The sequence below is a fragment of the Carcharodon carcharias genome, chromosome 5, assembly GCF_017639515.1.
Source record: "Carcharodon carcharias isolate sCarCar2 chromosome 5, sCarCar2.pri, whole genome shotgun sequence".
NCBI lineage: Eukaryota > Metazoa > Chordata > Chondrichthyes > Lamniformes > Lamnidae > Carcharodon > Carcharodon carcharias.
In genome coordinates, this window is record NC_054471.1 from 4,802,747 (window position 1) to 4,873,808 (window position 71,062).

At 52.6% G+C, this 71,062-nt stretch overlaps 3 protein-coding genes across 7 annotated transcripts in view; 1 reads left to right on the forward strand and 2 right to left on the reverse strand.

Moving 5' to 3' along the window:
* The first annotated feature begins 11,120 nt into the window (after positions 1 to 11,120).
* Positions 11,121 to 39,062, forward strand: gtpbp2b (GTP binding protein 2b). 3 transcript variants are annotated; one of them, XM_041188454.1, is made up of 12 exons: positions 11,121 to 11,387; positions 21,513 to 21,539; positions 25,327 to 25,511; positions 25,763 to 25,871; positions 30,973 to 31,170; positions 31,969 to 32,143; positions 33,693 to 33,912; positions 35,163 to 35,298; positions 36,396 to 36,454; positions 37,099 to 37,270; positions 37,874 to 38,038; positions 38,189 to 39,062. In XM_041188454.1, the coding sequence occupies exons 3-12, from the start codon at positions 25,378 to 25,380 to the stop codon at positions 38,339 to 38,341; spliced, it is 1,521 nt and encodes a 506-aa protein (XP_041044388.1). In that variant the 5' UTR covers positions 11,121 to 11,387; positions 21,513 to 21,539; positions 25,327 to 25,377; the 3' UTR covers positions 38,342 to 39,062. The 3 variants fall into 3 exon arrangements, with proteins under 3 accessions (XP_041044388.1, XP_041044390.1, XP_041044391.1); XM_041188456.1 differs by lacking the exons at positions 11,121 to 11,387; positions 21,513 to 21,539 and adding an exon at positions 21,698 to 21,849; XM_041188457.1 differs by lacking the exons at positions 11,121 to 11,387; positions 21,513 to 21,539 and adding an exon at positions 21,698 to 21,845.
* Positions 39,063 to 49,429: 10,367 nt separating this feature from the next.
* On the reverse strand, positions 49,430 to 70,137 carry polh (polymerase (DNA directed), eta). Of its 3 annotated transcripts, none has more exons than XM_041187225.1 (10): positions 69,988 to 70,137; positions 68,576 to 68,710; positions 65,051 to 65,277; positions 64,788 to 64,960; positions 63,394 to 63,497; positions 62,707 to 62,826; positions 62,363 to 62,486; positions 60,007 to 60,072; positions 57,311 to 57,483; positions 49,430 to 51,012 (listed from the first exon to the last, which is right to left on the reverse strand). In XM_041187225.1, the coding sequence occupies exons 1-10, from the start codon at positions 70,131 to 70,133 to the stop codon at positions 49,740 to 49,742; spliced, it is 2,541 nt and encodes an 846-aa protein (XP_041043159.1). In that variant the 5' UTR covers positions 70,134 to 70,137; the 3' UTR covers positions 49,430 to 49,739. The 3 variants fall into 3 exon arrangements, with proteins under 3 accessions (XP_041043159.1, XP_041043161.1, XP_041043160.1); XM_041187227.1 differs by having other exon boundaries at positions 65,051 to 65,227; positions 69,988 to 70,125; XM_041187226.1 differs by lacking the exon at positions 62,707 to 62,826.
* Positions 70,133 to 71,062, reverse strand: part of LOC121278082 (kinesin light chain 1-like) — a 119,232-nt gene continuing 118,302 nt past the window's right edge. The window contains exon 13 of the mRNA XM_041188143.1: positions 70,133 to 70,143. Coding sequence (XP_041044077.1) covers positions 70,133 to 70,143 — 11 coding nt within the window. The remainder of the gene's footprint in view (positions 70,144 to 71,062) is intronic.

Consider the following 71,062-nt stretch of genomic DNA (forward strand, 5'->3'; position numbering starts at 1 on the left):
ACTTCAGCTAGCTCAGCTTTCATCCCCACATAGTTGTCCTTATGTAAGTTTAAGATACTAGTCTTAGGCCCACTCTTCTCCCTTTCAAACCGGATGTAAAATTCAATCATATTGTGGTCGCTGCTACCTAGGGATGCCTTTACTCTGAGATCATTAGTTAATCCTGTCACGTTACACAATACCAAGTCTAATATAACCTGCTCTCTGGTTGGTTCCAGTTCATGCTGTACCAAGAAACTATCTTGAAAGCATTCTAAGAGCTCCTCATCCAGGTTACTACTGCCAACCTGATTTTTCCAGTTTATGTGTAGATTAAAATCACCCATGATTATTGCTGTCCCTTTATCACAAGCGCACAATATTTTCTCTTGGATACTTTGTCTTACATTGTGGCTACTGTTAGGGAGCCTGCAGACCACTCTCACTAATGACTTCTTTCCCCTACTATTCTCCATAATTGCTATCAGATCATATTTATTTACTTCAATGTGGGTCATCATTTCATTTACTTTGTTATGAATGCTGTGTATATTCAGATAGAGAGCCTTTAGTTTTGTCTTTTTGTTACCTTTGTAACATCTAGCCTTGACTGTTGATGTATTCTTAGGTTTTTCTCTCTCTGTCCCTTCCTGCTATTCTATGACCCTCATTTCTCATATTACTATTTTGCTCTGCTGCTTTGAATCTACCTCTTGATTTGCCACATCTGCCCAAGCTTGTTCCCTCACTCCTCTTGTTTAGTTTAAAGCCCCTCTCTACTTCCCTGGTTATGTGATTTGCGAGGACACTCGTTCCAGCACGGCTCAGGTGTAAACCATCCCAATGGTACAGCCCCCACTTTCCCCACAAACTGGAACCCACTTCTCCCACACCAGTCTTTGAGCCACACGTTCATCTCTCTAATCTTATTTGCCCTATGCCAATTTGCACGTGGCTCAGGTAATAATCCAGAGATTGTTAATTTTGAGGTTCTGCTTCTTAATTTGCTACCTAGCTCCTCATTCTGACTTTGCAGAACCTCCTTCCTCGTCCTGCCTATGTTGTGGTACCTACATGGACCACAACGACTGGATCCTGCCCCTCCCACTGCAAGTTCCAGCCCAGCCTTGATCATGCAACACAGCCATCTGGACTCCTGGTCTTTGCTACAGAGAACAGCGTCAATCCCCTCCCTATACTATCCCCTACTACCACTACATTCCTTTTTGCTCCCCCTGCTTGAACTGCTTCCTGTACCACAGTGCCATGATCAGCCAGCTCATCCACCTTGCAGACTTCACTTTCATCCACACAGGTTGTGAGCACCTCAAACCTGTTTGTTTATTGCAAAGTCTGGGGCTCTTCCACTACTGTCTGCTCAGTCCCATTACCTGCCTCACTGACAGTCACATCCTCCTGTCCCTCACTGCTGACCAAAACAGTTGACCCTCTTCTAAGAGGAGTGACTGTCTTCTGGAACAAAGTATCCAGGTGTTTCTCCCCCTCCCTTATGTTGTGCAGTACCTGCATTTCGGTTTCCAGATCAATAATCCTGATCCAGAATTCCTCAAGCTGCTTACACTTCCTGCAGACGTTTGTCATGGACCACCTTGGTGTCCAAAAGCTCCCACTTCTCACAGCTGCAACATAACACCTGTCCCACCATTGTTACTTACTTAGTTAATTTACTTTAATTACTTTCTTCCTTTTAGATGTTTGTTTAAATTACTTTATTCTTATTGCTTTTTTTTATCTTTATTGTTTGATTTTAATTTTAAAGTTTTGAAATGTTGGTTGATTATTTTAAAGTTTGAGTTTGTTATATTTATAGATCTGCCTGAACTCGCCTGTCCCAGGCTGGTTTCTCACACTCTGCCCCTTGGACCGAGCACTTACCTGCCAATCCACCTACCAGCTTCCTGTGACCTCACAGCTGCTTTTATTCTCATTTTTGAGCAAGCATTTCTTTGCTTTACACGGGCTCTAACTACAAGAGGAAGTGGATCTTTAAATTCTTCCAAGAGAATTATTTCCCTTCACCCCCACCTTGAATGCCTGTATTCAACGGTCAAAATGCTTTACTTTGCTTTACCCTTTCAAACTCAATACAGGTCTGCCCAGGCTGTTTTCTTAAATTGTAGAATTTCTGCCTGTCTGCCTCAGGGACTAACTCAGAATAGTCTTCTTTACCGCATCATAATCCACTGATACCTCTTCTGAAAGTGAACCTCATGGTCTGTCCGGGTATCCCTTCCAGGTTTAAACGCTGTGCTATTATCTCAACTAGGTCTATTTCCCTCACCCCTTTGGGTAATTCGAACTCCAGCTTATCCATCAATTCCATTAGCTTACTCTTAGTTAATTTCTGTAAACCAGTCAGAGTTACATCTTACAACTGTGAAAAAAGGCTCAGCAACCTCCAAAGCCATTTTGAATTCCAACCTACATAATATACCTCACAGCAACTCCAATTCCTATGTCCAGTACCTCTTTACCTCCCACATACTTGTTTTATGATCCCACCAATGTTCAAGGATCTCTAATCTCGCCTTAGAATGATAATCCTGGACCAATTATTATTCCGGGTCCAATCACCTGCTGTCCATGTTTTACATCCCACAAGAGCCCCCACTTTGCTTTGATTCCCAGCTGAGGTTACCCCTGGACAGGCTTGATCTAAGGGTGGAACCCAGCTTGATAAACCCTAACTTTAATTTGTTTGTTTAGATACGTGGGGAGTGGCTATTGAACAAAGTCACAAAAGCATAAAACATTTATTAAATAAGAGCAGATCAACTATATTATGATACTCCTTCACCCACAATTATACCTTTACAGATGTATACAGATTTATAAGGATAACACAAGACAAAACAGCTGCTTATATTTTAACGTCCACAGTAAGTACACAGTCCATGTAACCCAATAGGCAACCTGTGGTCAGACACACCACACCCTGAAACCAAGTGATAGATGCCACCCCAGACAGATGCTATGAATCTCTCCTCAATTCCCCCTAGATGCTTGTTACACCGTGAGCCAACCAGTTACACTGAATTCCATCTTTCACATGAGAGTTTCCAATCTCCACTCTCAAAGAACTCACTTTGGAATCTTCTCCCAAACAACGCTTTCTCTCAGATGTCTTGCACAAGGGTTCATCTCCAGGGTGTTGAACTCTCCTTCTGATGTCCCCTGGGTCGTCACACACATTCAAGCCATCTTCCACGCTCTCTCTCACCAACTCAGCCGTCGACAGTACACCACTGCTTCACATAACCCATAGCAAAGTTTTACAGACCTTTAGTTGTCTCTTTGGACCTTCTTGCCTCTTGCAAGCTGTTCTCACTTTAAATCTGCTTTCTGCAGCTTTTGTCTCTTTGTATCTGAAACTTGGAGCCTTTCTCTCTGTCCCTCACTCTTAACTTCACTTAACAGGACCTTTTCCAGGTTCCTGTCCTTCCTTTGACTAGAAGGTCTGCTTGGGACTGTCCCCTGTTTCTGGCTCCCTCCTTTGGCCTTGGGACCTTTTGGTTCTTTTGGGTAATCTGCTCTCACACTGCAGGTCTCTCTCCCAGTTTCCAGTCTCTCTGGAGTCCTGGTTTCAAACTGAACTCAAACCTGCTGTTTCTTTAATTTTTCTGTGTGTATTTATGGGAAGGACCTGACTCTCTGGACCCTTGTTGCTAGGCAACAGCCCAGTTTCTCTACTCTTGTTTGTTTAAATTAGCTGCAACAGTTGTAAAACTCTCATTAGAAATGCAGACGCCTTTTAAAGTGAAACCAAAACTCAATTTGACCTTTTCTTAACACACAGATATAGAAATACAAATACTTAAACTGTCTCTATTTCCTAACAGTGTCTTCCTCAATTTCTCCCCACTGCTCAGGGGTTGGGATCCTTTGAGGGATGATGAGGAGGGTCCTCCTGTTTCTCCTGACCGCACCCTCTGGGCTGCCAACCAGGTCTGGTCATTGTCAGAATTGGTCGTTCTCTTTCTTGATGAAAGTGCCCTCTCTCTCTCTCGAGCCCTTTAATCCAGACCTTGTTGTCTTCTTGTAGTTGCGGCAAGTGTCTGGTGCAGTTGTAGATGGAATCCTGCTTTGGCCTGTAGGACTGCTCTCTGTCATGGATGTCCCGGTAACCCTTGGTTACCAACCCTAGGGATTAGATTCCTCAGCAGGATTGGGAGCTGTGTGCGGAGTTTTCTGCCCAGCAGGAGTTCAGATGGGACTAGGCCGCATTGTAACAGGGTGACCTATAATTTAACAGCGCCGTTTGGAAGTCTTTGTTCTTTGTTTAGGAGGGCTTTTACAGTGTGGACCCCTCTGTCCTCGTTTGGCCGTGGGAGATGGAGTGGTGGTGGAAGCCAGATATGGTGGTGAATTGCGTGAAGTACTCGTTTGAAAACTGTGGGCCGTTATTGGACAGGATCTCGTCCAGGATGCCCTGGATCATGTACATCTTTTTCTGAGCTTTAGTGGCTGTATCTTTGGCTGTCATTTACAGTCGCTTCACCTCAGGCCAGCTGGAAAAGTAATCCACCGCTATAAGGAACGGGTTCCTGCTGGAGACAAATAGGTGACTTCCCAGCCTCTCCCATGGCCTGGTAGAGAACTGTGTGAGGTGATAGGGCTCCCTTTGGTCCTGCCCGTGCAGTGCACACTCCTGGCAGTTTGCTATGATGCCCTCAGTCATCCTGGAAACGCTGGGCACCAGATGCAGATTGGGCCCGTGCCTTGCACTTGGTGATGCCCAGGTGGTCCGGGTGTGGTTTTTTGAAGGGTCTCCAGCCGAAGGGAAAGCGGGAAGACCAGCCGCTCAGTGTAGACCAGGAGATCATCAATGGCCAGAGAGTGTTTTTGTTTTTCAAGCCAAGCTTTCACGGAGCCATCGCTCGGTCTCTGTTGTGGCCACTCTTGTTGGCAGTGATGGTGGATGTGGGCACTCTCTTAATCTCACATTTGTTCCTGGTGAATTGTTTGGCGTTTACTTGTGGTCGCTGGCAGCCGTCTCCTTGTCAATTGGGGAATTCGCCTCCAGCTCCTTGATCAGATTCACGTGCTGTTTGGTCGGAAGGTCCGCTGTGGCCCTGGAAAGACCATAAGACATAGGAGCAGAAATTAGGCCATTCGGCCCATCGAGTCTGCTCTGCCATTCAATCATGGCTGATAAGTTTCTCAACCCCATTCTCCCGCCTTCTCCCCATAACCTTTGACCCCCTTACCAATCAAGAACCTATCTCTCTCGGTCTTAAATACACTCAATGACCCGGCCTCCACAGCCTTCTGTGGCAATGAATTCCATAGCTTCACCACTCTCTGGCTAAAGAAGTTTCTCCTCACCTCTGTTCTAAAAGGTCTTCCCTTTACTCTGAGGCTGTGCCCTCGGGTCCTAGTCTCTCCTACTAATGGAAACATCTTCCCCACGTCCACTCTATCCAGGCCTTTCAGTCTTCTGTAAGTTTCAATCAGATCCCTCCCTCATCCTTCTAAACTCCATCGAGTATAGACCCAGCGTCCTCAAACGTTCCTCATATGTTAAGCCTTTCATTCCTGGGATCGTTCTCGTTAACCTCCTCTGGACCCTCTCCAGGGCCAGCACATCCTTCCTGAGATACGGGGCCCAAAATTGCTCTCAATATTCTAAATGTGGTCTGACCAGAGCCTTATTAAGCCTCAGCAGCACATCCCTGCTTTTATATTCTAGTCCTCTCGAAATAAATGCCAACATTACATTTGCCTTCCTAACTACCGACTCAACCTGCAAGTTAACCTTAAGGGAATCCTGAACTAGGACTCCCAAGTCCCTTTGCACTCCAGATTTCTGAATTCTCTCCCCATTTAGAAAATAGTCTATGCCTCTATTCTTCCTACCAAAGTGCATGACCTCACAATTCCCCATGTTGTATTCCATCTGCCACTTCTTTGCCCATTCTCCTAACCTGTCCAAATCCTTCTGCAGCCTCCCTGCCTCCTCAATACTACCTGTCCCTCCACCTATCTTTGTATCATCTGCAAACTTAGCCAGGATGCCCTCAGTTCCTTCATCTAGATCATTAATGTATAAAGTGAAAAGTTGTGGTCCCAACACTAACCCCTGTGGAACTCCACTAGTCACCGGCCGCCATCCTGAGAAGGACCCCCTTATCCCCACTCTCTGCCTCCTGCCAGACAGCCAATCTTCTATCCATGCTAGTACCTTGCCTCTAACACCATGGGCTCTTATCTTACTGAGCAGCCTCCTGTGCGGCACCTTGTCAAAGGCCTTCTGGAAGTCCAAGTCGATAACATCCATTGGCTCTCCTTTGTCTAACCTGCTCATTACCTCCTCAAAGAATTCTAACAGATTTGTCAGGCATGACCTCCCCTTGATGAAACCATGTTGACTTTGCCCTATTTTACCACGCACTTCCAAGTATTCTGAAATCTCATCCTTAATAATGGACTCTAAAATCTTACCAACGACTGAGGTCAGGCTAATCGGCCTATAATTTCCCGACTTTTGCCTCACTCCCTTCTTAAACAGGGGGGTTACATTAGTGATTTTCCAGTCCTTTGGGACCCTCCCTGACTCCAGTGATTCCTGAAAGATCACCACTAACGCCTCCACTATCTCTTCAGCTATCTCCTTCAGAACTCTGGGGTGTAATCCATCTGGTCTGGGTGATTTATCCACCTTCAGGCCATTCAGTTTTCCTAGCACCTTCTCCTTGGTAATGGCCACCATACTCACCTCTGACCCCCGACGCTCTTGAACTTTGGGGATGTTACTCGTGCCTGCTGTTCTCTGGTTGTTCCTCTGGACGTAGAGCCTATCATAGGTGGGGCGTAGGCAGAAGCTCTGGATTCTGGGAGGCATCTTTGCTGCTCCTTCTCATCCAGCTATCAGACCAGGGGCTTATGGTCTGTTTCTCTGGTAATCTTAGGTCAACGATGTCCTCTGAAAATTTCTCGCATGCCCAGTGACTGTGAAAGCTTCCGTTTCAATGACAGTGAACAGTGCCTGTGTGTCTGACAATCCACTGGAAGCGTTATATAACCAGTCAGCAACGTCCATCCAGTTGGTTTTGAAATAGGACCACTCCAAGGCCTGTGGATGAAGCATCCTCTGCTTTGGTGGGGGGCAGGGATGTGTCGGAATGGGCCAGGATGTGGGTTGAGAGCAGCATCGCTTTGATGGGAGTGAAGGCTTTGCTCTTGGTGTACCTCCCATGCCTGGTCTTCCTTAAGCAGGTGTCTAAAAGGTTCTGTGACCCGTGCCAGATTTGGTAAGAATTTCCCCAGCTGGTTTACCATCCCCAGGAGTCTTTGGAGGTCTCGGATGGAGGGTGGGATTGGGAACTTGCTTTCTGTGGGTCTGCACTGTTGCCTTTATTGCTGATGATGTGGTCTGGGAACTGAATTGACATCTGGAAGAACCCACCATTTCTCATCCAGCGTCAGCCCTGATTCCTGTAGGAGTCCTTGGACCTGCTGTGAGTCTTTTTCCATGTTGTTCCACTGTTGTGCTGTGAATCAAAGCATCATCTGCATGGTAGGTGACACCTTGCAGAATGGTCGATGTTGCACGTTGAAACATTTCTAGTGCCAGGACGATTCCAAACAGCAGGCGGCTGAAGCAGAATCTGCCAAAGTGGAGAAGGAATATGGTCAGCAGCCTGGACTCTTCGGCTGGGGGAGGTTGGCTTTGAGTTTTGAAAATACCTTGTTCTTCGAGAGTTCACTCAGGCCTTCATCCACTGAGGGCATCAGTTGTATTTCTCCGGCTGCGGCATTATTGAGCTGTGTCAAATCGATGCGCTCGGACCCATTAGGTTTAGGGGCTGGGACTGTCTTGGAACATCGGCCATGAATTTAGGGTCCCTGCCACCACCTGTCTCTCCCCAGTGGATGCGGCTAGCTACTTAAATCTCCACTCAGTTCAGTGGGACTGTAATATCTTGCCGGGGGGAGGGGCTGTAAGCTCCTGGCCAGCATAGGGCTGGTTGTGTGACTGAGGAGATGGCCCCCATGTTTGTCACCTTGTCCAGCTGTTGCTGCATGAGTGGGTGGGGAACCTTTTGTGACATGTATAGGTACACAGGTTTCACATCCTCCCTCAGTGTAATCTTGTATATGTTCTTCACCCCAGCCCAATCCAATCCTGTAAAGAGCTTCGGGATCTCTCTTTTATACTTGGAAACAGGCCCCTGTTGGTTGACGGGGAGCAGTGGTGTAGTGGTATTGCTAGACTAGGTAATCCAGAGACTCGGGCTGATGCTCCTGGGGACCTGGGTTTGCAATCCCACCACAGCAGGTGGGTGGAATTTGAATTCAATAAAAATCTGGACCATGGGCATGAATCATAAAAACCCATCTGCTTCACTAATGTTGACACAGGCTCTTCTGCTGAGCGGTGAGCAGTCCTGGTTGTGAACATGAACAGGGTCTCCTGGATTCTTGCGTCTTTGTACCTGAGAGTCACCTGCAGAGTGCCTTTCACTGGGGGGTTTGATGCCTCCTGCTTTGTACTGGTGTATTGAGGGTGGCATAAACCATTCAGTCACCAGCTTTGGCTCTTGGACAGAGAGGACCGGAACACTGGCTCCCGTGTCTAACTTAAAGCTTGTGAGTTGGCCATTAACCGAGATGTCCACATTCCAGAACAAGAATCCAGGATCTTTCACCTCATCCGAGGACGGTGGTTGTGTGTCCTCTTTGTGTGATCTCTCCACCTGGTGAACCCTCTTGGGATCTTCTGTTTTTTTCGGTGTTTTGGCTTTGCACAGCTTTCCCAAAATGTCCTCTTCAGTTACACTGAAAGCATTGGGCTGTTGGGCTGAAATTGCAGGACATTGATCTCGCCTGCAGGGGCGCTTTGCTCCACATCCCTGGCATGGTTGCTCTCCAGGCTGATTAGGGTATTGCTTCCCCTGGCCTGGAGTGTCCCTATTTCCCTAATATTTCATTAACTGGGCAGTGGGGTTTACTTTGTAACACAGTTTACTTTCTCCCCTTAATATGGATCTGTGCTGCAAATGGATTTCAGATTGCCTGACAATCTGGATGGCTTTCTCAAGGGTTAGATCTTCCTCCACTTAAAGCATGTCTGGGAGTGCGCCGTCTGCCACTCCTACAACTACTCTATCCCTGATTAGCTCGAATTTCAGGTCACCATAATCATAGCCCTCGGCCAATCTGTACAGGTCATTAATAAAGGAGTCGGCAGGTCCTCCTGGTTGCTGGATACGTTTAGTAAATTTCGCCCTTTCAAGGGTTTTGTTACTTCTGAGGTTAAAATAAGCATCGAATTATTTTAAAATTTCATCAAATTTTGCAGACGATGCATTGATTCCTTGTCTAGCTATTCTGTCATCAGCTATCGGGCCAATTGAATAAAGCAGTGTGTTAACTTGTACAGCTTCTGTCTTTTTATCCAGACCTGAAGCAATCATGTACCTAAGGAATCTCTTTCTTGTGTCTTTGTACCTGAGAGCCACTTGCAGAGTGCCTTTCACTGGGGTTTTGATGCCTCCTGCTTTGTACTGTGGGTCTGGAGTCACATGTAGGCCAGACCAGGTAAGGTCAGCAGATTTCCCTCCCTAAAGGACATTAGTGACCAGATGGGTTTTTACAACAATTGACAATGTTTCATGGTCATCATCAGACTTTTAATTCCAATTCTACTAATTGTTGTGGCCGGATTCAAACCAGGGGCCCCAGAACATCACCCTGGGTCTCTGGATTACTAGTCCAGCAACAATATCACCCTGCCATCACCTCCCCCATGGGTGTTTAAAGCTATATACTCCGTCATGATTAATTTTTAATTAATTTTTTTTCATTGTTCAGAGCCAGTTCAGGCACTGACTCGAAAATTGGGTTTGTCGGGCTGCAATTTGAACAGCAATTTCTGACCTCTGCAGTATTTAACTCTTTTTTCAGGACTTGCAATGACCAGGAATTTTAACTTTTTAGTTCACCCCTGCTGTGTCTGCTGGCTCTGCACACTCTGGGTATTAAAGCTGGACTTTCAATGAGTCTTCTGCTGCAGTGAGCAATTTAATTTCTATCTTCAGCTTCCAAGCCTTTTTTGGGAGATTTTTTTTTCCCCAGCGATTTCCTCCTGTGCCTTCGTTTCTTGTGCTTTTCTTCCCGTCAGGATGCTTCTTTGATTTTTTTTTCCTTCAGTTTTCCAGGATTTTAATTTCCTTCTGCTGTCTCTGCGAGGTTTGGGGTTGTCCCATTTGCTGCCACCATGTTGTAAGGTGTTAGCAAGGCTTAGTCTGGTACATCTTATTAAGGTATTCGTGGTCTGAGGTAGTTCAACGGTAAATATTTATTAACTACTAGAAACTATCTACATCGGTACATTCAAGGTCCAAGCTAGGAGCTACCTCCATGCTTGTTTCTACACATGTCTCTGTCCTACACCTCAGGTGTGGGTCATGCGTTCTCTTGCATCACTGTGTGGGCGGAACTGTACTCAGTCCCACGTTAACCCTTTATATGCCAGACCCTTATAGGGCGGTGTGCTCCCTCTGACCATGTCTCTCGATGTGTTCAGTATCTTCCCGAATGAACCTTCTCCATTTGGTCGGGCTGGGGATTCCCATAAAAGAACGTTCTTCAGGGATGCTTGGAGGACACCCCCAAAATAAGCCAAGGGCCAGAGGAAGACTACACATCCCAGGAGGCTCTGCGCGGCGCCTGCGCTGTGACGGTCGGACTCACGGTGGATGACGTCAGCGATGCCCCGCCCACTCCGTGTGCCCCGGTGGAGGTTTGAGGCGCTTGCGCACTGTCCGCGTTTGGCAGGAGCGGGTTTGGGAATGCGCCTGCGCGCACTGAGGATTGCTTTGGGGGAGGGGGGAGAGGGGGGGGGGGGGGGGGGGGGGGGGGGTTGAGGAATGTGGCGCAGGCGCAGTGATGGGTGTTTGGGTGTGAGGAGCCTGCGCAGGCGCGGTGGCGGCTCGGTGGCGAGCCACGGCGGTTGGGGTTTGAGCGGCGGCGCGAGCCCGGTTGTCATGGAGCCGCTGATGAGCGAACTGTTCGGGGGTTTCCCGGGCCCCGGGGCAGGGGCAGTGGCAGTGCCGCCCGGGGGCCCCGGTGGTGGCGGCGGCGGCGGCGGCGGGGGAGGAGCGGGGGTCTTGGGCTCGGCTCCCTCCACCAGCCGCTCTTCCGCCTCCGGCCGGTCCTCCGGCCGGGCTGCAGCTTCCAGCGGGCGCGGCCGGGGCTCAGGCCGCGGTTCCAGCTCGGGCCGGGGCTCCGCTTCAGCCCCGGGATCAGCGGGCGGACCCCCGGCCTCGGGACCGACCCACAGAAACAACAAGAGCCCGGTCACGGCCACGGCCCCGAAATCCGGGCACAAGAAACCCAGGAGCCGCCCCCGGGGCCGCAACAACCCGCCCTTCCTCCCCCCTGAGGTAAGAGGGAGAGAGGGGGGGAGGGACACCCACTGGGTGAGGGGGAGGGGAGGGTGTGACACCCAGTGGGTGAGGGGGAGGGGAGGGTGTGACACCCACTGGGTGAGGGGGAGGGGAGGGGAGGGTGTGACACCCACTGGGTGAGGGGGAGGGGAGGGTGTGACACCCAGTGGGTGAGGGGGAGGGGAGGGTGTGACACCCAGTGGGTGAGGGGGAGGGGAGGGTGTGACACCCAGTGGGTGAGGGGGAGGGGAGGGTGTGACACCCAGTGGGTGAGGGGAGGGGAGGGTGTGACACCCACTGGGGGAGGGGGAGGGGAGGGTGTGACACCCACTGGGTGAGGGGGAGGGGAGGGGAGGGTGTGACACCCACTGGGTGAGGGGGAGGGGAGGGTGTGACACCCAGTGGGTGAGGGGGAGGGGAGGGTGTGACACCCACTGGGTGAGGGGGAGGGGAGGGTGTGACACCCACTGGGTGAGGGGGAGGGGAGGGTGTGACACCCAGTGGGTGAGGGGAGGGGAGGGTGTGACACCCAGTGGGTGAGGGGGAGGGGAGGGTGTGACACCCAGTGGGTGAGGGGGAGGGGAGGGTGTGACACCCACTGGGTGAGGGGGAGGGGAGGGTGTGACACCCAGTGGGTGAGGGGGAGGGGAGGGTGTGACACCCACTGGGTGAGGGGGAGGGGAGGGGAGGGTGTGACACCCACTGGGTGAGGGGGAGGGGAGGGTGTGACACCCAGTGGGTGAGGGGGAGGGGAGGGTGTGACACCCACTGGGTGAGGGGGAGAGTGTGACACCCAGTGGGTGAGAGGAGGGGAGGGTGTGACACCCAGTGGGTGAGGGGGAGGGGAGGGGAGGGTGTGACACCCAGTGGGTGAGGGGGAGGGGAGGGTGTGACACCCAGTGGGTGAGGGGGAGGGGAGGGTGTGACACCCAGTGGGTGAGGGGGAGGGGAGGGGAGGGTGTGACACCCAGTGGGTGAGGGGGAGGGGAGGGTGTGACACCCGGTGGGTGAGGGGGAGGGGAGGGTGTGACACCCGGTGGGTGAGGGGGAGGGGAGGGTGTGACACCCGGTGGGTGAGGGGGAGGGGAGGGTGTGACACCCGGTGGGGGAGGGGGAGGGGAGGGTGTGACACCCGGTGGGGGAGGGGGAGGGGAGGGTGTGACACCCGGTGGGGGAGGGGGAGGGGAGGGTGTGACACCCGGTGGGGGAGGGGGAGGGGAGGGTGTGACACCCAGTGGGTGAGGGGGAGGGGAGGGTGTGACACCCAGTGGGTGAGGGGGAGGGGAGGGGAGGGTGTGACACCCAGTGGGTGAGGGGGAGGGGAGGGGAGGGTGTGACACCCAGTGGGTGAGGGGGAGGGGAGGGGAGGGTGTGACACCCAGTGGGTGAGGGGGAGGGGAGGGGAGGGTGTGACACCCAGTGGGGGAGGGGGAGGGGAGGGTGTGACACCCAGTGGGGGAGGGGGAGGGGAGGGTGTGACACCCACTGGGGGAGGGGGAGGGGAGGGTGTGACACCCAGTGGGGGAGGGGGAGGGGAGGGTGTGACACCCACTGGGTGAGGGAGAGGGGAGGGTGTGACACCCAGTGGGTGAGGGGGAGGGGAGGGTGTGACACCCACTGGGGGAGGGGGAGGGGAGGGTGTGACACCCAGAGGGGGAGGGTAGGGTGTGACACCCACTGGGTGAGGGGGAGGGGAGGGTGTGACACCCACTGGGGGAGGGGGAGGGGAGGGTGTGACACCGTCTGGGTGAGGGGGAGGGGAGGGTGTGACACCCACTGGGTGAGGGGGAGGGGAGGGTGTGACACCCACTGGGTGAGGGGGAGGGGAGGGTGTGACACCCACTGAGTGAGGGGGAGGGTGTGACACCCGGTGGGGGAGGGGGAGGGGAGGGTGTGACACCCGGTGGGGGAGGGGGAGGGGAGGGTGTGACACCCGGTGGGGGAGGGGGAGGGGAGGGTGTGACACCCGGTGGGGGAGAGGGAGGGGAGGGTGTGACACCCGGTGGGGGAGGGGGAGGGGAGGGTGTGACACCCGGTGGGGGAGGGGGAGGGGAGGGTGTGACACCCGGTGGGTGAGGGGGGGAGGGTGTGTGACACCCGGTGGGTGAGGGGGAGGGGAGGGTGTGACACCCAGTGGGTGAGGGGGAGAATGGGGGTGTTGGTCACACCCGCTGGGTGGGTGGGTGACACCCCCCTGGGGTGGGGTTTGGGGGGGGCTGTGGGCTGGGCTGGGTGGGTGACACCCCCCCGGGGTGGGGGCTATGGGCTGGGTGGGTGGGTGACACCCCCCTGGGGTGGGGTTGGGGGGGATGCGGGCTGGGCTGGGTGACACACCCCCCCCCCGGGTTGGGGAAGGGGGGGCTGTGGGGTGGGTGGAGGGCTGTGGGCTGGGCTGGGGGTGGGTGGGTGACACCCCCCTGGGGTGGGGTTGGGGGGGCTGTGGGCTGGGCTGGGTGGGTGACACCCCCCCCCCCCCCCCCCCCCCCCCCCCCCCCCCCGGGGTAGGGGAGGTGGGGTTGGGGGGTGGGGGGCTGTGGGCTGGGCTGGGTGGGGTTTACCAGAGCTGTGATGTGAGTGTTTGCTGTATTGACTGGGAGAGATGTTGAAGTGTCTTCTGTGTGTCTCTGAGAGACTCCCTGTCAGCTGATGTTTAGTAAACAGTGGCGGTGTGGTTCCTGCTTGACTCACTGTGTGACCACAGCCTGCAGCTGTACACCGACTGACACCCTGCAGAACCTCTCTGTGTCTCGGGCCTCTCTCTTTCATTCAGCATGTGGCAGCAGCTGGCAAAGCAATGGGCATGTTCAGGAAGGGATTGCATTGTGTGGGTCAGGAGTTCTGGCTGTAAGCAGGGGGGTGGGGGACGGGGTACACACAACCCCCATCATAGTCATGTGAGGATTGTATTGGAAGAGTAAATACCTCAGCAAAGGCTTTGATATCCTGACAGTGGTGGGGCAGGTAAAGCAGGAAATCATTCTTCTCAGTTGGTTTGTAGATCCCTGTCTTTCTCTCTCTGTTGGGCTCACCTTTCCCCTGGTTTGACATCTGGGCTGAATTGGAATATTTTACAATGAGCTTTTGGTGTAAATTAGATCCCAAAGCTGAAGGGTTACAGTGACTGTGTGACAGGTTCCCACAGAGACCTTATTGTTGGTTTGTAACATTCAAATGAAATAATTATCTTGGTATTTTATTCAAGAAGCGAGTTTTGCAGCCTGATGGCTGAGGTACAGTGTAGCCTGCATCAAAAATACATCTACAGAGGTCATGCATTGATTAAACCTCTATCCTCTAGTTAGTTTTTGTTGGCTGCACATCATTTTGTTATAAGTTTACAAAGTGCTTGGGTGTGTTAGTCTGGGCCACAGATCTAGTGTTCTACATGTTAAATAGCAGAAGGAGGTGGTTTCTCGAGCACACTGGTGATGCTGCATAGAGAACATTGAAAAAATATGTGCTACATTCAAAATTTCCCGAATATAGACAACACTGAGCGTATGTCATAGAGTTTTACAGCAGGGAAACCGGCCCTTCGGCCCATCGTGTCTATGCCGGCCATCAAGCCCCTATCTACTCTAATCCCATTTTCCAGCACTTGGCTTGTAGCCCTGTATGCTATGACGTTTCAAATGTTCATCTAAATACTTCTTAAATGTTGTGTTCCCACCCCCTCAGGCAGAGAATTCCAGATAACCCCCACCCTCTGGGTGAAAAATATTTTCCTCAAAACCCCCCTAAACCACCTCCCTCTTAAATCTCTGCCCCCTGGTTATTGACACCTCTGCCAAGGGGAAAAGTTTCTTCCTATCAATGCCCCTCCTAATTTTATACACCTCAATCAGCCTCCTCAGCTCCAGGGAAGACAACCCCAGCCTATCCAGTCTCTCTTCATATCTGAAATGCTCCGGCCCAGGGAACATCCTGCTGAATCTCCTGTGCACCCCCTCCAGTGCAATCACATCCTTCCTATAATGTGGCGACCAGAACTGCACACAGTACACCAGCTGTGGCCTAACAGCATTTTATACAGCTCCAACATAACCTCCCTGCTCTTACATTCTATGCCTCGGCTAATAAAGGGAAATATCCCATATGCCTTCTTAACCACCTTATCTACCTGTCCTCTTGCCTTCAGGGATCTATGGACATATACACCAAGGTCCCTCTGATCCTCTGTGTTTCCTAGGGTCCTACCATTCATCGTGTATTCCCTTGCTTTGTTAGTCCTCCCAAAATGCATCACCTCACACTTTTCAGGATTAACTTATATTTGGCACTGCTTTGCCCATCTTACCAGCTCGTTTGTATTGTCCTGTAGTCTAAGGCTTTCCTCTTCGCTACTAACCACGCCACCAATTGTCATGTCGTCTGCAAACTTATGGATCATACCTCCTACATTCAGGTCCAGATCATTACTGTACACTACAAACAGCAAGGGTCCCAGCACTGAACCCTGCGGTACGCCACTGGACACAGGCTTCCAGTCACAAAAAAGCCTTTGACCATCACCCTCTGCCTCCTGCCACTAAGCCAATTTTGGATCCAATTTACCAAATTGCCCTGGAACCCATGGGCTCTTACCTTCTTGACCATTCTCCCATGCGGGACCTTGTCAAAAGCCTTACTGAAGTCCATGCAGACTACATCAACTACACTACCCTCATCTACACACCTAGTCACCTCCTTGAAAAATTCAATCAAATTTGTTAGACATGATCTCCTCCTGACACAGCCATGCTGACTATCCTTGATTAATCCCTGCCTCTCCAAGTGGAGATTAATCCTGTTCCTCAGAATTTTTTTTCCAAAAGCTTCCCTACCACTGATATTAGATTCACCGGCCTATAGTTCTCTGGTTTATCCCTGCCATTCTTGAATAATGGTATCACATTAGCTGTCCTGTCCTCTGGCAAGTCTCCTGTGACCAGAGAGGATTTGAAAATTAGCGTCAGAGCCCCTACAATCTCCTCCCTTGCCTTACATAGCAGCCTGGGATGCATCTCATCTGGGCCTAGGGATTTATCTAGTTTTAAGGCCGCTAAAACTGCTAATACCTCCTCCCTTTTAATGCTGATTTGTTCAAGTATATCACAGTTCCCCTCCCTGATTTCTACACCTACATTGTCCTTCTCTATAGTGAATACAGATGCAAAGTACTCATTTAAGATCTCACCTACATCTTCCGGCTCCTCACAAAGATTGCCACTTTGATCCCTAATGGGCCCTACTCTTTCCCTGGTTATGCTCTTATCCCTAATATACTTATGAAACTCCTTTGGATTTTCCTTTATTTTGCCTGCTAGTGTTTTTTCATGCGTACACTTCGTTCTTCTGATTTCTTTTTTAAGTAAACCCCCCCTGCACTTTCTATACTCCTCCAGGGCTTCTGCTGTTTTGAGTCCTCAGTATCTACCATAAGCTTCCCTTTCTTTCCTTATCCAATCCTGTACATTCCTTGACACCCAGGGCTCTCTGGACTTGTGGTCCCACCCTTCACCTTTACGGGAGCATGTTGGCCCTGCATTCTCTCTATTTCCTTTTTGAATGACTCCCACTGCTCTGATGTGGATTTTCCTACAAGTAGCTTCTCCCAGTCCACTTTGGCCAGATCCTGTCTTATATTAAAATCGGCCTTCCCCCAATTCAGAACCTTTATTTCCTGTCCACCTTTGTCCTTTTTCATAACTACCTTAAATCTTACTGAGTTATGGTCACTATCACTGAAATGCTCCCCCACTGACACTTCTACCACTTGCCTGGCTTTGTTCCCTAAAACTAGGTCCAGCACAGCCCCTTCTCTTGTAGGACTTTCTACGTGCTGGTTTAAAAAGCTTTCCTGGAAACATATTAAGAATTCTGCCCCCTCTAAACCTTTCACACTTTGTCTATCCCAGTTAATATTGGGGAAGTTGAAATTCCCTACTATTATCGCCCGATTATTTTTACACATCTGAGGTTTGCCTACATACCTGCCCTCCTATCTCTCCCTGACTGTTTAGGAGCTTATAGTACACTCCCAGCAATGTGATTGCCTCCTTTCTGTTTTTAAGTTAGGTCCAAATGGTTTCATTCGAGGAACCTTCTAAGATGTCATCCCTCCTTATTACAGTAATTGCAGTAATTGACTCCTTCATCAATATTGCGACACCACCTCCTCTCTTACCCCAACCCCTCGGTCTCGCCTGAAGACTGTACCCCGGAATATTGAGCTGCCAGTCCTGTGTCTCCATGATAGCAACGATATCATATCCATGTGTTAATCAACATCCTCAACTCATCTGCCTTACCCACAAGACACCTTGTATTAAAATAAATACCACCCAACCTTGCCATGCTCCCTCGTGCCTTAACTTGAGTATATATGCTCTGCCTTCCAGACTGACTTGGCTTTTCTTCTATACTTGTCTGTGCCTCACCCCCTACTATATGTCCACTCTGTATCCCACCCCCCTGCCAAATTAGTTTAAACTCCCACCAATAGCACTAGCACCCCCCAGCATTGCGATTGTCGGCCCTGTTCCAGTTCAGGCGAGCTGGAGTTGTCTTGTTCAAGTGGATTATTTGCTTTTTGAAATGTTTTCTGCTCCCATCTCCTGATCTGCAATGCAGCATTCATGGAAGAGCAGTTTCTTAGCTGACTGCAGTACAGCCAACTCTAGAATGATCCTTTTATTTCATGTCAGTGTAGTGACCTATGTCCTGCAACTACTGGCTGTACTGCAGGCAGCTACATGAGCCAGTCTTATACCTATTATCCACAGGTTTATTCACTGGTCTATTTTATCATGCTCCTCACCTTAGGCCTGTTCCTTCGACAATCTACAGGAGTTTAAAACTCATTCACTTGGCCTCATTTTCTCCCCTATACTTTCTAACTTTGGAGTAGGCACAGCCAACAAAGACTTTGTCCTAAACTTGCCCTTAACCGGGGCCCTTTTCTTCTGCTATTTCAAACTGATTCTGTTTTTGTTCCTTAACCCTATTAATGTTTGATATTATCACTTGGTTTTAAGTATTTTCTCCAGCCCATCAGGGAGCTAGCTGCCTTCATACAGCTCAGTTAAGACAGCACAGTTCGATTTGGGAGCTCTTTGTGTGGTGAGTTACAGCAGCCAGTGTCTCACCAACCAGCTTATTAAAACAAAATGCTCAGTGCTCTCTCCAGTCTCCTGGCTTCCTCTCCTAGCGGTGCTAATCTACTCTGGGATACAGTTCACAGGCCCCCGTGCTCTGAAGATTGTGAGTCTTTGGAACTCCCTTCACTGGAGAGGATGGGGGCAGAGTCAGTGAATATTGTTAAGGCAGAGGGAGATAACCTTTGACTCCCTTGTTAGTCAAGAATCTATCAGCGGCAGGCGGAATGTGGAGTTGAGGCCACAATCAGATCAGCCATGATCTTACTGAATGGCAGAGCAGGCTCGAGAGGCTCGATGGCCTCCTCCTGATCCTAATTTGTATCTTTGACTAATTTAATGGAGTTTCTGGATGAGGTAACAATGAGGGTTGCTGAGGATAATGCTGCTGATATGATTTACATGGATTTCCAAAATGCAAAACAGACCTGTGTGAATAGTGATAGCTCGTGGAATAAAAGGGACAGGAGGAACATGCGTACACAATTGGCTGAGTGACAGGAAACAGAGAGTCGTGGTTAATGGATGGTTTTTAGACTGGGAGGAAGGTTTCTAGTTGAGTTCCCCAAGGATTAGTGTTATGAACCTTGCTTTTCCTGTTGTATATTAATGACCTGCACCTTGGTGTACAGGGCACGATTTCAAAATGGAACCGGGGGCACAGATTTAAGGTAATATGAACAAGGAGCAGGGGTAGGCCATTCAGCCCCTCTAGCCTGTTCTGCCATTTAATAAGCTCATGGCTGATTTTATAGTTTTTTAAAATTCATTCATGGTATTCGAGCATCACTGGCTGGGCCAGCATTTGTTGCCCATCCCTAGTTGCTCTTCAGAAGGTGGTGGTGAGCTGCCTTCTTGAACCGCTGCAGTCCATGTGCTATAGGTACATCCACAGTGCTGTTAGGGAGGGAGTTCCAGGATTTTGACCCTGTGACAGTGAAGGAACGGTGATATATTTCCAAGTCAGGATGATGAGTGGCTTGGAGGGGAACTTCCAGGTGGTGGTGTTCCCATCTATCTGCTGCCCTTGTCCTTCTAGATGGTAGTGGTCGTGGGTTTGGAAGGTGCTGTCTAAGGGGCCTTGGTGAATTCCTGCAGTGCATCTTGTAGATGGTACACACACTGCTACTGTGCGATGGTGGTGCAGGGAGTGAGTGTTTGTGGATGTGGTGCCAATCAAGTGGCTGCTTTGTCCTGGACAGTGTCAAACTTCTTAATTTTTATTGGAGCTGCACTCACTCAGACAAGTGGGTAGTATTCCATCACACTCCTGACTTGTGCCTTGTAGATGGTGGACAGGCTTTGGGGAGTCAGGAGGTGAGTTACTTGTTGCACTACTCCTTGCCTCTGAGCTGCTCTTGTAGCCAGAGTATTTATGTGGCTAGTCCAATTCAGTTTCTGGTCATTGGTAACCTCCAGGATGTTGATATTGGGGGATTCAGTGATGGTAATGCCATTGAATGTCAAGGGACGATGGCATTTCAGTAACCTGAAATCTGCACCCCACCTACACCCGCTAACTCATCACCCCCTTGTTTACCAAGAATCTATCCGCTTCTGCCTTAAAAATATTCAAAGACTCTGCTTCCACCGTCTTTTAAGGAAGAGAGTTCCAAAGATTCGCCACCCTCTGAGAGAAAACATTCACCTCATCTCTTTTAACTGGGTGACCCCTTATTTTTAAACAATGACCCCTAGTTCCAGCTTCTTCCATAAGAGGAAACATGCTCTCCACATTCACCCTGTCAAGACCCTTCAGGATCTTAAAGGTTTCAATCAAGTCGCCTCTTACCCTTCTAAACTCCAGCAGATACAAGCCTTTCCTCATAAGATAACCTGCCCATATCAGGTATTAGTCCAGTAACCTCCTCTGAACTGCTTCCAATGCATTAGCATTTACCAGCACTTGGCCCCTAGCCTTGAATGTTATGATGTGCCAAGTGCTCATCCAGATACTTTTTAAAGGATGTGAGGCAACCCACCTCCACCACCCTCCCAGGCAGCACATTCCAGACCCTCACCACCCTCTGGGTAAAAAAGTTTTTCCTCACATCCCCCCTAAACCTCCTGCCCCTCACCTTGAACTTATGTCCCCTTGTGACTGACCCTTCAACTAAGGGGAACAGCTGCTCCCTATCCACCCTGTCCATGCCCCTCATAATCTTGTACACCTCGATCAAGTCACCCCTCAGTCTTCTCTGCTCCAACGAAAACAACCCAAGTCTATCCAACCTCTCTTCATAACTTAAATGTTTCATCCCAGATAACATCCTGGTGAATCTCCTCTGCACCCCTTCCAGTGCAATCACATCCTTCCTATAATGTGGCAACCAGAACTGCACACACTACTCCAGCTGTGGCCTTACCAAGGTTCTATACAACTCCAACATTACCTCCCTACTTTTGTAATCTATGCCTCGATTGATAAAAGCAACTGTCCCATATGCCTTTTTCACCACCCCACTAACATGCCCCTCTGCCTTCACAGATCTTTGGACACACACACCAAGGTCCCTTTGTTCCTCAGAACTTCCTAGTGTCATGCCGTTCATTGAATACTTCCTTGTCAAATTACTCCTTCCAAAGTGTATCACCTCACACTTTTCAGGGTTAAATTCCATCTGCCACTTATTTGACCATCCTGTCTATATCTTCCTGTAGCCCAAGGCACTCAACATCACTGTTAACCAGCCAGCCAATTGTTGGAATATTGAGTATCTGCGAATGTGTACACTTCTGCAGTCAGGAGATATTACAGCACGTCTCAGTGGGGCCGAGTGGTGCTCTCCTGTGCTCAGGTCTGTGCTTGTCCTCCCATCCTGAATGATCAGTACAGACTGGAGATTGAAGCTGAGAGTTCCCCCGCAGACCTAGGACCTCTGTCTTCCACCAGGGGTTTAGAGCTGGGGCCTTAACGCTTGGCTGGCTCAGCCAGGCTCCAGGCCTGTATATATCTGAAGTAACCTTTGTCTCTTTTTCATTTCAGGCTGAAGAGGGGAACATTGAATACAAGGTGGGTGAGCTCAGCACCTTTGCCGCATTTACTGTTCACTAACTTTGAGCAAAGCCCAAGGTGTTTTGAAATGTATTCTGCATGTTTTCTAACACTTAATAAGATGAATGGGAGTATATAAGGACAGCTCATCCTTTGTTCCAACAGTGACCGAAGATAACTGATTAATGTGTTTGAGAGCTGTGTAACTACCAGCCCTCCCCTTCTCCAACTGCACAACCCTGCCTTTCCTTCTGTCCATTGTCATCGCCACATTGGGGAATCTGCCTCTTCTATCCATGTTCCTGGATGTGACTGCATTCTGCTGTAGGTAAAGCAAACTCCACATTGTTTATGTGGACCTCAGCAAGGCTTTTGATAGAGTGCCACATGTAAGGCTGCCCAATAATTTAGCAAAGCACTGAATGGGTGTGAGGCGAATGAAGTGCATTTAGAATTAACAGCAGGAATGGAGCAGTTCCAGCAAGTTATTAGTGGACGCCCTTAAGATCAGTACAAGCACCATTGCTATTGGAATTTCTCTGACTCTTAACTCATCAACTTCACCCACTATTGCCAGTCCTGTTTCTAGTTTCCTAAATTCCCTCCTTAAATCCCACCACCTCCCTGTGTCTCTTAAGACCTCCTTAACAGACCCAAATCTCTGTAAGCTTCCTTGAACACCCCGTATTTTGCCTCTGACACATCTTGAGATTAAGGGCTTGGGGACTGGTGCAGCACTCCTGGTTAGGGAGGGAGAAATGAAGCAAGGTCACTGCTGGAAGTACTCATTGTGTAGCTGTCTGATAACACGTAGGGCCCAGCCTGCTGTGACAGCTCATTTTGGATTCTTAAAGAAAGAGTAGAAAAACAGTCTACTATTTAAATGGAAAGAAATTACAGAACTCTGACGTACAGAGGGATCTGGGTGTCCTGCTACATGAATCAGAAAAAGTTAGTCTTCAGGTACAACAGGTGATTAGGAAGGCAACTGGAATGCTGGTGTTTATTGCAAGGAGAATGGAATATAAAAGGAGGGAAGTTTTACTGTGGCTGTACAGGGCCTTGGTGAGACCACATCTAGAGAACTGTGTACAGTTTTGTTCTCCTTTTTTGAGAAAAGATATAATTGTGCGAGAAGCAGTTCAGAGAAAGTCCACTTGGATCATTCCTGGGATGAAGGGTTTACGTTATGAAGAAAGGTTGGACAGGTTGGGCAAATACCCATTGGAGGTTAGAAGAATGAGAGGTGATTTTATTGAAACATACAAGATCCTTAGAGGATTTGATAGAGTGGATACCGGCAGAATGTTTCCCCTTGCGAGACAGACATAGTTTAAGAATAGGAGTTTTACCTTTTAAGATGGAGATGAGGAGAAATATTTTCTGAGGGTTGTTAGCCTGTGGAATTCTCTTCCCCATAAAGCAATGTGAAATTGTTCATTTTGGCAGGAAGAATAAAAAAGCTTCTTATCTAAATGGTGAGAGATTGAGGGATCTGGGTGTCCTAGTGCATGAATCACAAAAGATCAGTATGCAGATACAACAGGTAATTCGGAAAGCTAATAGAATGTTATCATTTATTATGAGGAGAATTGATTACAAAAGTAGGGAGGTTATGCTTCAGTTGTACAGGGCATTGGTGAGACCACATCTGGAGTATTATGTACAGTACTGGTCTCCTTATTTAAGGAAAGATGTAAATACATTAGAAGCAGTTCAGAGGTTTATCAGACTAATACCAGGAATGGGCTGGTTATCCTATGAGGAACAGGTTTGGCTTATATGGGACAGGTTACGCTTGTATCCACTGGAATTTAGAAGAGTAAGAGGCAACTTAATTGAAACCTTGAAGATCCTGAGGAGTCTTGACAGGGTGGATGTGGAGAGGATGTTTCCTCTTGTGGGAGAATCTAGAACGAGGGGTCATGGTTTTAAAAAAAGGGTCGCTCATTTAAGACAGAGGTGAGGAGAAATTATTTTCCTCCGAGGATTGAGAGTCTTCGGAACTCTCTTCCTCAAAAGGTGGTGGAAGCAGAGTCTTTGAATTTTTTTAAGGCAGGGAGAGATTTAGATTCTTGATTAACAAGGGGCTGAAAGGTTATCAGGGGGTAGGCACAAATGTAGGGTTGAGGTTACATTCAGATCAGCTATGACCTTACTGAATGGCAGAGCAGGCTCGAGGGGCTGAGTGACCACTCCTAACTCGTATGAATTTATTCAAGGCAGAGACAGATTTTTGATAGACCAGGGGGTTGAGGATTATGGGAGGCAGACAGGAAAGTGGAGTAGAGATCATAACCAGATCAGCCACGATCTTACTGAATTCAGCTTGAAGGGCTGATTGTTCTACTCCCAAGCCTTATATTCCTATGAAAGAGTAAGTGCTTTGTCGAGGTGCTGGAGAATCCTCTATGTGTCAAGCTCCATCCTGTGAAGCAGCATCTCTATCAGATAGTATCATATGCAGAGAGCAGAACCAAACTAGCTGTGAGGACAGAAGATTGACCTGAAGAGGAGTGGCTGGTATATGGGAAAGGCAGTAACTCTACACAGTACACAGAAAGATCCCAGTGAGGCAAAACACACTGCTCTGAACCATTCATGGTGTTTGTGGGTAGAATGTTATCCTGGATGCTGGGGGGATTCTCGTTGTTCTACAGTGCATAGGTGTGAATTGGGGGAGGGAGATTGTTAATGTGCAGGATAGAGAGGGTGTGGGTGTGTATTAGAGGGAAGGAGATTGTGCACAGGGTAGAGAGAGAAGGTGAGTGCATATTAGCGGGAGGGCGATTGTGCACAGGGTAGAGAGAGGGTGTGAGTGCATAGTAGGGGGAGAGAGATTGTTAGTGTGCAGGATAGAGAGAGGGTGTGTGTGTGTGTATGTATGTATTAGAGGGAGGGAGATTTAGTGTACAGGGTAGAGAGAGGGTGTGAGTGTATTAGAGAGGAGTGTTGGTGTACAGGACAGAGGGAGGGAGATTTAGTGTACAGGGTAGAGAGAGGGTGTGAGTGTGTATTAGAGAGAGTGAGTGTTGGTGTACAGGATAGAGGGAGGGAGATTTAGTGTACAGGGTAGAGAGAGGGTGTGAGTGTGTATTAGAGAGGAGTGTTAGTGTACAGGACAGGGAGGGAGATTTAGTGTACAGGGTAGAGAGAGGGTGTGTGTGTCTATTAGAGACTAGTGTTAGTGTACAGGATAGAGGGAGGGAGTTTAGTGTACAGGGTAGAGAGAGGGTGTGAGTGTGTATTAGAGAGAGTGAGTGTTGGTGTACAGGATAGAGGGAGGGAGATTTAGTGTACAGGGTAGAGAGAGGGTGTGAGTGTGTATTAGAGAGGAGTGTTAGTGTACAGGACAGAGGGAGGGAGATTTAGTGTACAGGGTAGAGAGAGGGTGTGTGTGTCTATTAGAGACTAGTGTTAGTGTACAGGATAGAGGGAGGGAGTTTAGTGTACAGGGTAGAGAGAGGGTGTGAGTGTGTATTAGAGAGAGTGAGTGTTAGTGTACAGGACAGAGGGAGGGAGATTTAGTATACAGGGTAGAGAGAGGGTGTGTGTGTGTGTATTAGAGAGAGTGAGTGTTGGTGTACAGGACAGAAGGAGGGAGATTTAATATACAGGGTAGAGAGAGGGTGTGTGTGTGTGTGTGTATTAGCAGAGGAGGGGGTCATGATACTTGTCCGTTTGGGATGGTATTTGTCAAGAGTTGCAGTTCGTCAGTGCAACTATCTTGACGGGGTGCGAGGGTTGAATTGTTGTACTGGTGCGAGTGTCAGTGTATAATTCACTGCCTTCTCTTTCTTTGCAGCTGAAGTTGGTTAATCCCTCCCAATATCGCTTTGAGCACCTGGTCACGCAGATGAAATGGCGTCTGCAGGAGGGTCGAGGAGAGGCAGTCTACCAGATTGGTGTGGAGGACAATGGTGTGCTGGTTGGGCTGTCTGATGATGAACTCCGAGCCTCTCTGAAGACACTGCGCAGGATGGCAGAAAAGTAAATGTCCCCTTCATGTTCCTAATGTTCCTTGAGCTGATGAGGTTAATGAGCTGAAGCAGGTGGTAGTCAATCCTTTACAATGATCCTTGTGTCTGTGTGAAGCCTGAGAATCCTTGTGTCAGGGTCTCCAAAGGTTGGTGCCGTCATCATCCAAGCCCTCCTGCTTCCAGTCAGCTGCTTAGATGTGTGTTCAGTTGCTGCCTGCTGCACAGCTGCTGGATTGAAGTTGCTGTTTGTTGTGTGTGCAGGGTTGGAGCAGACATCACCATTCTCCGCCAGCGCAATGTGGAATATGACATGGACTCGCCCAGGCGAATAGCTGAGGTTTTGATCAGGAAAGTTCCTGATGATCAGCAGGTATGGCCCAGAACACTCCGACGTTAGTCTGAACCCTCCAACAAATGGTTACGTTTTGCCTGTGGCACAAGATGGCAGCTGGAGTATCAGAATTCTGCCTGCTGTCAAGATGCCAAACAGAGGGGCAATTACTTGGCAGTCGACAGGGGAGATGATCACTCGTAAGGAGCAAGAGTAGGTCATTCGGCCCATTGAGTCTGCTCCATTGTTTGATAAAGTGATGGCTGATCTGATTGTGGCCATAACTCCACTTTCCTGTCCGTCCCCCATACACTTGACTCTCTTGTCAGTCAAAAATCTGTCTAACTCAACCTTGAACGTATTCAATAACCCGGCCTCCACTGCTCTCCGGAGAAGAGAGTTCCACAGACTAACCACCCTCTAAGGGAAAAAATTAATATAAGAAATAACAGGAGTAGACCACTCAGCCCCTCGAGCCTGCTCCGCCATTCAATAAGATCATGGCTGATGATCTTGTGTTTCACTTTCCCATCTAACCCTGATAACCTTTGATCCCCTTGCCTAACAAGAATCTGTCTACCTCCGCCTTAAAAATATTCACTGACCCCCCCCACTCCACCACCTGAGGCAGAGATCCAAAGTCGCACAACCCTCAGAGAAAAAATTTCTCCTCATCGCTGTCCTAAAACGGTGACCCTTAATTTTAAAACAATGCCCTCTTGTTCTGGACTCACCCACAAGAGGAAACATCCTTTCCACATCCACCTTGTCAACACTGTTCAGGATCTTGTAAACTTCAGTCAAATCACCCCTCACTCTTCAAAACTCCAGTGGAAACAAGCCCAGTCTGTCCAACCCTTCCTCATAAGACAACCCACTCATTCCAGGTATCAATCTAGTAAACCTCCTCTGAACCGCCTCCAATGCATTTACACCCTTCCTTAAATAAGATCAAAACTGCACATAATATTCGAGGTGCGGTCTTACCAATGCCCTGTATAACTGAAGCATAACATCCTTACCTTTTTGTTCAGTCCCTCTCATATTAAAGGACAGCATTCTATTAACCTTAATTACTTGCTGGACCTGCATACTAACTTTTTGTGACTCATGCACTAGAACACCTAGATCCCTCTGCATCTTGAGAATTATGCAGCCGTTCTCTATTTAAGTAATACTCTGCTTTTTTGTTTTTCCTGCCAAAGTGAACAACTTCAGATTTTCCCCCATTAAATATCATTTGCCAGATTTTTGCCCACTCACTCAACCTATCTATATTCATCTGCATCCTCCTCATGTCCTCTTCACAACATACTTTCCCATCTATCTTAGTGTCATCTACAAATGTAGCTACCATGTCTTTACTCTCTAGAGGATCAACGCTCACTTTACTTACTCTTTACCTTTTTAAATACCTGTACAAAGTCTTGCTATCCATTTTTACATTTCTAGCTAGCTTTCACTCACTCTTAATTTCTTTCTCCTGATTAACCTTTTAATCATTCTCTGCCATTCTTTATATACTGTCCAATCATCTGTCCTGCCATTCATCTTTGACTCATTGTATGTTTTTTCCTTAAGTTTGATATTTTCCTTAACAGTTAACCACAGATGGTGGGTCCTCCCCTTAGAATTTTTCTTTATAGTAGGAATGTACTTATTCTGAATACTCTGAAAGATCCCCTTAAATGTCTGCTACTGCTTCTCTATTGATCTGTCCTCTAGCCTAGTTTCCCAGTTCACTTCAGCTAGCTCAGCTTTCATCCCCACCTAGTTGCCCTTATTTAAGTTTAAGATACTAGTCTTAGGCCCACTCTACTCCCTTTCAAACTAGATGTAAAATTCAATCATATTGTGGTCGTTGCTACCTGGGGGTGCCTTTACTCTGAGGTCATTAATTAAACCTGTCACATTACACAATACCAAGTCTAATATAACCTGCTCTCTGGTTCTAGAAGATGCTGTCTACGAAACTAACTTAAGAAACTATCTCGAAAGCATCCCATGAACTCCTCATCCAGGCTACCACTGCCAATCTGATTTTTCCAGTTTATTTGTAGATTAAAATCACCCATGTTTATTGCCGTCCCTTTGTCACAAGCACACTATATTTTCTCTTGAATACTTTGTCCTTCATTGTGGCCACTGTTTGGGGGCCTGTAGACCACTCTCACTAATGACTTCTTTCCCCTACTATCCCTCATCTCCACCCAAACCGATTCTACATCCTGATCTCCTGAACCAAGGTCATCTCTAACTAATGAACCAATGCCCTCTTTGATTAACAGTGCTACCCCTCCACCTTTACCTAGCTTCCTATTCTTCTTCAATGTCATGTACCCTTCAGTATTAAGGACCCAGTCTTTGTCATCCTGCAGCCACGTCTCTGTAATTGCTATCAGATCATATCTATTTACTTCAATGTGGGTCATCAATTCATTTACTTTGTTATGAATGTGATGTGCATTCAGATAGAGAGCCTTTAGTTTTGTCTTTTTGTTATCTTTGTAACATCTAGCCTTGACTGTTGATGTATCCTTAGGGTTTTTTCTCTGTCCCTTCCTGCCATTCTCTGACCCTCATTTCTCATATAACTGTTCTGCTCTCCTGTCTTGACACTACACCTTGAATTGCTACCTCTACCCAAACTTGTTCCCTCACTCCTCTTGTTTAGTTTAAAGCCCCTCTCTACTTCCCTGGTTATGTGATTTGCGAGGACACTCGTTCCAGCACGGCTCAGGTGTAAACCGTCCCAATGGTACAGCCCCCACTTTCCCCAGTACTGATGCCAGTGCCCCACAAACTGGAACCCACTTCTCCCACACCAGTCTTTGAGCCACACGTTTGTCTCTCTAATCTTATTTGCCCTATGCCAATTTGCACGTGGCTCAGGTAATAATCCAGAGATTGTTACTTTTGAGGTTCTGCTTCATTTGGTGCCTAGCTCCTCATACTTTTCAGAACATCTTTCCTAGTTCCACCTATGTCATTGGCATCTATATGGACCATGGCAACTGGATCCTCCCCCTCCCACTGCAAGTTCCTCTCTGGCCCTGAGCAGATGTCCCGAACCCTGGCACCGGGCAGGCAATGTAGCCTTCTGGACCCTCGCTCATTCCTCCATCTTAAATGAAGAACCCCTTATTTTTAAACTGTGCCCCCTAATTCTAGACTCCCCCATGAGGGGAAATATCCTCTCAGTATCCACCCTGTCAAACCCCCTCAGAACCTTATATGTTTCAATAAGATGGCACCACCCAGTGAGAGCAGCGGTGCCACCCAGTGACTTCCTGTCCGAGCGCTGTATTGTTCTTTGAGGATTTTCAAATCTTATTTTGGAGGTTAAAAAGACACGCTGATGGTGCTGGCTCAGCCCAGGCGGCACTTGCTCTCGCTTTTCCTGTTTGTTATTCTGTCTCAGAGAAGGAAGATGTCGGGGGAGGAGGTCGACAATGTCCGCTGGCGGCATTTTCGTGGTTCTCGAACCTTCTGCCAATGGGAACAGTTCCTCTCTACATCTCCTCACAACCTTTAAGAAGTATTTAGATGAACACTTGAAATGCCATAGCATGGCTATAGGCCAGGTGCTGGAAAATGGGATTAGAATAGATAGGTGCTTGATGGCCAGCACAGACACGATGGGCCGAAGGGCCTGTTTCTGTGCTGTATAACTCTATGACTCTATGATTATGACTAAGATCACCTCTCATTCTTCCAAACTCCAACCTGCTCAACCCTTCGTGATAAGACAATCCCTCATCCCTGGAATCTGCCTAGTGAGCCTTCTCTGAACTGCTTCCATTCCCCTCTCAAGTAAGGAGACCAAAACTGGACAGTGCTCCAGATGAGGCCTAACTAATATCTTATACAAGTTCAACATGACTTCCTTACTCTTGTAAGCAATGGCCCTACTAATAAAGCCTAAGATACTATATGTATTATTAACTACTCTCTCAGCACGCCCTGCCATCTTCAATGACTTATGTACATATACACCGAGGTCCCTCTGTCCCTGCACCTCTTTTATTTCCTGCTGTCTCTCCATATTCTTCCTACCAAAATGAATCACCTCACACTTCTCTGCATTGAACCTCATCTGTCACTTGTCTGCCCAATCCACCAACATGTCTATGTCCTTTTGAAGTTCAAGACTATCCCCATCACAGTTGACAACATTTCCAATCTCTGTATTATCTGCAAATTTTGAAATCATGCCCTCCCCAACAGCCCTGGCAAACCTCCCCTCGAGGACATTAGTCGCAGTCCTGTTAAGGTGTAACCCGACCTCCTTGTACAGATCCCACCTGCCCCAAAACCAATCCCAATGCCTCAGAAATTCCCCCTATTCCATTTCTCCAGCCATGTATTGAACTGCTTAATCTTCCTATCCTTATGTTCACTAGCACGTGGCACTGGGAGTAATCCTGAGATAACTGCTCTTGAGGTCCTGCTTTTTAACTCCCTTCCTAACTCCCTAAAATCTGCTTTCAGGGCTTCATTCCTTTTCTTACCTATGTCATTGGTCCCAATGTGGACCATGACCTCTGGCTGTTCACCCTCCCCTAAAAGAATGTCCGCAGCCACTCAGAGCCACTTCAAGCTGGAGTATGTGAGCACTTACCACAAAGCTTGGAGAGTTCAGTGCAGCCTCTCTTTGGGAGTGAGATACCTTCTCAGTGCTCCAGAGAGCATTCAGGATTGGACTGAGAACCTGCCTGTTCCAGGGTGATTGAGCTGCTGCTGGCCTTGTGCATTATTGTGAGGTTTGGTGATGGGTATCTGAAGCACAGGGTTAGGGCTCAGCAGGATCTAAGGGGAGCGCAGGACTAATGCCCCTGGACCATCTGTCCCAGCTGCCAGTTCATACTGGGACCTGACTGGATGTCACCTTTCAAATGGGAACAGTTGAACTAGCAAAGGGCACGCTTCCAGTAAGGGCTGGGGGCATTGATCAGTGAGACTCGAGGGTTAGCACGTTATAGTGCTTTTTCTGTAACTGGGGATATCACAAGGTAATGTAATTCAGAAATGTATTCTAATTGTAAACAAAGTTTGAATACAGAGATTTGGAAGAATTGCCCCTGTGATGTACCTCCAGTTGCTGGGCAGTTGTCATGTTCACTATTGGGTTACTTTGCAGTTTCTGGACCTGCGAGTGGCTGTATTAGGGAACGTGGACTCGGGGAAGTCGACTCTCTTGGGGGTCCTTACGCAGGGGGAGCTGGATAATGGGCGAGGCCGCGCACGACTCAACCTCTTCAGACACCTGCACGAGATCCAGTCCGGCCGGACCTCCAGCATCAGCTTCGAGATCCTGGGATTCAACAGCAAAGGAGAGGTAGGATCGGTAACCAGCCCGTGTTAGAATGAGTTACCAAGGCTAGGAGATGCAAGTTTGATGTGGAGTTAACCAGTCTGAGCCAGGCCAATGGTTGGATTGCCAAGAATGACCTTAGCTACTCATTGGGAAAGAAACGAGAGTTAGTGAAGATCCTGTGGGAATGGAGTGGGTGGAATAAGGCTGGTGTGATATTGTCTATCCTTTAACACACATTGGGTGATATAGGAGGCAGCCCGTCCAACGATGCTGCCAGAGGACTCAGACCTGCAGGAGAACAGGGCACAACGTGTTTGTATTCACCTTCTCGTCCGGTTCCTCCCCTGGAGATATTGACCTTGTGCTGTTACCCCCATCCCCCCAAACTCAACCCAACCACCCTGAGAGGGCAGAACTGGCTCGAGGGGCCAAATGGCCTGCTCTGTTCCTATGTTCTATTGACCTTATGCTGTTGGTTGCAAATGTTCACCTCCGAACTTGGACATTAATTGCAGTTGGACCATTGGACTGGGCAGCCTCATCCCTATGGTCCCAGGATAATGATTGGAGTTTTCCTGTTGAAATCAGATCACAGGCTGGATGGATCCTGGGCCCCCTTGATCTGTTCAGCCCCTCACTCCATTCGTGGTCAGAGTGTGGTCCCACTGAAGTACACCATGGGTATCCCTACACCACATGGACTGCAGCGGTTCAAGAAGGCAGCTGAACCCCAGCTTCTCAAGGGCAACTATATTCCCGTGAATGAATTTTTAACAAAAGGCGATCTTTGTTAATGTGCTTCGTCTGCCTTGCTTTAAGGTGGTAAATTACAGTGACTCCCGGACAGCAGAGGTCATCTGTGAAAGTGCCTCCAAAATGATCACCTTCATTGACCTGGCAGGACACCACAAGTACCTAAAGACCACCATCTTTGGCCTCACGAGCTACTGCCCGGACTTTGCCATGCTTGTTGTCAGTGCCAACACTGGCATAGGTACGTCATAGTATGCCATGCAAAGGTTCACCAGACTGATTCCTGAGATGGCAGGAGTGTCTTATGAGAGATTGAGGAGACTGGGCCTGTATTCACTGGAGTTTAGAAGAATGAGAGGAGATCTCATTGAAATATATAAAATTCTAACAGGGCTCAACAGATACAGGAAGGATGTTTCCCCTGGCTGTGGGTGGGTGGGGGGGGGGTGGGGGGGGGGGGGGGGGTGTGGGGGAGGGTTGGGTTGGGGTGTGTGGGGGGTTGGGGGGGAGTACAGAACCGGGGGCGGGGGGGCTGTGAACACAGCCTCAGAATAAGGGGCACGTTATTTCAGGCTGAGATAAGGAGAAATTTCTTCAGTCAGAGGGTGGGTGGTGAACCTTTGGAATTCTCTACCCCAGGGGGCTGTGCAAGCTCAGTCATTGAGTATGTTCAAGACTGAGATCGATAGATTTCTACATAGTAAAAACATCGAGGGATAGTGCAGGAAAATGTTGTTGAAATAGATAAGCCCCGATCTCTATGAATGGTGGAGCGGACTTGATGGGCTGAATGGCCTTCTCTTCCTATTTCCTGTGTTCCTATGACTACGAGGGTTGACATTACATTGGGGCATTGGGATTGGCTGAGGCACGGGGATAGTGTTAAAATCAGTCAGTGTTCGTTTCCTCATCACTATTCAGTGAGTTCTGTTGGAAAATGATGGTGTCTGGAAGGTGGATGGTTGGATCAGACTCAGTGTGATGCCTCCAGCTTGCCAATGCTCCTAGTTGTGGTGACACATGGAGAGTTGAGAAGAGACTGGATCCCGTGTGAGAATCGGCAGCTTCAGGAGAGCAGGGCTGTGTGTTATTGACATTAATACGCTTGCTGCAGGTAAACCTCCCTCTCTAGAGGAACTGTTAAAGTCTGGTCTCTGAGGAGTGAGGCTGTGTTCAGTGCTTCTGAAGTCCCATTGTCCAGTCCAACTGTCCATTCCCTTCTCCTGAAAAATCCTAACTGGGACTGGAAGCTGGTGTTGGTCTTGGTCTGATGTCTGTAGCAGTCCCCACAGGCTAAAGGAGTTTCCACAACCTTCCCTTGATCTGACATCCTAATCGCCAGTCCAGGGTGGGCAAGGGAATGCTGGTGTTTAACCAATTAAGGGGGCACTGCTTTCCCACCCTACTCATTGGCTTATAGGCTTATGTGGAGCCAGATGGGCAGCCCTTGTAGTAATGGCTCTCCTGCTCCATGCCCCATTTCTGAGTCTGGCAGGCTGGTGCCCAGGCAGATTTGGCAAGCTCTTAGTGGAGTTGGGTGGTTGGGGGAGGGTGTCAGGGTAGACCTCACTCTTGATCAGTGGTTCCATGTGAAACACTGTTGAGCTCACTCCATCTGGGAGATTGTGCTGAACTCTTCCTCCCCCCTCCCCAGGTTTAAGGAGCTTCAGGTGCTGGATCAGTGGCCTGGGTTGTTGCTGATTCCACCCTTGGCCATGCTAAATGCTGCTCTCTCTCAGCACGGTAACTCTGGCAGCTGTTTGACTCTCACTGTCTCCTCGTGTCTGTAGCTGGCACCACACGTGAACACCTAGGCTTGGCCATGGCTCTCAAGGTCCCCTTCTTCATTGTGATCACTAAAGTTGACTTGTGTACAAAAGCCACCATCGATCGCACTGTGAAACAGCTGGAGATGGTCCTCAAACAGCCAGGATGTAACAAAGTCCCATTGCTGGTGTCGAGCAGCGATGATGCAGTGACAGGTGCACAGCAGTTTGCACAATCTCCCAGGTAAGCAATGGCTCTGCAATTGCAATAACTCACTCTTCGTTCAGCTTCAGAAAGTACTAATTCAGCTTCTCCATGTGCATCAGTCTATCGTACTGATGCTGGCTTCCTAGTTCTGGTTAGAAGTGTTTTCCCACATATCTTAGTTTGACTGCTCTTGGAGTACAGTGTACAGTTCTGCTCTCTGTATAATGAAACACATAGAGGCACTGGAGAGAGTGCACAAAAAGATTCACACGAATTGAGAGGTTAAACCCAACGATCGTGCTTGGGTGGTGCCTTTAAGATGTGGTGGGTCAGCAGAGCAGCAGGATATTCGGGAGAGCATTAGTTATACCTCTGATAAAGCAAGAAACAGGCTGGGGCTTTTTTCTTTAGGAAAGGGAAGGGTCACCTGATGGAAGTCTTCAAACTTTGAGGGTTTTTTGTTATTCATTCACAGCATTTAAGTATTTGCAACCATCTTGGCTTCTTCCAGAGGTCCCCAGCATCACAGATACCAGTCTTCAGCCAATTTGATTTAATCCACATGATAGCAGGACAAATCCAACCCGGCCAATTACTGCCCCATCAGTCTACTCTCCATCATCAGTAAAGTAATGGAAGGGGTCAGCAACAGGGCTATCAAGCGGCACTTGCTTAGCAATAACCTGCTCACTGATGCCCAGTTTGGGTTCTGCCAGGGCCACTCAGCTCCTGACCTCATTGCAGCCTTGGTTCAAACATGGACAAAAGAGCTGAACTCCTGAGGTGAGGTGAGAGTGACTGCCCTTGACATCAAGGCTGTTTTTGACCGAGTGTGACATCAAGGAGCCCCAGCAAAACTGGATTCAATGGGAATGAGGGGGAAAACTCTCCGCTGGTTGGAGTCATACCTAGCACAAAGGAAGATGGTTGTGGCTGTTGGAGGTCAGTCATCTCAGCTCCAGGACATCACTGCAGGTGTTCCTCAGGGTAGTGTCCTCGGCCCAACACGTACAGACACAGGGCTATGATTTATTTGTTATGGACTGAGACCATGCTGCAGATGAGGCCAGTATGTATTAACCACCCCTAACTGCTCTTGAGAAGGTAATGCTGAGCCACTGCCTTGAGAGTTGAGGGGTTTGCTTGATCATTTCACACGGTACTTGAGAGTCAGTCACGTGGACCCCCAGCTCCGGCTGCCTGATCTGTTGTGTGATTCCAGCAGTCTCTGGTTTAATCTCCGGTTCCTGCTGCCTGTCGGTAATGTTCATGTTTGTTCTGTTTAGCATCACTCCGATTTTCACCCTGTCCAGTGTGAGTGGGGTAAACCTGGACATGCTGAAGGTATTTCTCAATGTGCTGCCCCCACTGACCAACAGTAAGGAGCAGGAGGAGCTGATGCAGCAGCTGACAGAGTTTCAGGTCGGTCAGGAAACAGTTTACATTTCAAAAGCTGCCCACGCGCCGGCCAATCAAATACTGTCGTCATGTAGGAAACACGGGAGTGTGGACCCCCCCCCTCGGCACTGACCCTCGGCTAGCACAGCCCCCCCACCCAAACACTGACCCTCGGCCAGCACGGCCCCCCCACCCAAACACTGACCCTCGGCTAGCACAGCCCCACCACCCAAACACTGACCCTCGGCCAGCACGGCCCCTCCCCCCAACATTGACCCTCGACAGTGCCACCCCTCCCCCCAACAGTGACCCTCGGCCAGCACGGCCCCTCCCCCCAACAGTGACCCTCGACAGTGCCCCCCCTCCCCCCAACAGTGACCCTCGACAGTGCCCCCATTCCCCCCAAAACACTGACCCTCGGCCAGCACGGCCCCTCCCCCCAACAGTGACCCTCGACAGTGCCCCCCCTCCCCCCAACAGTGACCCTCGACAGTGCCCCCATTCCCCCCAACACTGACCCTCGACAGTGCCCCCCCTCCCCCTAACACTGACCCTCGACAGTGCCCCCATTCCCCCCAACACTGACCCTCGACAGTGCCCCCCCTCCCCCTAACACTGACCCTCGACAGTGCCCCCCCCCAAAACACTGACCTTCGGCAGTGCCCCCTCCCTCCCCCTAACACTGACCCTCGGCAGTGCCCCCCCTCCCCCTAACACAGACCCTCGGCCAGCGCGGCCCCTCCCCCCCAACACCCTTGACAGTGCCCCCCCCCCAACACTGACCCTCGACAGTGCCCCCCCTCCCCCTAACACTGACCCTCGACAGTGCCCCCCCTCCCCCTAACACTGACCCTCGACAGTGCCCCCATTCCCCCCAACACTGACCCTCGACAGTGCCCCCCCTCCCCCTAACACTGACCCTCGACAGTGCCCCCATTCCCCCCAACACTGACCCTCGGCCAGCGTGGCTCCTCCCCCCAACACTGACCCTTGGCCAATGCGGCCCTCCCCCCAGCCAGCGTGGACCCCCTCCAGGGCAGGAGGAATTAGGTGGAGTTAATCGATTGTAAAGTGATGTTCCTCACAATGTTAGATCTAATGTGTTAGCCTGTTGTCTTCAGGTTGATGAAATCTACTCGGTACCTGATGTCGGGACAGTCGTTGGTGGCACCTTGTACAGGTAAGAGTAAAAATCCTTCGGTTCACTAGTTTCACGGTGTGCAGCACTCCCTCCTCATCCCTTTCACCTTGTGTGGCTGATGAAGTTCACGTTAGCAAGTGACAGCTCAGCCTGTGGAACAGAGATTTCAGGGAGAGCAGAAATCACAAAAAACAAGTTGACTGGTACAATTTGAACGACCGGTCAACAGATGGCCTTCTTCTCGATGGCTGAAATAGAAAAGGATGGATGGATATAAAAAGCGCTGTCAGAGCCTGTGAGGAGCACTGTGCAGATATTGGCCTAGGATATTGGGGCTGATAGGGTTAAATGAATGAGGGCAGATTGCGCAGGCTAGGCTTGTATCTCCTTGAGTGTAGAAGATTCAGCGGTGATCTAATCGAGGGAGACTAGAGAGAAACTCTTTCCTGTGCTAGGGGAGTCCAGAAAATGAGAGTGGTGCTCTTCTGGAATGATGTCAGGAGGCAGTAGTGGAAATGTGGAACACACTCACCCAAAAAGCTGTGGCTGCTGGGGTGAGATTAATGCTGTTGAATGTGTGTATCAGAGTGAGGAGTGAGCTTGCTGAGATCACATCTCCACCCTCAGAGCCGGAGGGTTTAGCAGTCACTCGCTGCTTCTGATTTCTCTTTCTCTCTCACCAGTGGCATTTGCAGAGAGGGCGAGCAGCTGGTGGTGGGCCCCACTGATAACGGCCAGTTCCTGCCTCTGAAAGTGTGCAGCATACAGCGAAACCGGTCTGCCTGTCGAGTGCTGAGAGCGGGACAGGCTGCCACTCTGGCCCTGGGCAACTTCGACAGGGCCCTGCTCCGCAAGGTAGGCGTCCACTTCAACCCAGGCTGGCCTGAGAACCAGGGCCTGAGGCACCGGAGCACTTGGACCTAATCACTCCCCATTATAAAGTCATGCATTCTGCCCCATTGTTTTGGGAAATACAACAGTTTGGGTAAATAGTTACGATATAGATTGAATGACAGGGCAAGCTGGAGGGGCTGAAAGGCCTCCTGTTCCTGGCTTCTCAAAGAAGCAGAGTTGGTTTCAGTTTTTCTGCAGTCCAGGAACTGCTAGGGGACAGTGTGACGCCAGCAGTTTCCATTGTGTGGACACAGGAAATGAGAACGGAAGAGGTAGATGCAAACAGGAGCCTTTAATGTGGAACCTACAGCACTGACACACACTGAAAACTGGACCACTAAAAGGATGAAGCATCATCCAAATACTAACAGCTATCTGGGGCTGAGTTCTGTTTTATCAACCTGGGATTAACAGTGCACCGTGATGCACCTGTAATCTCGGGCATGGTAGGTCAGTAGTGTGGGGGTTAATGGTGGAAGTGAGCAACCGAATCTGGGCAGAAAGTGGTGTCAGATATTGTGTATGTGAAGTGGTGGATTGTAACCAACTGCTTGTCTGGCCCAGGGCATGGTGATGGTGAGTCTCGAGATGCATCCGACTGTCAGCTCCCTCTTCGAATCGGAAATTGTACTGCTTTTCCACGCCAAGACTTTTCGCAAGGGATTCCAGGTCACGGTGCATGTTGGCAACGTTCGACAGACAGCCATCGTGGAGCTGATCCATGGCAAGGTGAGTCCCTCCTAGCTGATGGGGGGGGCGGTATCCTCCACATTTCACTGTACTTCATTCACTCGCCCTGTTCTCCAAGCTTCCCTGTCTCCTTCCTCCCCTTGCAGTAACCATGTCGATTCGGTATCAGCTATGATGTGTTTGTTTCAGGAGGATTTGAGGACTGGGGAGAAAGCTGTTGTCCGATTCCGTTTTATTAAGCATCCCGAGTACCTGAAAGTGGGTGCGAAGCTTTTGTTCCGTGAAGGAGTGACGAAAGGGATCGGCCACGTTACCAAGGTTATAACTGACCTGAAGTGCTGAAAGCCTGGGCAATGCAAGAGGAACTGACTGGGGTCATCTCACAATGCAGTGTTATTGAGCCCCGATACAGGCTTCATCAGCAAGGACGATTGGTCATTGGGACATTCTGGATGTCCAGCAGGATTATACACCTGCTTAACAACGCTGACTGTGGCATGACCTCAGCTCAGAGGGAGCCTTCAATATCTCCAACCAGATTAAATATCAAAACACCCTTAATCGTGTGTCCTTGCACGAAGAATTCTTGCCCTCGCTCTCTCTTAATCAGGAGATCTCAATCTTGCTCATTCATCTCAACTGGTCTCTCCTTCAGTGTCTGCATCTCTTCCCTCTGCTGATTTGTTGCTTGTGCTGCCTTGAAGGTTGACTTCAAAACATTCTGAAAGGTTGCAGTCCTCTGCTCCCTCGTGAAGTTCATCATGAAGGGCTTTGCAATATGAAACCTAGGCATTTGGCAACCTCTAATTTAGCACTGATTGGCACACAGGTCGGGTAGACATCTCAAAGTTGTCTGTCAAATAAAATTGTTAAAGTTGGGCTGTCCCTTTTGAAGGTTGGGGTTAAGTATACTCCAATAGTATAGAGAAAGCTTTGATCTGTATCTAACCCTGTGCTGTCCCTGTCCTGGGAGTGTTTGATGGGGAGAGTTTAGAGGGAGCTTTACTCTGTATCTAACCCCGTGCTGTACCTGTCCTGGGAGTGTTTGATGGGGACGGTGTAGAGGGAGATTTACTCTGTATTTAACCCCGTGCTGTACCTGTCCTGGGAGTGTTTGATGGGGACAGTGTAGAGGCAGCTTTATCCTGTATCTAACCCCGTGCTGTACCTGTCCTGGGAGTGTTTGATGGGGACGGTGTAGAGGGAGATTTACTCTGTATTTAACCCCGTGCTGTACCTGTCCTGGGAGTGTTTGATGGGGACAGTGTAGAGGCAGCTTTATCCTGTATCTAACCCCGTGCTGTACCTGTCCTGGGAGTGTTTGATGGGGACAGTGTAGAGAGAGCTTTACTCTGTATCTAACCCCGTGCTGTACCTGTCCTGGGAGTGTTTGATGGGGACAGTGTAGAGTGAGCTTTACTCTGTATCTAACCCCGTCCTGTACCTGTCCTGGGAGTGTTTGATGGGGACAGTGTAGAGGGAGCTTTACTCTGTATCTAACCCCGTGCTGTACCTGTCCTGGGAGTGTTTGATGGGGACGGTGTAGAGGCAGCTTTACTCTGTATCTAACCCCGTGCTGTACCTGTCCTGGGAGTGTTTGATGGGGACAGTGTAGAGGGAGATTTACTCTGTATCTAACCCCGTGCTGTACCTGTCCTGGGAGTGTTTGATGGGGACAGTGTAGAGAGAGCTTTACTCTGTATCTAACCCCGTGCTGTACCTGTCCTGGGAGTGTTTGATGGGGACAGTGTAGAGGGAACTTTACTCTGTATCTAACCCCGTGCTGTACCTGTCCTGGGAGTGTTTGATGGGGACAGTGTAGAGAGAGCTTTACTCTGTATCTAACCCCGTGCTCTACCTGTCCTGGGAGTGTTTGATGGGGACAGTGTAGAGAGAGCTTTACTCTGTATCTAACCCCGTGCTGTACCTGTCCTGGGAGTGTTTGATGGGGACAGTGTAGAGGGAGCTTTACTCTGTATCTAACCCCGTGCTGTACCTGTCCTGGGAGTGTTTGATGGGGACAGTGTAGAGGGAGCTTTACGCTGTATTTAACCCCGTGCTGTACCTGTCCTTTGTGGGAGTGAGGCAAGGATGAGATCAGGCTGTGTGCATTCTTTGCAAGGGGTTGTTGACACCTGTAGCAGAGGAAACCAAGAAGTGGGAGAGCAGAATAAAGGGGAAGCATTGAGGGCAGGATAAGGTGGGGGAGAGAGACCCCAAATAACATGCATTAGATTTGGTGTTAGTGAGAGGTGTATGATATGCAGCATGCTCTGCCTCACACTGGGAGCACAACTTCACTTTATTCAGCACAGTTGGTGCATTAAAATGGCAGGTGTTTTAATGTGTGATATAGGACAGTTTATGTACATTGTGTTTCTGTATATAAAGGATGTACAGGGAAATTTGTTTTAAATAAAATTTTAATTGACTTTCTGCTGTTCCCTACATTACTTATTCAGCCCTTTGCAGCTGTGTCACTTGCTAGAGATTATTCCCTTTGAACAAGAGCAGCAATCACCACCCAGCAGTGATGAGAGTTTCTGTCCTCGTGTCAATGAGAGGGGTACTGAGAGCTGAGGCATACTGTCAAGTTGTGCAGTCTGTGAGAGACAGAGCTCCTCACAGCTGAATGTGTCTGAAGATAAATAGTGGCAGGCGTAGACCATTCAGCCCTTCAAGCCTGCTCTGCCATTCAATATGATCAAAGCTGGGATTCTAACTTGTGTTCTGGATTCTTCACATGACCGCTATGTTAGTGTAGGAAACCAAACAGTCAGACTTCCAAAACAAAAATACCTGGGAAAACTCAGCCGGTCTGGCAGCATCTGCGGACAGGAACACAGTTAATGTTTCGAGTCCGTATGACTCTTCAAGAGAACTAAGTAAAAATAGAAGAGAGGTGAAATATAATCAGACTTCCACGCTTCCTTTGATCTGTTCCCCAGACTAACAAGCTTATTAAACCTGATAGGTAATACTGGAATCAGACAAACCTCCTCCTGCAGAGTTTCCCTATGTACAAGGGGAATATCCTGCACAATATTGGCTGATGTAACCTAATGACACTCCAGATTTTAATTCTGGTATCAGTAACACTGGTTATGTTACTAGATAAGTAATTGAGAGGCCTGGTCCAATGGTCAGGAGATGAGTCCAAATACAATAAATCTGGAATTAAAATCTAGTCACAGTAATGGAGACCATATAACAAGTGGATTGTTGTTGAAAACCCACCTCGTTCACTATTGCAGAACTGAAAGTAGCAAAAAACAAAGAATGTCTGACATTTTTTTGTGATGAGATTATGTAATTTTTACGATCTGTTCTGAAATTGCAAATAGGGAGTATATTCGATCGAGCGCGGGGAGAGGGGAGTATATTGGATCAAGCGTGGGGAGAGGAGTATATTAGATCGAGCGCGTGGAGAGTATATTGGATCGAGCGCGCGGAGAAGGGAGTATATTGGATCGAGCGCGGGATGAGGGGAGTATATTCGATCGAGCGTGGGGAGGGGGGAGTATATTAGATCCAGCGCGCAGAGAGGGGAGTACATTGGATCGAGCGTGCGGAGAGGGGAGTAATTGGATCGAGCGCGGGGAGTATATTGGATCGAGCGCGGGGAGAGAGGAGTATATTGGATCGAGCGCGCAGAGAGGGGAGTAATTAGATCGAGCGCGCAGAGAAGGGAGTATATTGGATCTAGCACGCGGAGAGGGGAGTATATTAGATCGAGCGCGGGGAGAGAGGAGTATATTGGATCGAGCGCGCGGAGAGGGGAGTAATTAGATCGAGCGCAGGGAGAGGGGAGTATATTGGATCTAGCACGCGGAGAGGGGAGTATATTGGATCGAGCGCAGGGAGAGGGGAGTATATTAGATCTAGCACACGGAGAGGGGAGTATATTAGATCTAGCGCGCGGAAAGGGGAGTAATTAGATCGAGCGCAGGGAGAGGGGAGTATATTAGATCTAGCACGCGGAGAGGGGAGTATATTGGATCGAGCGCGCGGAGAGGGGAGTAATTAGATCGAGTGCAGGGAGAGGGGAGTATATTAGATCTAGCACGCGGAGAGGGGAGTATATTGGATCTAGCACACGGAGAGGGGAGTATATTGGATCGAGCGCGGGGAGAGAGGAGTATATTGGATCGAGCGCACGGAGAGGGGAGTATATTGGATTGAGCATGCAAAGAGGGGAGTATATTGGATCGAGCGCTGGGAGAGGGGAGTATATTGGATCGAGCACGCACGGGGGGAGTATATTGGATCGAGCGTGGGGAGAGGGGAGTAGATTGGATCGAGCGCGCAGAGAGGGGAGTATGTTAGATCGAGTGTGCAGACAGGAGTTTTCCATTTGTTTATCACCAAGGCTGTGGCCCAATGTGTTGATATCAAATCACCAAAGTGACCACATTCCATGCCATTTCTGTAGACTTCACCATAGATACACTAACAACAGAACATGAAAAGTAAAGGACGAAGGGAGTACTTTGCAAACGATTTTCCAGTGTGACCCTGTTTTGACGGGGGGGTAATTAAGGATGGACACCAATGGCTGGCCTTGCTGCTGATGCCCATATCCCATGAATGAACATATATGTAAAAAAGAACATCAGCAAAAACAAACCAGCCATTATGCAGCACAGGAACATTGGGTTTATTATTAAAGTTCACATAATACATTATATAAATATGAAGGTACTTTGTAAAATATTTTATGTACATGTAGGTTTCAGCCAAACTCGCCATATTCTCTGGCGACAGATGACTCAGTGAAGCCCCCCTCACTCTCTGTCTATCCACACACACACACATTGCAGTCCCCCATCTCACACACAACACCCTCCCCTCCACACCCCATCCCATGACACTCACTCCTGCCCTTCCACCAATTTACAAAAACTCTTCACCCCGCTCTGCTCTCCCTCACCCTGTAGTCAGGGGGTGGGGAGCCTGGTTGGGGGAGGGGTAGTTGGGAGAGCAGTCAGGGTTGGGGGGGTGAAGTCAGCAGGGGGCCTGTGGCTGGTCAGGGTGTACTGGGGAGGAGGGAGGGGGGTGGGGGAATCCTGTGGCCCATGGGAGGGTTGGTGGGGCGGTGGGGGGGAGTGGTCAGTGCTATAGGTACCCAGAAGGTAGAAGTGGTTTTAATTCCTTTAACTTTCTCTGGGTAACTATTGCTGTAACACTGCCAGAACCATCTGATTTAAATTACATTTCCAGATGGTTCCCAGTACAGGGAACCTCCGGTGGGCCTGCCTCATTGCTTCTCTGGGTATCCCACAGATATACCGACCAGGAGCTTGGCCGTTCCAGGCCACTGGAACAGGTAATGATGTGGACTAAAAGCAGCAGCGAGAGATGTGAAGCAGCTTGAAGGCATGAGGCTAACTGATTTGGGCAAAACTCACCCGTTTGATCTGTTCATCAGAAAACTATAAAAATCCTCTCCTTGGATCAGATTACAAGCTCAGGCTGCAAAGACAGGACTTGTATTTAAGACTGTGAAGAGCAGAAGCAAGCCATTCAGCCCATCGATTCTGCTCCACCATTCAATAAGATCATGGCTGACCTGATAATCCTCATCTCCACTTTCCTGCCTTTTCCCTGTGACCCTCGATTCCCTTACTGATTAAAAATGTCTATCTCAGCCTTGAATATACTTAACGACCCAGCCTCTACAGATTTCTGCGGTAAAGAATTCCACCGATTGACTACCCTCTGAAAAAAGAAATTCCTACTCATCTCTGTTTTAAATGGGTGCCCCCTTACTCTGAGATTATGCCCTCTGGTCCTAGACTCTCCCACAAGGGGAAACAACCTCTCAGCATCTACCCTGTGAAGCCTCCTAAGAATCTTATATGTTTCAATAAGGTCGCCTCTCATTCTTCTAAACTCTAATGAGTACAGACCCAACCTACTCAACCTCTCCTCATAAGAAAATCCCTCCATCCCTGGGGTCAACCTAGTGAACCTTCTCTGGACTGCCTCCAATGCCAGTGTATCTTTCCTTAGATAAGGGGACCCAAACTGTGCACAGTATTCTAGGTGTGGTCTAACTGAAATAGAGGCCAATGTTTCAGTTGCCTTCCCTATTACCTGTTAAACGTGTAAGTTTGCTTTTTGATTAAGGGTGGTACCATCAAGGTGGTGATGATGATTAAAGAATGATCGGATAGCGAGAGAGGAACGAGTTCCTCTGGGGGGGGGAGGAGTCTAGGACAAGGGGGCTGGAGCTGCCTCTTCCCCACAGGAGTGGAAGCACTTGTTTACATAAAAGGGAATGAAAATCTCCCACAAAGCTCATCAAACACGAGCTGATGCAACGACACGGGAGCTAGAGGAAGTGGATGATGCAAAGCTTTGAAATCAGGAGTCTGAGTGACAAACAAGCTGCCAGCAGAGAGTTGGCAGAGGTGACTGGACATATCTCACTTAATTCTCTCTGTGTCCCTCCAACTCTCCTTGTATCTCCCAGGCCTGTGTCTCTCCCCGCCCCACCTGACTACCCCCATGTCTCCCCCCGCTGCATATCACCCCCCCTCTCGACTCTCAGTCTCCCCCACCAACTCTCCCTGGTCCCTGTCTCCACCCCGCTGACTCTCCACGTCTCCCCCACAACACCGACCCTCCCTCTCCGCGTCTCCCCCCACCACTCTCTCTCGTCTCCCCCTCCACTAACTCTCTCCCCCCCCACACCAACTCTCTCCTCGTCTACACCCCCCCACTGACTCTCTCCATGTCTCCCCACCCTCAGCTGCTTGGGTTCCCACTCTCCCAGTGGTTGGGTTTGGCAGGGGAAGGGTTAACACTGCCTGCTGTAAAGAGCAGGAAATTGAGGCTGAACCTGTTGCCAAGGTGACAGTGACAGGCTGGTCTGGGAAAGGTGGAGCCTCTTGTTCACACACAAACTGGGGTTACGATGAAATGAAACAAGGGAGCAAGTCCTAAAAGACGATAGGCTCTTCCCCAGGGGCTGAATCCCACCCTCTTCGAATACCCCAGCAAGACCCACCTTCCAAACTGGTGGGTAAAAAAGAATGGACCAAGGTTGCTGTAGCCAAAAAACAAGCTCACACACTCACTGACCCCCCACAGGGCACTGACCCCAAACACACACTCACTGACCCCAAATACACACTCACTGACCCCCCACAGGGTACTGACCCCAAACACACACTCACTGACCCCCCACAGGGCACTGACCCCAAACACACACTCACTGACCCCAAACACACACTCACTGGCCCCAAACACACACTCACTGGCCCCAAACACACACTCACTGGCCCCAAACCCAAAACACACACTCAATGACCCCAACCCAAACACACACTCACTGACCTCACACACTCACTGACCCCACACACTCACTGACCCCAAACACACACTCACTGACCCCAAACACACACTCACTGACCCCAAACACACACTCACTGACCCCAAACACACACTCACTGACCCCAAACACACACTCACTGACCCCAAACACACACTCACTGACCCCAAACACACACTCACTGACCCCAAACACACACTCACTGACCCCAAACACACACACTCACTGACCCCAAACACACACTCACTGACCCCAACCCAAACACACACTCGCTGACTCCCCACAGGGCACTGACCCCAAACACACACTCACTGACCCAAACACACACTCACTGACCCCAACCCAAACACACACTCACTGACCCCAAACACACACTCACTGACCCCAACCCAAACACACACTCACTGACCCCAACCCAAACACACACTCACTGCCCCAAACACACACTCACTGATTCCCACAGGGCACTGACCCCAATCACACACTCACTGACCCCAAACACACACTCACTGACCCCAAACACACACTCACTGACCCCAAACACACACTCACTGACCCCAACCTAAACACACACTCACTGACCCCAACCTAAACACACACTCACTGACCCCAAACACACACTCACTGGCCCCAAACACACACTCACTGGCCCCAAACACACACTCACTGGCCCCAAACACACACTCACTGGCCCCAAACACACACTCACTGGCCCCAAACACACACTCACTGGCCCCAAACACACACTCACTGGCCCCAAACACACACTCACTGGCCCCAAACACACACTCACTGGCCCCAAACACACACTCATGATCCCCACAGGGCACTGGCCCCAACCCAAACACACACTCACTGACGCCAACCCAAACACACACTCAATGCCCCAAACACACACTCACTGATTCCCACAGGGCACTGACCCCAAACACACACTCACTGATTCCCACAGGGCACTGACCCCAAACACACACTCACTGACCCCAAACACACACTCACTGGCCCCAACCCAAACACACTCAATGCCCCAAACACACACTCAGACACCAAACACACACTCACTGACCCCAAACACACACTCACTGACCCCAACCCAAACACACACTCACTGACCCCAAACGCACACTCACTGCCCCAAACGCACACTCACTGACCCCAAACGCACACTCACTGACCCCAAACGCACACTCACTGACCCCAAACGCACACTCACTGACCCCAAACGCACACTCACTGACCCCAACCCAAACACACACTCACTGCCCCAAACACACACTCACTGACCCCAAACACACACTCACTGACCCCAAACACACACTCACTGACCCCAAACACACACTCACTGACCCCCCACAGGGCACTGGCCCCAAACACACACTCACTGACCCCAAACACACACTCACTGACCCCAATCCAAACACACACTCACTGACCCCAAACACACACTCACTGCCCCAAACACACACTCACTGATTCCCACAGGGCACTGACCCCAAACACACACTCACTGACCCCAAACACACACTCACTGACCCCAAACACACACTCACTGATTCCCACAGGGCACTGACCCCAAACACACACTCACTGACCCCAAACACACACTCACTGACCCCAAACACACACTCACTGACCCCAAACACACACTCACTGATTCCCACAGGGCACTGACCCCAAACACACACGCACTGACCCCAAACACACACGCACTGACCCCAAACACACACGCACTGACCCCAAACACACACGCACTGACCCCAAACACACACGCACTGACCCCAAACACACACGCACTGACCCCAAACACACACGCACTGACCCCAAACACACACGCACTGACCCCAAACACACACGCACTGACCCCAAACACACACGCACTGACCCCAAACACACACGCACTGACCCCAACCCAAACACACACTCACTGATCCCCACAGGGCAGTGACCCCAAACACACACTCACTGACCCCACACACTCACTGACCCCAACCCAAACACACACTCACTGATCTCCACAGGGCAGTGACCCCAAACACACACTCACTGACCCCAAACACACACTCACTGACCATAAACCCACGCACACTTACCCCAAACCCACGCACACTTACCCCAAACCCACGCACACTTACCCCAAACCCACGCACACTTACCCCAAACCCACGCACACTTACCCCAAACCCACGCACACTTACCCCAAACCCACGCACACTTACCCCAAACCCACGCACACTTACCCCAAACCCACGCACACTTACCCCAAACCCACGCACACTTACCCCAAACCCACGCACACTTACCCCAAACCCACGCACACTTACCCCAAACCCACGCACACTTACCCCAAACCCACGCACACTTACCCCAAACCCACGCACACTTACCCCAAACCCACGCACACTTACCCCAAACCCACGCACACTTACCCCAAACCCACGCACACTTACCCCAAACCCACGCACACTTACCCCAAACCCACGCACACTTACCCCAAACCCACGCACACTTACCCCAAACCCACGCACACTTACCCCAAACCCACGCACACTTACCCCAAACCCACGCACACTTACCCCAAACCCACGCACACTTACCCCAACCACACGCACACTTACCCCAACCACACGCACACTTACCCCAACCACACGCACACTTACCCCAAACCCACGCACACTTACCCCAAACCCACGCACACTTACCCCAACCGCACGCACACTTACCCCAACCGCACGCACACTTACCCCAACCGCACGCACACTTACCCCAAACCGCACGCACACTTACCCCAAACCCACGCACACTTACCCCAAACCCACGCACACTTACCCCAAACACACGCACACTTACCCCAAACACACGCACACTTACCCCAAACACACGCACACTTACCCCAAACACACGCACACTTACCCCAAACACACGCACACTTACCCCAAACACACGCACACTTACCCCCCACAGGGCACTGACCCCCAAACACTCACTGACCCCAAACACACACTCACTGACCTCCCTCCCACAGGGCACTGACCCCACACACTCACTGACCCCAAACACACACTCACTGACCCCAACCCAAACACACACTCACTGACCTCCCCCCCACAGGGCACTGACCCCAAACACACACTCACTGAACCCCCACAGGGCACTGACACAATCACTGGTTCCCCCACCACTGCCCCAGCCCCACTCTTGTCTGGCACTTTTACACTGCAGCTTGTGGCCTCCATGTATGAGGAGGGGGAATAAAACCAGCCTGAACGCCCAGATTCCCCTCTCCGCCTGAACGCCCAGGTTCCCCTCTCCGCCTGAACGCCCAGGTTCCCCTCTCCGCCTGAACGCCCAGGTTCCCCTCTCCGCCTGAACGCCCAGGTTCCCCTCTCCGCCTGAACGCCCAGGTTCCCCTCTCCGCCTGAACGCCCAGGTTCCCCTCTCCGCCTGAACGCCCAGGTTCCCCTCTCCGCCTGAACGCCCAGGTTCCCCTCTCCGCCTGAACGCCCAGGTTCCCCTCTCCGCCTGAACGCCCAGGTTCCCCTCTCCGCCTGAACGCCCAGGTTCCCCTCTCCGCCTGAACGCCCAGGTTCCCCTCTCCGCCTGAACGCCCAGGTTCCCCTCTCCGCCTGAACGCCCAGGTTCCCCTCTCCGCCTGAACGCCCAGGTTCCCCTCTCCGCCTGAACGCCCAGGTTCCCCTCTCCGCCTGAACGCCCAGGTTCCCCTCTCCGCCTGAACGCCCAGGTTCCCCTCTCCGCCTGAACGCCCAGGTTCCCCTCTCCGCCTGAACGCCCAGGTTCCCCTCTCCGCCTGAACGCCCAGGTTCCCCTCTCCGCCTGAACGCCCAGGTTCCCCTCTCCGCCTGAACGCCCAGGTTCCCCTCTCCGCCTGAACGCCCAGGTTCCCCTCTCCGCCTGAACGCCCAGGTTCCCCTCTCCGCCTGAACGCCCAGGTTCCCCTCTCCGCCTGAACGCCCAGGTTCCCCTCTCCGCCTGAACGCCCAGGTTCCCCTCTCCGCCTGAACGCCCAGGTTCCCCTCTCCGCCTGAACGCCCAGGTTCCCCTCCGCCTGAACGCCCAGGTCCCCCTCTCCGCCTGTACGCCCAGGTCCCCCTCTCCGCCTGTACGCCCAGGCGCCCCTCTCCGCCTGTACGCCCAGGCTCCCCTCTCCGCCTGTACGCCCAGGTTCCCCTCTCCGCCTGTACGCCCAGGTTCCCCTCTCCGCCTGAACGCCCAGGTTCCCCTCTCCGCCTGAACGCCCAGGTTCCCCTCTCCGCCTGAACGCCCAGGTTCCCCTCTCCGCCTGAACGCCCAGGTTCCCCTCTCCGCCTGAACGCCCAGGTTCCCCGCTCTGCCTGTACGCCCAGGTTACCCTCCGCCTGTACGTCCAGGCCCCGCTCCGCCCGGCTCTCAGTTCTGGTTTATTTTAAAGTACGAGTCCAAAGTGCGCTCTGAGCTGACCCGGGGCCGTTTACCCCCAGGTACTAACTGTCTCGCTGCCTTTTTCTTTAGGCATCCAGTGGAGCTGGCAGGAGCCTGTGGGCTGGGAGGGGGTGAGGGGGGCGCAGAGAGGGACTTTTGCAGGTCAAGAGCAAAATGGAAATCCTCGTGCTCAGGCATTTCCCAGGGAGCCTTGTGCTCACCACACTTCACACACCGTAGCAGCAACTCTGGAGAGAGGGCCGCAGAGGATGGCCAAGGCTGGGGAAGGGACTGGGGTTCCTCAAGGGGGGATCCGGGGGTCTCTAGGGTGTGGACTCGGTGAGACTCCGCAAGGGGGGATCCGGGGGTCTCTGGGAAGTGGACTCGGTGAGACTCCGCGAGGGGGGATCCGGGGGTCTCTGGGAAGTGGACTCGGTGAGACTCCGCAAGGGGGGATCCGGGGGTCTCTGGGGTGTGGACTCGGTGAGACTCCGCAAGGGGGGATCCGGGGGTCTCTGGGAAGTGGACTCGGTGAGACTCCGCAAGGGGGGATCCGGGGGTCTCTGGGAAGTGGACTCGGTGAGACTCCGCGAGAGGGGATCCGGGGGTCTCTGGGAAGTGGACTCGGTGAGACTCCGCAAGGGGGGATCCGGGGGTCTCTGGGAAGTGGACTCGGTGAGACTCCGCAAGGGGGGATCCGGGGGTCTCTGGGAAGTGGACTCGGTGAGACTCGGCAAGGGGGGATCCGGGGGTCTCTGGGAAGTGGACTCGGTGAGACGCCGCAAGGGGGGATCCGGGGGTCTCTGGGAAGTGGACTCGGTGAGACTCCGCAAGGGGGGATCCGGGGGTCTCTGGGAAGTGGACTCGGTGAGACTCCTCGAGGGGGGATCCAACGAGGGCTTTGCTCTTGAAGAATGATGGTCTCATTGGGAAACTTTGTCCAGTTGTCACGTGACCTTTGAGTGAGGACAGCCCGGTCACAGGGGTCGTTGTGGCATCAGGACATGACCTGACCCTCTGGAAGTACGAAGCAATAGTTCCTGCTCCGGGCTTCCTGTGCCCGGCACTGCCCTGTGCCACCTTCCCTGAGGGAGCTCCCTCCGCCCCAGCCCCTCCCTCCGCCTGGGATGGAGAGCTGCGACTGGCTGCCTGTCGGGATCTTCCATCGTCGCTGAGGAACTGACTGATGCGCATTGCTGAGGTTGGGAAGGGTTCAGAGAATTTACTGGTGGCCAGGCAGAGACTGGTGACAGCTGGGAACCTGAGTGAGAAAAGAGTCCAGGAATCAAAACCAGTCATAAATATCTCATCAACTCCCTCATCCCAACGCCCCCTGTACACTCTCCCCTATCACTGACTGTACCCACCCATTTAATCCCCTCCCACAGCCCCATGTACACTCTCCCCTATCACTGACTGTACCCACCCATTTAATCCCCTCACACAGCCCCATGTACACTCTCCCTCTATCACTGACTCTACCCACCCACTGAATCCCCTCCCACATCCCCCTGTACACTCTCCCCCTATCACTGACTCTACCCACCCATTTAATCCCCTCCCACATCCCCATGTACACTCTCCCCCTATCACTGAGTCTACCCACCCATTTAATCCCCTCCCACAGCCCCATGTACACTCTCCCCTATCACTGACTGTACCCACCCATTTAATCCCCTCACACAGCCCCATGTACACTCTCCCTCTATCACTGACTCTACCCACCCACTGAATCCCCTCCCACATCCCCCTGTACACTCTCCCCCTATCACTGACTCTACCCACCCACTTAATCCCCTCCCACAGCCCCATGTACACTCTCCCCTATCACTGACTCTACCCACCCATTTAATCCCCTCCCACATCCCCATGTACACTCTCCCCTATCACTGACTCTACCCACCCATTTAATCCCCTCCCACAGCCTGTGTTTACTCAACTATTCCCCGTGCTGAGGTCCACATTCCCATCCCTTTCTGGATGAAACACTGACCTACAGACTGAGTTATCACTTTTCATTCAGTCCCAAACATCCCCCTGGAGTCTCTGATGGCCATTGTAATTCTGTACCCCAATCCCAGTCCAACTCGCTGCCCTCCTCCTGCTCTCTGACTTTACACTCATGGACTGAGTGTCGCTCGTGAGGCCAACCTGCGTTGCCCATTCCTAAGAGTACAGGAGGGGCAGCAGATCCCCCAGAATCGTTGGAGCAGGGTTGAGGGGCCAAATGATCTCTCCACGCTCCCATTTCCTATGTTCTATGTCCTCTGCTCGCTTGCTGTTAGGAAGAGGCCAAATGACACTGTGAAGCAGTGAACCTGGACTGAATTAATGTTTTCTATAAATATATTAATTGCTGGCATGACGAATTAGGATATTTCTCTCCGTCACAAGAAAGCCATTGTGATTGAAATGTGCTCCTCAGGGATAGCGAGTGTGGAGGACAGCCAAGTTCAACAGGACAAGCACAGATGCTCTGAGGGTTGGAACAGGGACAAGTGATAAATCACATCACAACTCCCTTACTCAGCGCACCGCCTGTCACTCACTCCCCGCACCGCCTGTCACTCACTCCCCGCACCGCCTGTCACTCACTCCCCGCACCGCCTGTCACTCACTCCCCGCACCGCCTGTCACTCACTCCCTCACTCCCCGCACCGCCTGTCACTCACTCCCTCACTCCCCGCACCGCCTGTCACTCACTCCCTCACACCGCCTGTCACTCACTCCCTCACACCGCCTGTCACTCACTCCCTCACACCGCCTGTCACTCACTCCCTCACACCGCCTGTCACTCACTCCCTCACACCGCCTGTCACTCACTCCCTCACACCGCCTGTCACTCACTCCCTCACACCGCCTGTCACTCACTCCCTCACACCGCCTGTCACTCACTCCCTCACACCGCCTGTCACTCACTCCCTCACACCGCCTGTCACTCACTCCCTCACACCGCCTGTCACTCACTCCCTCACACCGCCTGTCACTCACTCCCTCACACCGCCTGTCACTCACTCCCTCACACCGCCTGTCACTCACTCCCTCACACCGCCTGTCACTCACTCCCTCACTCCTCACACCGCTTGTCACTCACTCCCGGCACCGCCTGTCACTCACTCCCTCGCTCCCCGCATCGCCTGTCACTCACTCCCCGCACCGCCTGTCACTCACCCCCTCCCTCCCCACACCGCCTGTCACTCACTCCCTCGCTCCCCGCATCGCCTGTCACTCACTCCCCGCACCGCATGTCGCTCACTCCCTCGCTCCCCGCACCGCCTGTCGCTCACTCCCTCGCTCCCCGCATCGCCTGTCGCTCACTCCCTCGCTCCCCGCCGGTCCCTCCCTCACTCCCCACGCCGCCGGTCACTCCCTCACTCCCCACGCCGCCGGTCACTCCCTCACTCCCCACGCCGCCGGTCACTCCCTCACTCCCCACGCCGCCGGTCACTCCCTCACTCCCCACGCCGCCGGTCACTCCCTCACTCCCCACGCCGCCGGTCACTCCCTCACTCCCCACGCCGCCGGTCACTCCCTCACTCCCCACGCCGCCGGTCACTCCCTCACTCCCCACGCCGCCGGTCACTCCCTCACTCCCCACGCCGCCGGTCACTCACTCACTCCCCACGCCGCCGGTCCCTCCCTCACTCCCCACACCGCCGGTCACTCCCTCACTCCCCAAGCCGCCGGTCACTCCCTCACTCCCCACGCCGCCGGTCACTCCCTCACTCCCCACGCCGCCGGTCACTCCCTCACTCCCCACGCCGCCGGTCACTCCCTCACTCCCCACACCGCCGGTCCCTCCCTCGCTCCCCACACCGCCGGTCACTCCCTCACTCCCCACACCGCCGGTCCCTCCCTCACTCCCCACACCGCCGGTCCCTCCCTCACTCCCCACGCCGCCGGTCCCTCCCTCACTCCCCACACCGCCGGTCCCTCCCTCACTCCCCACACCGCCGGTCACTCCCTCGCTCCCCACACCGCCAGTCACTCCCTCGCTCCCCACACCGCCGGTCACTCCCTCGCTCCCCACGCCGCCGGTCACTCCCTCGCTCCCCACGCCGCCGGTCACTCCCTCACTCCCCACGCCGCCGGTCCATCCCTCACTCCCCACACCGCTGGCCGGTCACTCACTCCCCACACCGCCGGTCACTCCCTCACTCCCCACGCCGCCGGTCACTCCCTCACTCCCCACGCCGCCGGTCCATCCCTCACTCCCCACACCGCTGGCCGGTCACTCACTCCCCACACTGCCGGTCACTCACTCAATCCCCACACCACGGGCCAGTCAATCCCTCGCTCCCCACGCCGTCGGTCACTCCCTCGCTCTCCACACCGCCGGTCACTCCCTCGCTCCCCACACCGCCGGTCACTCCCTCGCTCTCCACACCGCCGCTCCCTCCCTCGCTCCCCACACCGCCGCTCCCACCCTCACTCCCCACACCGCCGGTCACTCCCTCGCTCCCCACACCGCCGGTCACTCCCTCGCTCCCCACACCGCCGGTCACTCCCTCGCTTCCCACACCGCCGGTCACTCCCTCGCTCCCCACACCGCCGGTCACTCCCTCGCTCCCCACACCGCCGCTCCCTCCCTCACTCCCCACACCGCCGGTCACTCCCTTGCTCCCCACACCGCCGGTCACTCCCTCACTCCCCACACCACTGGCCGGTCACTCACTCCCCACACCGCCGGTCACTCCCTCGCTCCCCACACCGCCGGTCACTCCCTCACTCCCCACACCACTGGCTGGTCACTCACTCCCCACACCGCCGGTCACTCACTCATTCCCCACACCGCCGCTCCCTCCCTCACTTCCCACACCGCCGGTCACTCCCTCGCTCCCCACACCGCCGGTCACTCCCTCGCTCCCCACACCGCCGGTCCCTCCCTCGCTCCCCACACCGCCGGTCACTCCCTCGCTCCCCACGCCGCCGGTCACTCCCTCGCTCCCCACACCGCCGGTCACTCCCTCACTCCCCACACCGCCGGTCACTCCCTCACTCCCCACACCACGGGCCAGTCAATCCCTCACTCCCCACACCGCCGGTCCCTCCCTCACTCCCCACACCGCCGGTCACTCCCTCACTCCCCACACCGCCGGTCACTCCCTCGCTCCCCACACCGCCGGTCACTCCCTCACTCCCCACACCGCCGGTCACTCCCTCACTCCCCACACCACGGGCCAGTCAATCCCTCACTCCCCACACCGCCGGTCCCTCCCTCACTCCCCACACCGCCGGTCACTCCCTCACTCCCCACACCGCCGGTCACTCCCTCGCTCCCCACACCGCCGGTCACTCACTCGCTCCCCACACCACGGGCCAGTCAATCCCTCACTCCCCACACCGCCGGTCACTCCCTCACTCCCCACACCGCCGGTCACGTCACTCCCTCACTCCCCACACCGCCGGTCACTCCCTCGCTCCCCACACCGCCGGTCACTCCCTCGCTCCCCACACCGCCGGTCACTCCCTCACTCCCCACACCGCCGGTCACTCCCTCACTCCCCACACCGCCGGTCCCTCCCTCACTCCCCACACCGCCAGTCACTCCCTCGCTCCCCACACCGCCGGTCACTCCCTCGCTCCCCACACCGCCGGTCACTCCCTCGCTCCCCACACCGCCGGTCACTCCCTCGCTCCCCACACCGCCGGTCCCTCCCTCGCTCCCCACACCGCCGGTCACTCCCTCACTCCCCACACCGCCGCTCCCTCCCTCACTCCCCACACCGCCGGTCACTCCCTCACTCCCCACACCGCCGGTCACGTCACTCCCTCACTCCCCACACCGCCGCTCCCTCCCTCACTCCCCACACCGCCGGTCACTCCCTCACTCCCCACACCGCCGGTCACGTCACTCCCTCACTCCCCACACCGCCGGTCACGTCACTCCCTCACTCCCCACACCGCCGGTCCCTCCCTCACTCCCCACACCGCCGCTCCCTCCCTCACTCCCCACACCGCCGGTCACTCACTCGCTCCCCACACCGCCGGTCACTCCCTCACTCCCCACACCGCCGGTCACTCCCTCACTCCCCACACCGCCGGTCACTCCCTCGCTCCCCACACCGCCGGTCACTCCCTCGCTCCCCACACCGCCGGTCACTCACTCATTCCCCACACCGCCGGTCACTCCCTCACTCCCCACACCGCCGGTCACTCCCTCGCTCCCCACACCGCCGGTCACTCCCTCACTCCCCACGCCGCCGCTCCCTCCCTCACTCCCCACACTGCCGGTCCCTCCCTCGCTCCCCACACCGCCGGTCACTCCCTCGCTCCCCACACCGCCGGTCACTCCCTCGCTCCCCACACCGCCGGTCACTCCCTCACTCCCCACACCGCCGGTCACTCCCTCACTCCCCACACCGCCGGTCACGTCACTCCCTCACTCCCCACACCGCCGCTCCCTCCCTCACTCCCCACACTGCCGGTCACTCCCTTGCTCCCCACACCGCCGGTCACTCCCTCGCTCCCCACACCGCCGGTCACTCCCTCACTCCCCACACCGCCGGTCACTCCCTTGCTCCCCACACCGCCGGTCACGTCACTCCCTCACTCCCCACACCGCCGGTCACTCCCTTGCTCCCCACACCGCCGGTCACGTCACTCCCTCACTCCCCACACCGCCGCTCCCTCCCTCACTCCCCACACCGCCGGTCACTCCCTCACTCCCCACACTGCCGGTCACTCCCTCGCTCCCCACACCGCCGGTCACTCCCTCACTCCCCACACCGCCGGTCACTCCCTCACTCCCCACGCCGCCGGTCACTCCCTCACTCCCCACACCGCCGGTCCCTCCCTCACTCCCCACACCGCCGCTCCCTCCCTCACTCCCCACACTGCCGGTCACTCCCTCGCTCCCCACACCGCCGGTCACTCCCTCACTCTCCACACCGCCGGTCACTCCCTCACTCCCCACACCGCCGGTCACGTCACTCCCTCACTCCCCACACCGCCGCTCCCTCCCTCACTCCCCACACTGCCGGTCACTCCCTCACTCCCCACACCGCCGGTCACGTCACTCCCTCACTCCCCACACCGCCGGTCACGTCACTCCCTCACTCCCCACACCGCCGGTCACGTCACTCCCTCACTCCCCACACCGCCGGTCACGTCACTCCCTCACTCCCCACACCGCCGCTCCCTCCCTCACTCCCCACACCGCCGCTCCCTCCCTCACTCCCCACACTGCCGGTCCCTCCCTCGCTCCCCACACCGCCGCTCCCTCCCTCACTCCCCACACCGCCGGTCACTCCCTCGCTCCCCACACCGCCGGTCACTCCCTCACTCCCCACACCGCCGGTCACGTCACTCCCTCACTCCCCACACCGCGGGCCAGTCACTCCCTCACTCCCCACACCGCCGGTCACTCCCTCACTCCCCACACCGCCGGTCCCTCCCTCACTCCCCACACCGCCGCTCCCTCCCTCACTCCCAAACCGCCGGTCACTCCCTCACTCCCCACACCGCCGGTCACTCCCTCACTCCCCACACCGCCGGTCACTCCCTCACTCCCCACACCGCCGCTCCCTCCCTCACTCCCCACACCGCCGGTCACTCACCATGCAGCCTGGTGACTTGCTGCCCTGTTAAATCCTTTGATCAATGATAAGGCATCCTTTGCAATCCTCTGAGATTGATACTGTGACAGGGCACAGCACCGGGAGAAACTGGTGCTTTTCCCGGCTCCCTCCAGCCGCACCACCACCGACAGCAGTTTCCCCACACGCTGGTTCTACAGGGGATACAAGATCTCCATCAGCAATCCACCTGAGCTTGCACAGGGGTCCCGCGCTCGCTCACCCCATCCCACGGGGGGTCCCGCGCTCGCTCGCCCAAGGGGATTGCACACTCACTCACCTGATCCCAAGGGGATCCCACGCTCACTCGCCTGATCCCAAGCTCACTCGCCTGATCCCAAGGGGATCCCACGCTCACTCGCTTGATCCCAAGGGGATCCCACGCTCACTTGCCTGATCCCAAGGGGATCCCGTGCTCACTCGCCTGATCCCAAACAGTGATTCCACACTTGCTGACCTGATCCTGCAGTGATCTCTCATCTGATGCCAAAGTGAACTCACACTCGCTCAAGTGATCCTGCAGTGATCCCACTCTTGCTCACCTGATCCCATAGTGATCAAATATCGTGATCCCTCACCCAGGCTCACGATCGATTAGTGATCCCACACCTGATCCCGTATATCGAGCTCACGCTCAGTCTCCCATTCCCATGCAGTGATCCCACACTCGTTCACCAGATCTCTCAGTGATCCCACACAACGATCCCTCACGCAGTCTCTTGCTCCCACACACTGACCCCACACAAGGATACCCGATCCCACACCATGACTCCCTCACCCAGTCTCATAATCCATTGCAGTGATCCCACACTTGGTCACCTGATCTTGGACAGCGATCTCTCAGTTGCTCACCTAATCTGCTCAGTGATCCCACAGTCACTCACCGGATCACACACTGTGATCCTACACTCGTTCACCTGAGGCCCCAAAGCAATCTCACACTCGCTCACCTGATCTCACACAGTGATCCTACACTCTTTCATCTGAGACCCCAAAGGGATCCCACACTCGCTCACCCAATCCCGCAAAGTGATCACACATTCGATTACTCGGTGCAGTACAGACGTGCCATAGCCGAGCACCCGATTCCGCACAGTGATCTCATGTCACGTCTGTCGAGTGTGTCCTGTGTGAACTCAAGTGCCATCGTTCATAGCTGAGTCCAGACCTTGAGTGTTAGCAGAGAAGTCAACCACTCTGGATATTAAACACATGCACGCAGATGCAGATGTATGCAGAGGTCAGGCAGGTGCACTGGGGACAGAATTTGGGGTCTGCTGTGCTGTGTGTCTTATGTGGGTAGCACACTCATCTGTGAGGCAGAGGTTAATGTACTCAAGCCCCACTCCAGTCACATGACAACTAAATGCAGGCTGACACTCAATGTGCAGTACTGAGGGAGCACTACATTGTCGGAGGGTCAGTACTGAGGGAGTGCGGCACTGTCAGAGGGTCAGTACTGAGGGAGTGCGGCACTGTCAGAGGGTCAGTACTGAGGGAATGCGGCACTGTCAGAGGGTCAGTACTGAGGGAGCGCCGCACTGTCAGAGGGTCAGTACTGAGGGAGCGCTGCACTGTCAGAGGGTCAGTACTGAGGGAGTGCTGCACTGTCAGAGGGTCAGTACTGAGGGAGTGCTGCACTGTCAGAGGGTCAGTACTGAGGGAGTGCTGCACTGTCAGAGGGTCAGTACTGAGGGAGTGCTGCACTGTCAGAGGGTCAGTACTGAGGGAGTGCCGCACTGTCAGAGGGTCAGTACTGAGGGAGTGCCGCACTGTCAGAGGGTCAGTACTGAGGGAGTGCGGCACTGTCAGAGGGTCAGTACTGAGGGAGTGCTGCACTGTCAGAGGGTCAATACTGAGGGAGTGCCGCACTGTCAGAGGGTCAGTACTGAGGGAGTGCCGCACTGTCAGAGGGTCAGTACTGAGGGAGTGCGGCACTGTCAGAGGGTCAGTACTGAGGGAGTGCTGCACTGTCAGAGGGTCAGTACTGAGGGAGTGCGGCACTGTCAGAGGGTCAGTACTGAGGGAGTGCGGCACTGTCAGAAGGTCAGTACTGAGGGAGCGCCGCACTGTCGGAGGGTTAGTACCGAGGGAGCGCCGCACTGTCAGACGGTTAGTACTGAGGGAGTGCTGCACTGTCAGAGGGTCAGTGCTGAGGGAGTGCTGCACTGTCAGAGGGTCAGTACTGAGGGAGTGCTGCACTGTCAGAGGGTCAGTACTGAGGGAGTGCTGCACTGTCAGAGGGTCAGTACTGAGGGAGTGCTGCACTGTCAGTGGGTCAGTACTGAGGGAGTGCTGCACTGTCAGAGGGTCAGTACTGAGGGAGTGCTGCACTGTCAGTGGGTCAGTGCTGAGGGAGTGCTGCACTGTCAGAGGGTCAGTGCTGAGGGAGTACTGCACTGTCAGAGGGTCAGTACTGAGGGAGTGCTGCACTGTCAGAGGGTCAGTACTGAGGGAGTGCTGCACTGTCAGAGGGGTGGATGAAAAGATTCCACAGCCAGTATTTCAAATAAGGGTTGGGAAGGAGAGAGGCAGATTGTCTGGTGGCCCTGGGCTAATATCTACTCCTTAATCAACAGCCGGAAACATGTGATTTGGTCTTTCTTCCACTTCTGTTTCTGGGATCTTGCTGTGCAGAGGTTGGCTGCCATGTGTTTTATACAAAAGAGGAAGGTCACCTGCTCCCTGTCCTTGTTCAGTCTCTCCTCCAGTTCAGTGGCGAGCTGCAGGAGCCAGTGCTTCACCTTGAGAAGAGAAAGCCATGAGAGAAACAGAACATCCCACAGCTCTCCCCGTTACCCAAACCCGGATACCCTCACCGACCGGGGGAAATATCCCACACCTCTCCCCGTTACCCCAAACCCGGATACCCTCACCGACTGGGGGAAATATCCCACATCTCTCCCCGTTACCCCAAACCCGGATACCCTCACCGACCGGGGGAAATATCCCACACCTCTCCCCGTTACCCCAAACCCGGATACCCTCACCGACCGGGGGAAATATCCCACATCTCTCCCCGTTACCCCAAACCCGGATACCCTCACCGACCGGGGGAAATATCCCACACCTCTCCCCGTTACCCCAAACCCGGATACCCTCACCGACCGGGGGAAATATCCCACATCTCTCCCCGTTACCCCAAACCCGGATACCCTCACCGACCGGGGGAAATATCCCACACCTCTCCCCGTTACCCAAACCCGGATACCCTCACCGACCGGGGGAAATATCCCACAGCTCTCCCTGTTACCCATACCCGGATACCCTCACCGACCGGCGGAAATATCCCACACCTCTCCCCATTCCCCAAACCCGGATACCCTCACTGACCGGGGGAAATATCCCACACCTCTCCCCGTTACCCAAACCCGGATACCCTCACCGACCGGGGGAAATATCCCACAGCTCTCCCCGTTACCCAAACCTGGATACCCTCACCGACCGGGGGAAATATCCCACACCTCTCCTCGTTCCCCAAACCCGGATACCCTCACCGACCGGGGGAAATATCCCACAGCTCTCCCCGTTACCCAAACCCGGATACCCTCACCGACCGGGGGGAAATATCCCACATCTCTCCCCGTTACCCAAACCCGGATACCCTCACCGACCGGGGGGAAATATCCCACACTTCTCCCCGTTACGCAAACCCGGATACCCTCACCGACCGGGGGAAATATCCCACACCTCTCCCCGTTACCCAAACCCGGATACCCTCACCAACCGGGGGAAATATCCCACACCTCTCCCCATTATCCAAACCCCGGATACCCTCACCGACCGGGGGAAATATCCCACACCTCTCCCCGTTACCCAAACCCGGATACCCTCACCGACCGGGGGGAAATATCCCACAGCTCTCCCCGTTACCCAAACCCGGATACCCTCACCGACCGGGGGAAATATCCCACACTTCTCCCCGTTACCCAAACCTGGATACCCTCACCGACCGGGGGAAATATCCCACAGCTCTCCCCGTTACCCCAAACCCGGATACCCTCACCGACCGGGGAAATATCCCACACCTCTCCCCGTTACCCAAACCCGGATACCCTCACCGACCGGGGGAAATATCCCACACCTCTCCCCGTTACCCAAACCCGGATACTCTCACCGACCGGGGGGAAATATCCCACAGCTCTCCCCGTTACCCCAAACCCAGATACCCTCACCGACTGGGGGAAATATCCCACAGCTCTCCCCGTTACCCAAACCCGGATACCCTCACCGACCGGGGGAAATATCCCACAGCTCTCCCCGTTACCCCAAACCCGGATACCCTCACCGACCGGGGAAATATCCCACACCTCTCCCCGTTACCCAAACCCGGATACCCTCACCGACTGGGGGAAATATCCCACACCTCTCCCCGTTACCCAAACCCGGATACCCTCACCGACCGGGGGAAATATCCCACACCTCTCCCCGTTACCCAAACCCGGATACCCTCACCGACCGGGGGAAATATCCCACACCTCTCACCGTTACTCAAACCTGGATACCCTCACCGACCGGGGGAAATATCCCACACCTCTCCCCGTTACCCCAAACCTGGATACCCTCACCGACCGGGGGAAATATCCCACACCTCTCCCCGTTACCCAAACCCGGATACCCTCACCGACCGTGGGGAAATATCCCACAGCTCTCCCCATTCCCCAAACCCGGATACCCTCACCGACCGGGGGAAATATCCCACACCTCTTCCCATTCCCCAAACCCGGATACCCTCACCGACCGGGGGAAATATCCCACAGCTCTCCCCGTTACCCAAACACTCAGATCTGTGAACAATCACGCACGCGCTCAAACACATGCACCTCCCAACCCCCACACCTCCCCAACCCGCCCAATGCCTGCGCTCCCCTCTGGGGAAGAGAATTCCTCTCACTAACGCCCCATGGAGAGGCAAATTCCTCCTTATCTCCATCTGAAATGGGAGGCTCCCTTATTCTCAAACTGTTCCCCCAGTTCTGGATTTCCTCCCCCCCCTCACTGCCCCTCTCCAGTCTGGGTGTCTGACTCTCGTACCTGCTCACAACTGCTCAGGGCCTCGGTACCGAGAAAGTTCTTGCTGCACCCAATGGACTTGGGGAGCTGCCGAGCTCGGACAGGTTCAAACTCCACTCCACGGCACAGGTCAAACAGCCAACTCCTGAAACACACACAACAGGGGTTAGGGACACAGGCCGGCGGGAGGGGGGTGGGGAGGGGGTCGGGGAGGCCGGCAGGAGGGGGAGGGGAAGGGGGGTCGGGGAGGGGGTTCGGGGAAGGGGAGGGCGGTCGGGGAGGGGGAGGGGGCTCGGGTGTCGGGGAGGGGGAGGGGGGGTCGGGGAAGGGCAGGGTGAGGGGGACAGGGCTGGGGTTTTTCTTACCCGGTTCTCTCTCCGAACTCGGCCTGGAGCTGACGCTCTGGGAACTCTCGGAGTTGCCCCACGTACTTGACGTTGAGTTGCTGAGTGACAGACTCTCCCAGCTTCCCACCCAGATTGCGGCTGAAGCAACGAGAGAACGGAGAGGTCAGTGGGTCAGCGGGTGCAAAGTTCACTTGGCGGAATGGTTTTCAGGAGACGAAGGCTCGGCATTGCGAGGCTAGTGAAGCCAGGGGTCCGGGGACTCCACACCCTACCCCAACCCTGCCCCCCCCCCACCACCCCCACCCCTCTCCGAGCCTCGGGTCCATGAGATGAGGCAGCGATGCTCAATGTGAGCGTGGGAGTGAGCCACAGGGGCATCAGACAGCAGAGACACAATCGCTTTCTGGGCAACGTCCTGACCATAAACTCACCAAAAACAAATTGTCTGTAACCTCGTCACCCAGCAGCCAGGGAGGGGGGTGGGCTGACAATTGGTATCCGAGCCAATCCTCTCCCTCTCTCCGGTGCCTCTGCTCTCTGTGCAGTGTCACCCAGCTTGGGAGCATGTAGCTGGACTTGAGGAGGACTGAGTCCGCAGAGCTCAGCTGCCCATTCCCGTGTCTGACACCCCGCCCCTGCCCCCCCACACACCCCACCCCCCCCCTCCCAGATCAGAGCTGCAACATAGGCAGGCAGTGGGCTTACATCTTGCCGATGGGCAGCGTGTCGAAGAGGCCTGTCACAGAGCACATCGGCAGCAGTGTCTGACGGTTTGGCTTATTCAACCCGCAGCTCAGCTTGGCCAAGACCTACACACGTAAAGCAGACGGTTAGAGAGCTGGCAACACTCGTACAAAACCAGAAAGCAGGTTTAACAGTTAGGCAGGAGTGAGATACAGACTGGAATCTAATCGAAGGGTTCGGGGAGGTTTATATATAGAATAACAGATACCCGGGAGTGAGTTACAGGCTGGAATCTAATCGAGAGGTTCGGGGGGGGGTTTATATATAGAATAACAGATACACGGGAGTGAGTTACAGACTGGAATCTAATTGAGGGGTTCAGCGGGTTTATATATAGAATAACAGATACCCGGGAGTGAGTTACAGACTGGAATCTAATCGAGGGGTTCAGGGGGTTTATATATAGAATAATAGATACCCGGGAGTGAGTTACAGGCTGGAATCTAATCGAGGGGTTCAGCGGGTTTATACATAGGATAACAGACACCCGGGAGTGAGTTACAGGCTGGAATCTAATCGAGGGGTTCAGCGGGTTTATATATACAATAACAGATAACCGGGAGTGAGTTACAGACTGGAATCTAATCGAGGGGTTCAGGGGGGTTTATATATAGAATAACAGATACCCAGGTGTGTGTTACAGACTGGAATCTAATCGAGGGGTTCGGGGGGGTTTATATATAGAATAACAGATACCCGCGAGTGAGTTACAGACTGGAATCTAATCGAGGGGTTCGGGGTGGTTTATATATAGAATAACAGATACCCGGGAGTGAGTTACAGATTGGAATCTAATCGAGGGGTTCGGGGTGGTTTATATATATAGTAACAGATTCCCGGGAGTGAGTTACAGACTGGAATCTAATCGAGGGGTTCGGGGTGGTTTATATATAGAATAACAGATACCTGGGAGTGAGTTACAAGCTGGAATCTAACCGAGGGGTTGGGGGTGGTTTACATATAGTATAACAGATACCCAGGAGTGAGTTACAGGCTGGAATCTAACTGAGGGGTTCGGGGTGGTTTACATATAGAATAACAGATACCCGGGAGTGAGTTACAGACTTCAATCTAATCGAGGTGTTCGGAGGGGTTTACATATAGAATATCAGATACCCAGGAGTGAGTTACAGACTGGAATCTAATCGAGGGGTCCGGGGGTGTTTTATATATAGAATAACAGATACCCGGGAGCGAGTTACAGACTTCAATCTAATCGAGGTGCTCGGGGGGGGTTTATATATAGAATAACAGATACCCGGGAGTGAGTTACAGCCTGGAATCTAATCGTGGGGGTTTAGCCTGTCTAATCAGGGGTGGGAGGGTGGGTTCATCCTGGCGTACTTGGGATTTACCTTGTTGTGTGATATACCAGCTGAACATCTGTATCCAGTCTCTGCCTCCACAGCTGCTCGCATCTCCTCCACTATCAGTGCTCCAGCTGTAAGCTGGAGATCAGGACTGTCCTGGTCACAGTGACCGGGAAGGGAATCGAGCCATGCCTCAATCCCAGCTCTCCGCTGCTCTTCTGCAAGGACAGACACGGCCAGTTAACACCGAGCGGGTTTAGTGGGAACGGCTCACTTTGTGCTCCCCCTCCCACTCCCTAGGTACAAACCTCTCTGAGCAGCCGGGTCTCCGGATTGCTGAACGGGGTGGTGCTGGGTAAAACCTTCCACAAAGGTGGTTTTCAGGAGGCTGCGATCAAGCCGCTGGCCTTGTATCTGCCTCACACGTTGCCGCGCTGCAGCTGTCAGATCCACATAGGCCTCGTCGATGCTGGCACGCTCTATCACTGCAAACCGAGACATCACTGCAATCACCTGGACACTGGCCTCCCGGTACCTGCCCGTGGTGTGCACCCAGGAGACGGGGGATTAATGCAGAATGGGAATAGGCTGTTAGTCAAAAATCAGCAACAACCGGCATTTATATAGCACCCTTCATGTAGTTAAAACATCTCCAGCTGCCTCACAGGAGCAATGATCAAATAAAATGACACTCAGCTACACAAGGAGATATTAGGGGAGATCGTTAAAAGCTCGATGGAAGAGGTCGGTTTTAAAGAGCAGAGTGATGTGGAGGGGTTTTGGGGAGGGAATTCAAGAGCAAAGGGCCCAGGGAATAGAAGGCACAGTCACCTTTTAGTCTCTCCAGGATATGCACGAGGCCTGAATTGAAGGAGTGCAGGTCTCTTAGAGCAGATGGAGGGGGGCCCAGAGGGGGAGGGGGAGGGGGGCCCGGAGGGGGAGGGGGAGGGGGGCCCAGAGGGGGAGGGGGAGGGGGGCCCAGAGGGGGAGGGGGACGGCCATGAAGGGAGCTGGTGCATGAGAGCAAGCAGAAGGATGGTAGGGGAGCAGAAGAACCAGGAGCTGGAGTGGACCGTTCGGCCCATCCGGCCTGCTGCACCATTCTAAACCATCATGGCTGATCCTGGTTTCAACTCCATTTTCCCGCCCACTCCCTTAATTCCAAAAATCTGTCCACCCCAGCTTTAAACGTATTCAACGATGGAACATCCACAACCCTGTGGGGTGGAGAATTCCAAAGATTCACAACCCTTTAAGTGAAGTAATTTCTCCTTATCTCAGTCCTAAATGATCAGCCCCTTATCCTGAGACTGAGCCCCCGTGTTTTAGACTCCCCGACCGGCAGAGACAATCTCTCAGTGTCCACCCTGTCAAACCCCTTCAGAATCTCACAGGATTCAATCAGTTCGTCTCTCATTCTTCTAAACTCCAGAGAATACAAGTCCAATTCACTCAGCCTCCCATCATAGGACACCCCCTCATTCCAGGGACCAAGCTAGTGAACCCTCACTGTACCACCTCCAATGCAAGTATATCCTCCCTGAAATGTACAGACCAAATCTGCTCACAGTACTCCAGATGTGGTCTCACCAAAACCCTGCACAACTGGAGCAAGATTTCTTTATTCTTGGACTCCAATCCCCTTGCAATAAAGGCCAACACACCATTTGCCTTCCCAATTGCTTGTTGCACCTGCCTGCTAACTCTCTGTGCTCCTTGTACAAACACACCCAAGTCTCTTTCAGCATCAACACTTACAAGTTTCACACCTTTTAAAAATATTCTGCCTTTCTATTCTTACGACCAAAGTGAATAACTTCACCCTTCCCTACATTATACTCCATCTGAAATCTTGTTGCCCACTCACTTACCCTGTCTACATCTCTTTGCAGCCTCTCAGTGTCCTCCTCACAGCTTAGCTTCCACCTAGCTTGGTATCACCAGCAAACGTAGATACATTACTCTCTGTCTCTTCATCTAGGTCATTAATACAGATTGTAAATAGCTGGGGCCCCAGCACTGATCCTTGTGACACTCCACGATTCACTGCCTGACAGCTTGAAAAAGCCCCGTTTATGCCCACTCTCTGCTTTCTATTCATTAACTAATCCTCCACCGGTGTTAAAATATTACCCCCAGCTGCATAAGCCACTTATCTTGCCTTTTAACCTTTTGTGTGGCACCTAGGTATACCACATCTACTGGTTCCCCTTTATCTACCCTACCAATCACATCCTCAAAAAAACTCTAATAAATTTGTCAAACAGGATTTCCCCTTAGTAAAACAGTTTTGACTTGTTCTAATCATACTCTGCTTTCCTAGCTGCATTGAGACTTGCTTAGTAACAGGTTCCAGCATTTTCCCAAACGTTAAGTTAACTGGCCTTTAGCTCACTGTGTTCTCTCTCCCTTCTTTCTTGAAAAGTGGTATATTATTTGCCAACTTCCAATTTAATGGGACCATTCCTGAATCTAAGGAATTTTGGAAAATCATAGCTAGCACATCCACTATCGCTGTGGCTATCTCCTGTAGAGCCCTTGGGTGTGGACCATCAGGTCCTGGGGATTAGTCATCATGAAATCCACAGTGGGCGAGCTGTTATCTGTGCTCGTTGTGATTTTCAAAGCCTTTATGAGGCAGACCCTAACTTAAAAAACAAACTAAAAGCTTCAGTTTCTGGGAAAGGTGGGGTATAAGCCTGGAGTCCTGACTGCAACATCAGACTTTTGGAAAGTCAGCCCCTGTGATCTTAGGTTGCTAGGGAAATGAAAGATAATTGGGAGATGCTCCAGGCTGTCAGAGACGGGATTTCAGCAAGAGGTCAGGGCAGTATGGTCACACCGAGGGGCTGTGCAGCTGAGCTGGCGAACTAAAGACCGGCGATAGCGAAATGAAGTTTTTCCCAGATCTGGCCACACCATGTGTTGGGGTGTGGTTGAGTGGACAGATGAAGCGACTCCAGGGAACCTACACCATCTGGACTTCCTGAAACATGAAGGTTTTTTCTCCTTTTTCAATTAGGGCTTTGAAACCAAAGTTAGTACAGACTCGCAAACTCCAGATTTCATCACAGGCAACAGAGTTTTTAAAAATTCTTTCATGGGACTAGACCAGTATCTATTGCCCATCCCTAGTTGCCCCTTGAGAAGGTGGTGGTGAGCTGCCTTCTTGAACCGCTGCAGTCCATGTGGTGTAGGTACACCCACAGTGCTGTTAGGGAGGGAGTTCCAGGATTTTGACCCAGCGACAGTGAAGGAATGGTGATATATTTCCAAGTCAGGATGGTGAGTAGCTTGGAGGGGAACTTCCAGGTGGTGGTGTTCCCATCTATCTGCTGCCCTTGTCCTTCTAGATGTTTGTGGTCGTGGGTTTGGAAGGTGCTGCCTATGGAGCCTTGGTGAGTTCCTGCAGTGCATCTTGTAGATGGTACACACACTGCTGCTACTGTGTGTCGGTGGTGGAGGGAGTGATTGTTTGTGGATGGGGTGCCAATCAAGCGGGACTGCTTTGTCCTGGATGGTGTCGAGCGTCTCGAGTGTTGCAGGAGCTACACACATTTGGGCAAGTGGAGAGTATTCTATCACGCTCCTGACTTGTGCCGTGTAGATGGTGGACAGGCTTTGGGGAGTCGGGAGGTGAGTTACTCACGACCAGAATTCCCAGCCTCTTAGTTTTGAATAACCTCCAGTTCAGAGAGGATGGAATGTGGGAGATCAGCCAGGAGTGCATTGGAATAGTCAGGTTTAGCGAAAACAAAGGCGGGGGGGTGGGGGGGAGGTGCCTGCAGAGAGGGGGTGAGGGGAGAGGATGGACATTACAAACCAGGACCTACTTGCTGAGGTCGGCCTTGCCATGAGCCTCTGGGATACGAGCCAGCAGAAGTTGGGGACACTTCTTCTTTGCTTCAACACCTCTCATTCCCCTGGTCACCCCATACGCTCGAGCTTCATAGCTGACAGCAATGATCCTGCAATCGTTATGAAGAAACAAAGGCATCAACAGAGCAACAAGGACCCAAAACACTATCCACTCACAAAAAAGTAAGGAAGGATGTGAAGGCATTACGGTGTGTGGGAAAGGTTCATGAGAATGGATCCAGGGATGAGGGACTTCAGTTATGTGGACTGATCGGGGAAGCTGGGACTGTTCTCCTTGGAGAAGAGGAAGTTGAGAGGAGATTTGATAGAGGTATTCAAAATCATGAGAGGTCTGGACAGAGTCGGTAGGGCGAAACTGTTCCCATTGGTGGAAGGATTGAGAACTAGAGGGCACTAATTTAAGGTAATTGGCAAAAGAAGCAATGGAGAAATGTTTCCTACAGCAAGCGGTTAGGATCTGAAATGCACTGTCTGAGAGTGTGGTGGAGACAGGGTCAATCGAGTGGTTAGGATCTGAAATGCACTGTCTGAGAGTGTGGTGGAGACAGGGTCAATCGAGTGGTTAGGATCTGGAATGCACTGTCTGAGAGTGTGGTGGAGACAGGGTCAATCGAGTGGTTAGGATCTGGAATGCACTGTCTGAGAGTGTGGTGGAGGGAGGGTCGATTAAGGCTCTCAAGATAGAATTGCATTGTTACATGAAAAGTAAAAATTTACAGGGCTGCAAGGGAGTGGCTCTTGGTGAATTGCTCCTTCAGAGGAGCAGCACAGACACGATGGGCTGAATGATCTCCTTCGGTGATGTAACAATTCAATAATTCTATGAACATTGTACGTGCATGACATTTAGGAAGGACAGGAAGTTAGGAAAAGCTGGAGGGGTGGCGCTGTTAATTAATGTATTTGCACATTAGAGAGGGGATGACCTAAGTTCAGGAAACCAGGATGTGGAAACGTTTTGGGTTGAGATGAGGAATGATAAAGACAAGGAGTCTCCTGTGGGAGAGGTGTAACCATGTAAATTAACCCTTAAAGCCTAAACTGAAGGCTGATTTACCCACGTTTAGTGTAACTGCCAGCCACTTGAGAGAGCAGTCAGAGTCAATCGCGTTTCCGTGGGACTGGAACACATGAGAATGACATTTCTTTCCTCAAAGGGCATGAGTGAACTGCTTGGGCTTCATGACAATCTCTGACAGCGGAGTTTTATTAACAGGTTTATTAAACAGAGCAGGACCCAGCATCGTTAACATGAAGAGTATCAAACAGAACAGGCCACTGGGGGAGCTGGACGCCGGGGGCTGGGGGCTGGGGGCCTGGGGCAGTGAAGCAGACATATGGAATAAGGCCATGCTGATTTACATACCCGCCTCCCTGCCAGGTTTTATACTGGGCCACAGCACACGGCTTGCCCCGAAGCTCAGGATCGCTCTTCTGTTCAACCTGGACATAGAAACAGTCCATGTCGATCAGGGCGACCACACGGTCCTGACCACGGCCAACGGTCTCCATCAGCACCAGCCTGGGTAACACACACACACACACGGATCAGACAGAGTACAACAGCCCCCGCCAGGATCCACCCCCCCATTTCACCCAGGCAGACAGGCAGCAGCTGCATCTCAGCCCAGTGCCCCCACTAGATCCAAATCTGCCCTTCCCACTGACCATGCAGCCCCCAACCTGCACCCTCATGCTGTTCAAATCCTGTCCTCCTTACTACCCTGCTCTGAGCCAACCCCTCCCCCACACCCCAACACCCCTCCCCCACTCACCCCCTCCCCATCACCCCCCCGACTCACCCCATCCCCATCACCCCACACCCCAACACCCCCTCCCCATCACCCCATCCCCAACACCCCCTCCCCAACTCACACCCCTCCCCATCACCCCCTCCCCCAATAGCCCTCCCCAAAACCCCCTCCCCCACTCCCCATCACCCCCTCTCCCAACAGCCCTCCCCAAAACCCCCTCCCCCACTCACCCCCTCCCCCACACCCCCTCCCCCATCACCCCACCCCCATCACCCCAGCCCCATCACCCCACCCCCATCACCCCACCCCCATTCACCCCACCCCCATTCACCCCACCCCCATTCACCCCCTCCCCCGCTCAGACCCTCCCCATCACCCCCTCTCCCAACAGCCCTCCCCAAAACCCCCTCCCCCACTCACCCCCTCCCCCAACAGCCCTCCCCAAAACCCCCTCCCCCACTCACCCCAGCCCCATCACCCCACCCCCATCACCCCACCCCCATTCACCCCACCCCCATTCACCCCCTCCCCCGCTCAGACCCTCCCCATCACCCCTCCCGCACTCACCCCCTCCCCCCAACACCTCCTCCCCCGCACCCCAACACCCCCTCCCCATCACCCCCTCCCCCAACAATCCTCCCCAAAACCCCCTCACCCCCTCCCCCAACAGCCCTCCCCAAAATCTCC

Bases quoted from the DNA above. Each gene is read 5' to 3' on its own strand.
- gtpbp2b (XM_041188454.1), top strand. From the start codon at position 25,378: ATGAAATGGCGTCTGCAGGAGGGTCGAGGAGAGGCAGTCTACCAGATT. The intron at 31,171-31,968 runs GTAGGATCGGTA...CCTTGCTTTAAG, and splicing joins GATTCAACAGCAAAGGAGAG to GTGGTAAATTACAGTGACTC. The intron at 32,144-33,692 runs GTACGTCATAGT...TCGTGTCTGTAG, and splicing joins CAGTGCCAACACTGGCATAG to CTGGCACCACACGTGAACAC.
- polh (XM_041187225.1), bottom strand. From the start codon at position 70,133: ATGGAGACCGTTGGCCGTGGTCAGGACCGTGTGGTCGCCCTGATCGAC. The intron at 63,498-64,787 runs GTAAATCCCAAG...TTACGTGTGTAG, and splicing joins CTGGTATATCACACAACAAG to GTCTTGGCCAAGCTGAGCTG. The intron at 62,827-63,393 runs GTAAGCCCACTG...TCGTTGCTTCAG, and splicing joins ACGCTGCCCATCGGCAAGAT to CCGCAATCTGGGTGGGAAGC.